Source organism: Echinops telfairi, unplaced genomic scaffold (assembly GCF_000313985.2).
Source record: "Echinops telfairi isolate 266 unplaced genomic scaffold, ASM31398v2 ScPeMD7_3509;HRSCAF=4178, whole genome shotgun sequence".
In the NCBI taxonomy this organism is placed as follows: Eukaryota; Metazoa; Chordata; class Mammalia; order Afrosoricida; family Tenrecidae; genus Echinops; species Echinops telfairi.
Genome location: NW_022107407.1, coordinates 16,627,450 through 16,688,874, shown reverse-complemented (window position 1 = coordinate 16,688,874; position 61,425 = coordinate 16,627,450). Strand labels below are relative to the sequence as shown.

At 47.6% G+C, this 61,425-nt stretch overlaps 1 protein-coding gene across 1 annotated transcript; it reads left to right on the top strand.

The window, feature by feature from the left end:
• Nucleotides 1-19,519: 19,519 nt before the first annotated feature.
• On the top strand, nt 19,520-44,691 carry FSTL1 (follistatin like 1). The gene is made up of 10 exons (XM_045294228.1): nt 19,520-19,564; nt 21,570-21,674; nt 24,094-24,223; nt 25,248-25,280; nt 26,699-26,829; nt 31,750-31,868; nt 34,012-34,124; nt 34,396-34,506; nt 39,064-39,140; nt 42,065-44,691. Exons 1-10 carry the CDS (start codon nt 19,520-19,522, stop codon nt 42,107-42,109), a joined length of 909 nt encoding a protein of 302 aa, XP_045150163.1. The 3' UTR covers nt 42,110-44,691.
• The last annotated feature ends 16,734 nt before the right edge of the window (nt 44,692-61,425 follow it).

Sequence of the window (61,425 nt, the reverse complement as noted above, 5' to 3'; positions counted from 1 at the left end):
CTTGTTGTTCCCTTGTCGTTGGGTTTGTTAACACCACTTCCAGAAAGCCCCGTTTTATCCCCCAGTGGAGCTGCTGGTGGTTTTGAACTGCTGACCTTGCAGTTAGCAGTCGAGTGTAATATCCCTAGTGTGAGTGAAAGAAATACAAAGAAACAGTGGTCAGTGCTGCTGGGCTCGTACATTAAAATCCTCGAGGAGCCTTGCATTTCTGGGGAGTCGAATTAGGAACACAGTGGTCATCATGGGGTGAGTGTCCTGAAAGCAGACTGACAGCCGTGCCTTGCTTCATCCTTGTGTCTGAATGTTAGCTCTTACAGCTGACCCATCGACCAAGTTCCCCCACTTAACCATAGTACATCACCTCACCCGTAAATGGAGTTGGGGTCCTTGAAGGTAATCAGAAGCTGTTGGAAGTGTAATATTTCTCTAATGGTTAGCCAGCCAAGAGCTAAGGACAAAATGGCTTAGAGAACTATTCTGTTACATAATACTCGGGAGTGGAGTACTTTTACTGCAAATGATAATGTGTCCATTTTCTGTGGGGTTTCTAACACAGTCCTCAGGGAGATACGGAATGAACAGAAAAGGCCGTCTTTGTGCATTGTTGGTTCTGCCAGAGGGTCCCATGGGATTTACTGGCTGTGAGAGGGGGGAGTTTTGCTACAGTGGAAAGGAATACCTGGCGGCCTCCCATTGGTGGGCCTCAGCTCAGCTCAAGTCTGATTGGCCAGCACAAAGGAGGTTTTTACAGCTCCTTTGCTCCCAGCTGTGACTTCCCCTCTGCTCCCTGGAAAGAATGCGAGGCAGGAATGTCTCAAGAAGGATAGACTGTGTGTATTTTCATTGACTTTGCTCTCAAGGCAGTGTATGTGTGTGTGTATGAAAGAGAGAGAGAGAAAGAACAAGAGAGATTGAATGCTGGAGGTAAGTTGTTTCAACTTTAGCAGTTAAAACCAAGTGGGGGGAAAAGTTTGCAAAAGATATACCCATAGATTTTTATGCAAAGGATTTATTTAAATAGTTAAAAGGAAGCTCAAACGTTTACTTGAGTGTTTAAATTACAGTTCAAGTTTAGTTGTTTGCCCTTGTATCTAAATCCCAAAGCAGGACGTGGCAAGCATTTGGTCGTTCTTTCAAAGGAGACCGAAAGGATGACGTGCCTTCTTCCTGGGCATTGAAAGCAGAGCCCCAGCTAGGCTGAGCTGTGCCTTCAGTGCCCACATACCTGCCTATTTCTAAAGGACCAAGTAAACAGTGCTTCAGTGCTGGGCTCCCAGAATCCTCCTGGCCTGCACCCTGGCTCCTGGTTCAGATCACAATCTGTTAGGTGCATTTTGAAAACATCCTGTGAAATAGACAATAAACTCTGTCTTCAATTCAGGTCTGAATAATAGATCTGTAGGAGGCCGGGTTATCTAGAGAAGTAAATCCAGAAACACTCATATATGTCTAAGAAAGAGCTTTAGGTTAAGAAAACAACCCAGTCCAGTCCAGCTCAGCTTCATAAGTCTGATACTAGTCCATAAGTCCTCTTCAGACTCACAGAGCCGCATGCAATGATACAGAGGGCAGGGAGATCATAGGCCGGTGGCAGCAAAGTCTTGTGGATCCAAGGGCGGTGGAAACATGGCAGAGCTCTGGAACTCAGGGTCAGCAAGCAGGAAGAGGAAGGCAGAGAGAGAGGGCAGTTCTAAGGGTCCTCCTTAGGAGAAAGCCACACCTACAAGGAAGCGTTATCAGGCTGTATGCAACCTTATTGACTGGTTAGATACCACCTCTACACTTTCATACATCTTCAACGTGACCTAAACGTATCTATCACATTTCTACACTCAGAACTCATTATTGAGAGCTGTGCTGTCCAGCACAAATGGCACTAGCCACAGGAGTGGCTAGTGAAATAGGACTAGAACTCACCAAATTAAATTCACTGCCATCGGGTCGATTCTGACTCATAGCAACCTTATAAGACAGGTTAGAACTGCCTTTGTGGGTTTCTAAGACCATTACTCTTCACAGGAGTAGAGAGCCTCATCTTTCTCCTGTACGGAGACACTGGTGTTTTCACACCACTGACTTTGTAGTTATCAACCCAATGTGTAACCAACCCCCTCCCCCACCCCTCCACACCAAACCCAACCCACTGCCAATTGGCAGCGCTAGAACCATTAACATCCAAGGTCCTGCAGACGTGCCAGAACCTCCACCATACACAAGTTCCACAAAGAGCCCTGGTGCTTCCTGATGGCTACAGATTGTGTAGGGTCCCAGGTTGCCACCAAAATATTCTCAGTGATGTTCCACTTTAACTTGGAGGTTTGAACCCACCTGGGTGTATTTATTGTTATGTGTCATCGAATCAGTTCTAACTCAGAGTGACCCCATGTGACGGAGTAGAACTACCCCATTGAGCTACTGAGGCTGTATTCTCTACTGGAGCAGACCTTCAGGGCTTTTCTCCCCACAGCAACCCTGGGAAGGTTTGAACCCTCAACCTTTCCATGAGTAGCTAAGTATGGAACTATTGCTATAGGGGGGTCCCCTTTATCTGGGTACAGATACAGGCAAATAAGGCACATTGGTTTAACCTTAAACTCCTTACAACCTGGAGAGAGGGCCACAGAAAGCCATGGTGCCATGTCGCTACCCAAACTCCTTCCAGGTATTTTGGATTCCCAAAGTGTCTAAAAAAGTGCCAAAGGATGCACCCTGGGGGCATCCCCTTCAGATTCCTACAATTTTGTACAGCTGTGGCAGAACCACATGCTCATAATTTCTAGGCTTGGGTTTAGTATGCCTAACATGCAGTCCTTTCTGCTGGCTCCCTCAGAGACTCTGACCTTTGAGCTGTCTGTCTCTGGATTTCATGACCACAGAATCGCTGAGCCACGGTTTTTGCTTCCTTGTTAAGGAGTGTCAGAAGACACCCGTGAAAAACCTCGCATGGTTGGGGGAGATTTATGAGCATCTTTGTGGTCGCATGATCCTGCTCAGCTGACCACATCATTGCTGTAACCATTTCAGAGGACGCTGTCCTTTGGCAGTGGAGCTTGAATGATTCTCTTTAGAGAAGTTCTTGGAAGGATTTGCAATGACCCAGAGTCAGAAGCAAAGGTGGTCCCATCTATTCAGACATGCAACAGCATGAGCCCCTGGACCAAAATGTTCATGCTACTGCTTAATCAAGGAAGATGAAGGCAACAAGAGACAGTCCATGCCCAGGGCAATCATTTCTTTGGGTTTCTTACCTTCCTTAGGTTGGGCTTGCGTTTGTGAGTATCTAAACATACAATCCCCCCTTGAAAAAACAGTCCTCAAATCTAGTTAGCTGCTTCTAGGGTCCAGTGACAACAGGTTAGAATCCTCACTGTGAGACTAATAATTAGGCAGCTGAACAATTGTGGGGGCTATGAATCCTACTTTACACCTGCTAGCCAGATGTATCTATTTAGAAGGTCCTTTTTACTCTCAAAGCTATCACAGTTGGATGATTAAATAAATGCTTGCCCTGGTAGTGTCATAGTTAAGTATTGAGCTGCTAACTGAGAGATTGGTGGTTCAAATCCACAAGCCACTGTCCAGGAGAAAGATGGGCAGTGTGCTTCTGGAAAGACTTACAGCGTCAGAAACTATGGAACAATTCTGCTCTGTCTTCGAGGTTGTTAGGAGTCGGAATCAACTCAAAGGCAGTAGGTTGGGTTTGGGTTTACTACGAGCAATTATCTCCCTTGAGCTCACATATCCCTGTTTATCCTTTGACATCCATCTCATCAGAGAGGACATGAGCTCCATCCAAGTCCAAACCCCTTATTTTGAAATTGCACATAATCGTGAGCTCTAATTTCACAATAATTAGTTCTTATGACGTGACCATAGCCTCCATACCTGTCCTCATGAAGAGATCACTGAAGATATCCGTGCTATAGAGCAAAGTGTCGGAAAGAAAGCAGAGGGTGCTTGACTCTCAGAAAGAACAGCGTCTGGGTTGTGGTAATGATTGTACTATTCTTCTTGTTATGATTGAACAATTGAATTGTTGAGTTGTATGATATGTAAATTATGTGGCAATAAAATGGGGAAAAAAGAAAAAATTGTATAGAGCAGGAAATATAGATCATATTTTGATTGAGTAGGTTGCCAATACTATTGTCAAAGTGAGGTGGTAGAAAAGATGTGAGATTGCAATTTTCCTGTCTGAATATTACTGAAATCTGTTATTGTAGAGATAAGTGAAATCAACTTTAGACCAGTGAGAGAACTAGCACTGGTATTGGATGTTTTTAATCTGTACATATATTGACTGAAAAAATATAGCTCTGTTAGAAAACAGTGTAAAGTGGGGATGTGCCTGGGGAAAGCTACTTAATGTCCTTACAGAAACAATGGTATAAAATAATTAAATTGCTAGAGGAATGAAATGAAAAATAATAGCATCTGGGGTCTTAAAAGCTTGTCTTAAAATAATCAGCCATCTAAGTAAGGTGACAGCTAAATCCATACAGAAGACTCACTTCTGTGAGTGTGATCAAAGAATGATTAACAATAAAATCCAGGGTTAGAGGGGGAGACTGTATCAGAGCTTAAATTGTAGCCACTGCTTTTGCAAAAGGCTATGGGTGCCAGTGAAAGCCCCAAATCCATTTGTATAGGCCCGCAGACTTGTTTCCATTGAATTCCATAGGTCCATTGACCAAGGATATGAATAGTCTTGGCCCCAGATAGAGTACATCAGAATGTGGATTACTGCAGATATAGTCTGGGTAAATTTTAACATGCTACCATTTGTTTTTTCCTTTTAGCCTGTTTTTAGCTTGTGCTAGTTTTTATTACATTCTGCCATCTTTTTGAATTTAGGTTCCTCTATGTTTTATTCTGATGCCCTGGTGTCATCCTGGTTATATGTTGGGCTTCGATCCACAAGGACAGCAGTTCAAAACCACCAGCCACTCGGAGGGAGAAAGATGGGCTTTCTTTCCTGCAAGTACTTACAGTCTCAGAAACAAACAAGGGCAGTCATGTTCTGTTCTTTGAGGTCTTTATGAATCAGCATCAACTCTATGGCAGTGAGTTTTTTTGAGAGTGTTTTATTCTGTTATAGTTGCTGGGTTTTTGTTTTGTTTTGTTGGTTTTTACTTGAATGATTTTTCTTTATATGAAATTCAGGAGAGGTAAATCTATAGAGATAACAACTAGATTAATAGTTTCTTAGGATTATGATGGGGCAATATTGGGGAGCAATGGAGAGCTAATGGTAATGACTACAAGAATGAAGAAAATGTTCTAAAATAGATTGGGTGATGAATGCACAACTCTGTTTAATACACTTAAATCTTGAATTGTATGATATGTAAATTACATGTCAATAAAAATTCAAGTCCACTGCCCTGGAGTTGATTCTGACTTATAGAGACCGTGTAGGGTTTCTAAGAGTGTAAATCTTCATGAGAACAGAAAATCCAGTCTTTCTCCTGCTGAAGTCAAACAAGCACCATAGTGACAGGTAAATTAACCTCACTCAGTGGTCCTTAGACTTTGATTCACACCGTCTCTGAGAGGAGACAATTCAGAAAACAGTATCACCTGCACAAGCTATCCCCACACCCCCTCTGACAGTGAAATAATCTCTTGTCAGCTTGGGCAAAGGGGTGGAATTTAGCCTGTCAATCAGGTCATAGCCAGTGATGCCTCTGTGTGGACATGGCCTTCTGTTGAGGATTCTGGGAACTCCTGTCTTCCTGGAGGTGGGACACACATTCTCTCTACTTCACATTCTTTTGACAAGCCACATGAAGCTATATTGATGGCAGCCAGAGCCCTGGAGTTGGAGGAGCCACATGCACAGCCACGTCAGCGCTGAGATGCTTCTACAAGACTTTTCACCCACTGGCCTGGGGTCTTCCTGCTTTGGGCATCATTGCATGTGCTGCGTGAGTCTGTAGAAGAATTTATGGACTAGTATCAGACATATGGGCTACTTTAGGATTTATGGGCTAATATTGAACTTATGTATTTGATCTTGTCTGGGTGGGGATGTTTTCTTAAAATACAATTACTCTTGGATATAAAACTCTCTTACACACATATAAGTGTCTCTGGATTTGTTTCTCTAGTCAACCAAGACTAACCCCACCCCCACCACCACCATCCCCCCAAAATCTGCCAAATTGCTTTTGTTGTCAAATTGACAACATGGTGAGTCCATGTGTGTCATAGTAGAGCTGTGCTCCGTAGGATTTCAGAAATAGATCACCAGGCCGTTTTTTCTAGTCTTTGTCTGGGCAAGCTCTGCTCAAACAGTCCGTGTTGTAGCAACATGGAAGCCTCCACTGACAGACAGACTGTGCATGCAGTGAACCATCTGGGAATCAAGCCCAGGTGGTGGAAGGGGGAAATTCTATCCTTGAATCACCACTGCCCCTCCTACCCCCTGCCAAGACTCTCCTTCTCTCTAATACCTTCTTTGGGATCCCTTGCGGAGCGGAGGCTGTCATTTGCGTTGAGAGTTGCTCTGGGCCTCTGCGCTGGAGTAGGCGAGCAGGGATGAGGAGGGATTGGTCGGGGAAGGTCCTCCAGTGTCTGGGAGCGGGGATGCTGGAGGAACAACAGCGAAGCCAGCGAGTGATGAGCAGCACCTGCTTCTGGCATTTCTTGGGAAAACCTTATTCCTGGGACTCCAGGTTTACCCCCACTTTTCTCTGGGCCAGCAGTTGCCTTGGTAACACAGTGTCAGAACTTCTAATTACAGCTGTCTGCTTCTCCTAGAACCCCACAGTGCTACACATATGGAGATTTCATCAGGCCCGGAGTTCCTCGCTGGGTTTTAACCCCTTCCGGGTTCCCTGGCCTGGAGATTAATGGCCACAGTGCTGGAAAGTTGGTAGCTGCTTGGCAGCTGCACTGCACCCAAAAAGATTCTCTTGGGGCTTTGTCGCCCTTTTCAATGTGAAGACGCCTGTGCTGCTCTGCTCTGTTTAGTCCCAGTCGACCTTGAACCCCTTCCTTCTCACCATGCAGCCCCTGTCGGGCCATTCAGTTGGAATGATCTCAGCTCTTGGTTGGGTATCCCCTGCTCCTTTTCAAAGGTGCCAAGCCCCCCCCCCAAACCACAGGACACAGCGAAGGCCTTGTCCTTCCCTGTGTCGGTGTGTGGCGGCAATCTGTGGCAGGTTAGCCTAATGGATAAGGCAGAAGAAAGTATCCGGAGACACTACTGGAACATTCTAGAGGTGACAGGGCAGAGCCAGACATGCTTCTTTTTCTGGTCCAGGTAGATTGACTAATCCCCTTCCGCCAAGGTGTCCCCCGGGCTCTGAGGAATATGACCTTCCCACAGTTCCCCCTGGTCTCTTCTCACTTGCCACTCTTCCCAGCTCTTTCTCTTTTGTCCGGGCCACCCAGGTGTCAAGCTGCTCTTTAACTCCCATCCAAGCTTGCCTTTCGTGAGGCCCCTCACATTTCAGATGACCTCGTCATTTGTCCTCTTTCCCCATCCAAACTCCCGTTCTGTTGGCAGCATGTCTCAGCTGGGTTAGACAAGCAGACTTCTAAGAGTCATGGGAAAATTCCATGATGTTCTAATTCCATGGTTCCAAGAACTTTCTAATACTCCTCATACATTAATGTAGGACACAAGAGAAGGCCGGAGACCATCCAGCCGCTCCGCCTGTCGCTCAAGCTTGCCACACGGCCGATTGAGTGACAGGATGTGCTCAAGCTCGCTGCCCTGGGGTCGATTCCCACACACCGTGACCCTACCGGACAGGGTGCAATGGCCCCTCTGGTTACCCAGACTGTCACTCTGTCTCCTAGAAGGATATGCCAGGAACTATGGAAGAGGCCACCTATGTCCTTGGAAGAAAACATTGACAGAGCCAAGACCAGGGCTGCCACCAAAGTTAAAGTCTAGAATTGCCGTATGATGCAGCCATTCCGCTCCTCGGAAGATACCTGAAAGAATTAAGGGCAGGCGGTGTACATCAGATTCCTATCCATCAATATTCACAACAAGCACAAAAGCTAGAACAGCCTAACGGCCCACCAGCAGATAGATGAATTAACAATGTATGGCACTTACAATAAGAAGAATATTACTCGGTGATAAGAAGAAATGAGGTCTTGATACATGCTACAGTGTGGATGAACTTGAAGATGTGCTGAGTGAAATAAATCAGCCACGAAAGGACAATGGTGTGTGCCCCTACCTAGATGAAGTCTGTAGAATCGGCAAATGTCTGGACACGAGCGTGTACCGGTGGGTCCTTGGACTGGGCGGGAGAGAATGGCGAAGGAAGGCACAGTGTTGATCAAACAGTTGGGAGTATTAATAGTGATGGTTGAACAGCACAACGAACACGTCATGTCACTGGCCCACACCTAGGAAGATTGTCGAAATGGCAAATGGTTTTTTAAAATCTATATTGACCACAATAAAGTAAATGATCCAAATGAACTCACAAAAGGAGGATTCAGAAGGATTGTGAAGAAAAGAGGGCTCGTCCCCATCCGAAGGAAAAGACCCCTGAGGAATCAGGGCGCACGCGCACACCTTGAAGGACAGAAAGCATTTGGGCGAGCCAGGCAGGACATCAGGCTTTCCACACGGTGACATTGTTTTAACCCCCTGCTGATCTGATGGGACATTTCTCTGCACATCTGAAGGGTCAACAGACATCTAACAATACCTTGTGATGCTGACATTTTCAAAGGGTAATGATTTCTCTCTTGAAAACCTAGAACCCCAGAAGCCTCGAACCTTCCCGTGCATTTCAGCCTGTTCGTGATCTAAATCTGCGGAGGCTGCTTGTGTACTGGGACACGTTCCGAAGCTCCCCCGAGGCAGGGCCCGAGAAGTGGAGCGGCATGGAGAGCACTGGAGGAGAGGACACCACGGGCTCCGGAGGCCACGGGAAGAGTGAAGCCACCTGGGAGAGAGTTGGAAGGCTGAGGCAGGAGCAGAAGACTTGGCCCTTCAGTAGATGACCCGTCCAGCAGTCGGCCCCTGCGCACCATAGGACCACCCACCTTGCAGAGCAGTGACTTGGCATTCTCTCTGGAGGAGAGCCAGGTGCAAACTGGGGGAATGGGGAAATGCCACCGTTGTGCTAGAGGCCCTGTGCTTCAGCACAGAGCATCTACCCACGTTCTCTACACTGCAGACTCCTTCCCCGTGTCTGCTGTCAAGAACTGCATGGGATCGAGTCCCTTCTGACGCAGAGCGGCCCTCTAGGACAGGGGGAAATAGCCCCTTTTGGTTTTCAGACACGAACTGGTTCGCAGAGTGGACAGCCTCCTCCTCCTCGGGCCTTATGGCAAGCAGCGCTGTGTGTGACCCACAGGGCACCAGCGAGCAACCCCCTGCCTCAGGGTCGCCTAAATTGAATGGTGCCCTGGAGAAAAGGGGTGGGGAGGAGAAGCTCATCACTGCTTAGCTCTTGCCAGTCTCCTCTGCCTTCCGCCAAAGTCCCACATTCCACTCAAATTTCCAAGGAATGTGGTAAGTGCTAATTGGCCCAGGGCTTGGGAAACGTGGGGGTGGAGGGTTGCTGGCCCAGGAATGTGTGGGGACAGGGGTCCAGATGTGGCCGCACAGCAGGGGGCACGTCCAGAACTGACTCCACTGCTCTCCCCTCTTGGAGCTGGGGTATTGGGAGTTTTGTTGAGGTGTTTTGTTGAGCATGTGTGTGGGTTTTCTCAGCTTTTAATCAACTCTTTTCCTTGGGCCACATGTGGAAGCCATTAGAGCGGGGATGCTGAGGAAATGTGAACCCTGGCAGCCCCAGACATACTTCAGTGACAGGTTCTTGGCAGCAGTGCAGAATTGGGAATCTCATGTGAATTTCCTTTAGCCAGTCTCGCTCGTCTTTTCTTTCCCATTTTTTTTTTTTTTTCATGCAAGGCAAACATAAGTATAGTTAAAAACTATTCATCTCCATCCAGGGAAGGTTCAACCCGTTAACTTGGAGTGAAGTTAATCACAGTGCTGGGGCCCCCTTACTGCTCCCCTGATTGCCCCTGCCAGGATCCAGGAGGGAATAAAAAGGCATTGCTCATGAAAATCCTTGACGCCAAGAGCCAGCTTTAATTTCCCCCGCCAAAATGCAGCAAACCCTCTTAAAGTCCTTGAGACTTTAGACACAACCAGTTGCTTTTGGGTGGGTGGTAGGGAGGTTAGCCTACTTGAGCAATTTTCAGGTACATCTGAGCGTGTAAATTCCAAGATTGGGTAGTAAAATAGTAAAATTCCTAGGCTTTGCCTGAGGAGCGCTGGTAGCATCGTGGGTACACCTTGGGCTGCTAACTGCAAGGGCAGCAGTTCAAAACCATCAGCTGCTCCATGGGAGAAAGACGAGCTTTTCTACCCGCCCAAAGAGTTAGTCTCACGAACTCCCAGTTAAACAATTCTACCCTGTCCTGTGGGGTCACTGAGAGGGCACCGACTCGATGGCAATGACTTTTTTTAGATGACCTCTTTGTTTTATAGCCGGGCTAACTGGCCCAGAGAGGTCAGACACCTTGCCCTGAGTCACACAGTGAGTTAGAAGTAGTTTTGTGGCCAACTTTCAGTCTCCAGGCTCCTGCATCTAAATCCCTCTTACCTCAGACTGCCTGCCTCTCCGTGGACTGGTTGCAGCAGAAGTGTAGAAAGAAGGATTTTAGGGCGGGTTTTAGCGAGCTGCTTTACTCCAGTGGTTGGCGAATCATGTCTCCGGCAATAGCCTTTGCCCTTGATTGCGTGGCACTCTCTAGACGTCCTGGTCTGCCCCCGAAGGTCTGCTTTCTCGGTTGCTTTGTCTTCAAGCCTGCGTGTGGTTGTGCAGGCTGGTCACTGCTCAGGGCGCTGATACCCAGTCTGCACCCTGCTTGCCAAGCCCTGTACCCTGGTCCGCGGCTGTGTCAGCTCAGCGGGGAGGGTGGGAGAACAGCTTTTCAGACTTGCACAGACAGACCCCCCCACCATGCGGCCTTATGGCAACCTGCCCATCTTATTGCTCCTCCCTGAGCTCACCCTCGCCCTGCCTGTCCCCAGCCTCCCATCCCTTCCTTCTGAGTTCAAATGCCATTTCTCCCTCCTGCCTGGAGGACGTCCCAGGACGAATCTCCAGCCCTTTGTCTCCTGCTGTCCGTGGAGTATTTCACTGCCCCCTTGCTCTCCTGTCAATATCTGACTCGCTGTGGTCTGTCCCACCTCCACGGCCCCCTTCCCAGGGGCCCATCGCAGACGGAGGCAGCTCCAACCTGCCAGGCTCTCCAAACCAAGATCTTGGCAGCTTCCCATCTTTTCTCCTTCCCCTTCTCTCTGAAGCATGTCGTTGCCCGATCTCACTATTCTTTAGAAATTTCTCTTGGGTTCCACCCTCCGACATAAGAGTCTCATTGCCCGCACCCACCTAACACGCCCACCCCCCCAGCCCCTTCTAACTAGTTTTCCTGCGTTCCCAGTTCCCCCTCACTCCTTTCTTCCCGTGAACCTCTGTAGACGGTTGTTCTGAAAACCCTCCTGTTCTGTCGCCTGCAGGTTTTTCAGCTAGATCAGTGTTTCTCAAAGTGGGTGAGACTGCTGGCCTGACCCCGGGGCACTGCAAAAGCAGTATGTACACTTTATCCTGGATTATGGGCTCTGACATAAGTGTTTTGAATTGCTGGGGTTGCACTGAAATTTTTTTCCCCCTGGAAAGAGGTGGTAAGCCTGGGAGCCTAGGCTCTAGGCTGTTCATTCTCCATGGCTCTGAAGGCCCGCCTTCTCCACAAACCCCGCCCTAAAGAAAGCCCCATTTGCTTCAGAATGGCATTGTCCAGTATAGTGGGTGGGGGTGGGGGTGGGACTCACAAAGTTTGTGGGAAATGGAACTTAAAAATCATGGGCTTTCTTCCACGGATTTTCTGAAGCTCCCTTATATATCTGTGTGTGTGTGTTTTCTGTCCTCAGATAGGCTCACCATTCCTGTGAAGCCATAGAGCTTGCTGATCAACTGTTGTTGTTGCTGAGTTGCTATGGGCAGGCATCAAATAGGTTTCACTTGATGGGCTTAAATTATTTCCCTTGGTTTTTCCTGAAAAATCTAGAAGGCACTCACACACACACACAGACCATTAAAGTCGGCAGGTCTTGGGTAGATGATTGGAGTGTGGGAAGTGGATAGGAGGCTGGAACGTAACAGGATGTAGGGTGGTGAGGGCTTGGCTTAGAGGATTTTCACATAAGCACTATGAAGAAACTGAAGGGTGACATTGCGAGTTCTCTTTGTCTGCACAAAGCTCTCTTCAGGAGGGAGAGGAGAGCTTGGGAATTCCCAGGGTCACATGGGGACTTCATGCTGACAAATCCTGCTCCGGGAATGGGTAGCCTGGTTGGGAGATTGTGTCAGGAAGAGGTGAGGCACTGGAGGCCTGGCCTTGTGTTGGGGAGCATTTGGGACAAAGAACTTGGCCTGGCCTTTGTCTCTGGTTTCTGGAAAGTGTGGTGTGTACAACGCTGGGTAGAGCCAACCCCTAGGGACCCAGGAAGACAGAGACCTGCCCCATGGGTTCTCCTCAGCTCTAGTGTTTACTGGAGCAAATGGCAGGTTCTGTGCCCCCCCCCCACACACACCCCCTTCGGAGCAGCTAGTGAATGTCAACTGCCCTTCCCAGCTACCCCTAGCCTTTGAGTTTGCCACCAAACGCTTAACCATTGCACCGCCAGGGTTGCTTTTTCTAGAAAATAGCCCTTAGAATTTCTCCATCCATCAAAATGGCTCTGTTTTTCAAAAAAGCTAGGCGACAATTACATGTGTACAAACAAGTTGCAGCTATACACCGAGTTCACCTGGGCACTCAGCTCCGGAAGGGAAGCAGACCCGATGGCGGTCCAACATGCATAGTCACTGGTTAATGGGTTTGCATGAAGGCCCCCTCCGGGTGCACGGAAGCTTCTAGAACTAGTACAGTAGAGTCCTCTCAGCGGGGGACTTCCTGGGGGAGCAAGAACATCCATGGATAGGAGAGGGTGGTAGGTCCCTGGGGATAGCTGAAGCGTCTGGTCAGGGATGCCCCTGTGTTACTCTGGGTTTACTAGAGAAACAAATTCAGAGACATTCATGTGTGAAAGAGAGAACTTTATATCAAAGAGCAATTGTACATTAAGAAAACATCCCAGTCCAGATCAAGTCCCCGAGTTCGATATTGATCCTTAGGTTTGATATTAGCCCATGAATTCCTCTTGAGACTCACGCTGCACATGCAGTGATAACTGAATGCAGGAAGATCACTGGCCAGTGGTGGATCCAATGGCGGTGGAAGCATCTCAGGCCTGGTGCGGGCCTCCTCCAGCTCCACGGTTCTGGCTGTCATCAGCGTGGCTCCAAGTGGCTTGTCAACAAGGATGCCTAGCAGAGAAAGTCTCTGCCTCTAGGGAGGAAGACAGGAGTTCCCAGAATCCTCAGCAAAACGCCATGCCCACATGGAGGCCTCATTGGCTACGGCCTGATTGGTGGGCTAGACTCCACCTTTTCACAAGTTGACAGGAGATTATATAACTGCCACAGGCTCCAAACCTGGCTTGGTGTGTCTCTTGGCTGTGTCCTTCTCTGGTTTTAATAAATGGGTGACATTACATTATAGGCACTAGTCTCTGTGAGTTCTATGAAGGGTTCCAGGTAATTACTGAGCCCAGACGGGGTAATGAGACTCTGACACGACTTGGGGTCGTTCACTAAGAAAAAGGCTCACTTGATCTAGCGTGGCCGGAGCTGGGTTCTGACTTCACTCCAGTTGACTCGGGTCAGAGAGGGAGTGCCGAGCAAAGTGGCTGGCAGTGGAGATGACGGCAGTGAGGGAAGGCGAGTGGGATTCACTCTGGTCCACTTCAGGTGGGAACCGGAGTCGTCGTGATCCACGGTGTGAAAGGCGGGATTCTCCCATCTCGTCCCATGAACAGTGCAGTTGACAGTGTAGCGAGGCAGCGTGGGACTCCATGGGGAGATACCCAACCCATCACTGGTTGCATCGAGGGCAGCCCACAGCCCTGCTCTGGTACTGGAGTTAGATCCACCTGGGTTTGAAGCTTAGCCTTGGCACAATTCTTGAAGACACAGTCTCTTCGCTGCAAATCGGCATGATACCTCAGCCTCCTAGATCCGTGGGAAATGAGTTGTGGTCCTTCTTCTCATGTGGCTAGAAAAGACTATTTTAGACGTCCAGAACCTACCATGATCTAGAAAGCAAGCATCTAATTTCCTGTGTCTGGGCCAGCTGAGGGAGGCCTGAGTCTGGGTGGGAGGCACTCCAGAGAGGGCAGATAGGTAGCTGGGAAAGTGAAAGGACTTTCATGTGACAATGATCTACACCAGTTGAGCTGCTTCAGTATGAAAAGTCAATACGCACTTAGAGACTGTGACCGACTCTGTAAAATAATAAAGAATTTGGTTAAGTTAGACAATATTGCCTTGTTTGAAAGGAGTCATTTCCCAGTAGTGCTGTCTGGGGCTTGCAAACAGCGAACATGCTCAGTTACTAAGCAGAAGGCTGCCAGTTCAAGTCCACCCAAAGACACCTCACAAGAAGGGCCTGACGATTTGCTTCTGGGAATCATCAGTCATTGAAACTGTGGAATGCAGTTCTCTTTGGACACGCTTGAGGCCCCCCCCCCCAGTCAGCACCAGCGCAGTGACACTGATAGACTGCTTGGGTTTCCAGATACCAACGTGCACCTCACATCGTGCATGGGGTCGTTATGCCATGGACTGTGGTAGGAGCTGAACATGGAAATTAACACAAAGGAGAATTTAGTAGTTCCTCAAGGACACGGCCTTGATAGTTTAGTTTACTTCTTTGTAATCGAAAAGTGAATTCTCTTGGGAGCGGCAACCCTTATTTTGATGTCGTGGACACAACCACGCCATCCCCGAAGCATCCTGGTGCCAGGGTCACTGACCCACAGCCCCGGCGACTAGCCTGAAAGGATCCCAAGTGACAGTTCGCGTCAAAAACATTTAGTTCGCGTTTCCTCAGGCAGGAAGCGACAGTGAATCTGTGGGAAGCCAGCATGAGTAAGAAGCTCAGGGCCTGCTTGAGATAAATCATATGCAGATACAATATTAAGTAGGGGTCCAACTTAATAGATGAAAGGCCTATAAGCCATGATTGAAAGGAGCTTGTTTATGAAGAAAATAAAATGGGGTGGCTTAATTTGCAGACCCTTCACTGGCAAGACCCCTTCCAAAGCCATACTTGGATATTCTTTAAGCAGCCCCTCCCCACCCCAACCTCCCACCCTCCCGCAATTGTTTAAGCTTCAGGCCCCACAAATCCTGCCTTTGGCCAGGCTGCATTCACCCGGCAGTAGTGAGCCCGGATAGGGGAGGAACAACCCTCCTGCTAATGCAGTGCTGGGCGGTGCCTGTTGCCCAGCAAGCCTCCGAGAAACTGCTAGAAATTACTCCCCCTTCCTTATTCCTGAAGGAGCCCTGGTGGTGTAGTAGTTACATTAGACTGCTAACCACAAGGTCAGCAGTTCAAAACCACCAGCCACTCCACAGGAGAAAGACAGGGCTTTCCACTCTTGTAAAGAGTGAGTCTCAGAAACTCACAGGGCCAGCCCTGCCCTGCACTATAAGGTGGCTACGAGTTGGAATCGACTCGTGTTAGTGGGTTTCGGGTTGAGTTTTTCCTCCTCAGATGTGGGCCTCACCAACACACTTCTTCCCCAGAAAAAGAAGCAGTGCATTTTAAACGAGGTTGAATGAAATGTAGAGAGCAAGGTCCTACCGAAAGTTTTGTTCTTTCTCCTCTCCTCTCCAAGGCCTGTGCTGCTTGGTTCCCTTCCAGACTGGCTGCCGGCCGTGGGGGCAGCCCGCATCCCGCTTTGTGCGCCCCCCTTCACGGCGGATTCCATTGTGCCCAGCTCCGGGGTGTTGTGTTCAGGAGGGGCTTTCGTGTTCCTGTGAAGTTTCCATGACGAATCCTGGCAAAGCGAGGAGAGCGTCAACCACGCTGCTGTGTCACAGAATAGTGGCAAATGAAGCCCAAATCCCACCTTGGCATAAGCTGGGCGTTTTTTGTTTTGTTTTGTTTTTAAAGAAAGTTGGGAAGGAAGAAAAGGCTAATAGGGGTGGGGGAGGACGCTCCCTACCCAGTTCAAATGAGAGACGATGAAGCTGGCAGGTTTATGGCCTTGCACATAAGCGTCTCCTGCCAAAGCATAACGTTGGTTCTTCCAGAAATTGTTTTACTTCAGAAGATTTAAAGAAGTGATTTTATTTGTAGACTGAGTGCTGGCAGGCCCAGGGACGCAAGAAGCAATAGCACCCCTCCTGGGGATTTTGCACATCACTGACTTTCCCCTGTGTTCACAAAGGATCTGTTTTCAATGGCAAAAATAATTTCTGTCTGCTCAGCACCGTGGATCCAAGACCACACTTTTCCGGGCTTTGATGCATAAAGACGCAGACTGGCTTGGTGGAAAGAGGCTTGGCACTGAAGTCTGGAGAGCCAGGGCCAGGAATCAGCTCGACGGCTGTGGGCCTCAGCGGTTCGTACAATCTGGAAGGGCCTCAGTGGTAACACCTGCCAATCATCTTAAATGGGTTTGAGAACCGAAAAATGATAGTAATAAAACAGCTTTATGAGTTTCCAGCACCAGGACCATCGTGCAATGACGGACAGTTACTTAGAAAGTGTGTGCCTGACTTAAAAAAAAAAAAAAAAGCCCAGAATGTTTTCAGTCAAGGTTTTGAGCAAGGGGAATTCACATTATGAGAACTAGCTATCACACCAACTCCCCCACTACCGCCACCCATCCCCCAACATGGTTTGCTATGCTTAATGAAAACCAGGTGGTGGCAAGCCAGGGAGATGATGCAGAGGACAAAGCTAGGATTTGGATCTTGCTCCATTTGAAGACATGTATTTTGTTAATTTTGTCAATATACCAAGATGCCCATACCTCTCCAACATACTTCCCATTTCTCCACGCTGCCAGTCATCCCCAACGGGACATTCCGACTTTGAGCATGGGTTTATACTTTGATAGTCATGGATCAGCCTATGTGATATGTTATCTATGTAGAGAAGAAATTCCCAGATAGCCTTGCAGCCTAATTCCACCAATTCTATAGTGGCAAAATGAACCATTCAAGTTGATTTGCAAGGACTGATTTGTACCCGGTGGCCCCTCCCCGTGACACCGTTGTGCTCTGTCACGCTCTCTCCTGGCTATGCCCTGTGGGAGAATATCTAGGTCTCCGCAGTCAGGCCTATTGGGGTGTCCTTGCTAATCCGGACTCAGCTCTGACGAGTCCTGTAGCTTTAGGGCCTCACAGAGCTTTCCTGACCCCAGGTTCTCCATAATCTGTTAAACCAGTCACCCTCGAGTCAGCCCCACTCATGGTGCCCCCGTGTGTGTCAGGGTGGAACTGTGCTTCACTGGGTGGCTAGATTCACCAGATCTTTCTTGCTAGGCTCCTCCAAGCTTTCCGTTTGCAGCCGACAATGTTCACCATTTGCACCAGCCTATCTGTACCCATAAGGAGCCTCACCGGTTCTTCATTAAGTAGGTGCTATACTTAACATCAGAGGAGCCCTGGTGGTGTAGCGATTACACTTTGGGCTGCTAGCCTCTAGGTCAGCAGTTCGAAACTACCAGCCGCTCTGAAGAAGAAAGATGAGGCTTTCTACTCTCATAAAGAGTTACAGTCTTGGCAACTCACGGAGGCAGTTTTGCTCCGCCCTGTAGGGGTTCTGTGTGTCAGAATTGACTTGATGGCAGTGAGGTTTTTATATGACATCATTAATACTGGGCCCTAGGCCCTTGTCACCCCCAATCACACTGCTGCTTTAGCGCTAGCAGGAAGTTCTCAGTCGGGAGGACCAGAGACACAGTCACATTCATCTTGTTATCTGGCTAAATCAAAATCTTCGATGGCCCCCACTGCCCATGAGACAAATGGCGAGCCCTCTCAGATCAGGTGGTGAAACTCTCCCCACCTACTACCTGGGCCTCCCTCTACCCCATCTCTGTCTTCTGGCCACGAACCTCCAGGGACTTTACTAACGGCTGGGGGTGGAGTGGGGTGCCGACTTACACACTCGTTCCCAGATGGGATGGGGTTCGAGTAGGGTTTTCGCTGACACAAAGAAGCCTCCCCTGTGGAGAAATGTTTCGTCTGTTGATATCTGAAATTTTCAAGCCGAGGGCTGTCAGTGCTACACTGCAGCGAGCACATCCTTGTCCTGCGCCCCTGCCTCTGCTGTGGGCCTCCATTCGCACACACACCCCTTCCCTGTCTCTGGAGGCGGAGCTGCAGGGGCAGAAACTGCACTTCTGCATTGCGGCGGCACTGGGCTCCGTTGAGACAGAGAGAGATTGCCACCTATTGACAGACATGTCACCTGCAAAGAAGAAGGCTTGTGTAACCAGTGGAGATCTTCAAAGGGGGTCATTAGGACGGGCAGGCCCCCTCGTGCTCTCTCTCTCTCTCTCTCTCTCTCTCTCTCTCTCTCTCTCTCTCTCTCTCAGAGCAGGAGAGGCTCTCAGAATGACCTTTTCCGTGTTAGAGGGGACAGGAATAAATGGGGGCACAATACCCCAGTGGGAAAATGGCCTGCCAAGAAACTGCCTGCTGTATGAATTAAGCTGCTTCCGGAGTTGTTGGTTAATTATTGGACCGATAACCACAAAGTCAGGGGTTCAAAGCCACCAGCCACTATGAGGGAGGAACATGGGGCAGTTGGCTTCCGTAAAGATCACAGTCTTGCTTTGAGAACTCTGTGAGGGTGTCTCGCTTTCTGCTTTGGAGGGCTCGGAGTTGAAATCAAAGTCTTGCCTAGTGGACCAAGTTATGTAAGATAATGTGTAATAAAAAGCACTTAGCACGGTGCCGGGCCTTTACAACCGAAGGTGCCATCAATCTGGATTGGAATCGCCTTGGGCAAATCACTTAACTTGACATTTCTTCATCTCATAATAATATACATGGTTTTCCACGCAGTAGGACAAAAGCATATGCGGTATGTGGAAATACTTTGTGTATTTTCATCGTACTGTTCAAGTAGCCACACTGCCATCAAGTTGATTTGTGGCAACCTATAGGACAGACCAGAATTTCCCTATTTGCCTTTCTGAGACTCTAAATCTTTATGGGAGCAGAGAGACTTCAGATCTTTAGTGCTGTATTTTAAGTTGTATGGCTGCTTCTTCAACTGGATTTTTGAGAACCCTTGAGAACTTGGGTTGTATTCACCCTGTAAGAAGCTTTTATTTTTAATGCTCCCTGAAAACAACATAAGAAAACACGGAGAGAGCCCCAGGCTAGTCTGCAAAGGGACACTTCTCACAGACAACTTGCCGTATGACATAGTTCAAAATACATGAGCTCCTTCTGTCTGCACAGGGCAGGGCTGATGTTTATGCCTACTTTACAGATGAAATGGACCAGTTTGGCCACCAGGAGGCCTGGTCCCACAGTGGGTGCACGAGGGGCTGCTGACTGCAAGGGCAGTTGTTTCCTGTCCTATGGAGTCACTGTGAGTCAGCATCAACTCCATGGTAGCGAATGAGTGTGGGCCACCTTCCCAGGACTTGGTGCAGGTCTGTGGAACTGGGCGCTGCTGTGTCTCAGAATGGAGGCATCTGCCCGAGCTTGCTTTGTTACACGCGTGTGTGTCATGGGACACGCCCACATGGCACAAAGAGGCCTCCTCTTAAGAAAATATGATCTTTGCTGTTGAGTCTTAGGTTTTTCTCTATCCCTTGATTAGAGGGCTTTTTCGTGGGGTGGAGGGCGATGGGCCCCTTATCTGAGATTCTTTACTGGTCAGCCACCAGCTTTTCTCTCCCTCTTTAGGGTGGTTTTACGTTCTGGGCCCAGCTTCCACCAAGGCTGGAGAGCAGACTTGATTTCTACCTCTACTCCCTGTTTAGGAAACAACAGCCTGCTGGGAATTACTTCCTCTTTTCTTCCCTGCCTGCCAGCTTTATTGAATTCACCTTAGCAACATCCAAAAAACAAAAACAACAAAAAAAGAATTGGTTTAGCAACAGCATGTGAACCAATGAAATGTGGACATGAGGGAAGGTTTCTAAACCAATAGGAGCCCTGCAGAACAGGCAAGTTGGCTTATTAGAGAAAATAATATCCCAGAGCTGGCCAGACAGCCTCCAGGTGGCAGCAGACAAACTGTATTGGGCACAGTCCCTGCCTTACTTTTTTCTCTTTTCCTTTTTTTTTTTTAAAGCTATTCCTGCGTATAAAAACGTTTGGTGATTCTGAGAATCTGACTGTTACAAGCTTTGTGAGTCATACAAGGGTCTCTGTATGACATGGCCTGAAGCATGAAAGCTTAGACTACTGATCATAAGGTCATCAGTTCAAGTCCATATAGATGGAGCTATCTGCTCCTCTAACGACTTACAGCCTCGGAAACCCAACGTAGGGGTGCCTTGAGTCCAGTCAACAGAATGTCAGTGTGTCCGGTGTGCTGATTGCTGCCATCAAGTCACTGCTGACTCCTATGACCCCCTGTGGGTTTCCGAGACTGTAACTGTTTGCAGGAGTAGACAGCCCAGTCTGCTGATAGTTTGAACTGCCGACCATGCGGATCGCAGCCCAGTGTGCAACCACGATCCCACCTGGGCTCCTTTAGGTTAGGCATCACAGCCAGCCCATCATCTTGGCTCCTGCCATTTTTGTTTAGTTCTGGCCAGTACGGGCCCTGTAACTGTGTGACCAGCCAGTGTGTGAAGTGGGAAAGGCGTGTTTGGGGAAAACAGGTTCGTTCTCCTTTTAACCACTACGATTGCTGGCTTGTGGGCAAATGAAGTGGGCTGCCTTTCTGGCCCCTGTTAATCTGAGGGTCGGAAGGTGTCACCTACAGATGAGTGTCCGTTGATACCCCCATTTTCAGGGGGTATATATGAAAGCTCTTCTCTGCTCCGTCAGTTCTGCTACGGACATCTGAGCAGGAGGCCTATCCAGCGAGTAGTTTGAAGAGTGTTTATTCTTTATCCTTGGATTTGTTTCTCTTTGTCTTAAAGCCAGAGGCTTTAATGTGCAGAGAAGCTGGATAGGATCTCCGTAAACGGTAGGAGGTCCATGTGTTCAAGACCACCCAGTGAGGCTTGGGTCTTTCAGATAGCAAACATTTCTGTTTCTGCCTGCCATCCTTTCGCTCCCCGCTGCAATCAGTTCAGGCAGCGTGTCTTCAGAAAGCCTAATTCTCGCCCTCCTGCCGGCTCTGGGTGCTCCCCTTGTTGCATTTCCATATTGCTTTCTAAATATTCTCTGTGGTTTCCTCCGAGGAGAGTCCTCTTGCGCCTTGAGGGTAGGAACTAGGCAGGCCTTTGTATCCCCAGGCCTTAGCGCCGTGTTGGCACATGCTGGGTCCTCAAAAATCACTCTTGAAAGACATGAGATGGGAAGTCCTACTCTACGAGAAGCCGTCTTGGTGATTCCGAGTTACCTGGGCCCCATCCTGGGCCAGGGCAGTGCTGGGGAGTACGCTTCTGCCGGTTTCAGACCATGCAACACCTTGACCCATCCTCCTGTGAGGGGTTCGTCTCAGTCACATGGTTTCTTTGTGATTTTATGTTTCAGGAGGAGTTAAAGAGCAAATCCAAGGTCTGTGCCAATGTGTTCTGTGGAGCTGGCCGGGAGTGTGCGGTCACCGAGAAGGGAGAGCCCACCTGCCTCTGTATTGAGGTGAGTGAGCCCTGAGGACCCCCGGCAAAGGACAATGTGAAAGGCTACCTGGCTGGAACCATCAGTCAGCAGGGCAGTGCCAACAGTTTCATCCTTTTTATTATACATGCACACCTTTGTTTAGCGGAAAGATGTAGAATTTCTATCGCTGGCGTTGAAAGAGCAGATGCGAATGCAGAAATGCTTTTTTCCTTAAAAAAAAAAAAAAAATAGCGTGCTTCATTCCAAAAGCAACACATGCATTTTGTTAGTCAAAGGAGCCTTGGCAGTGATGTTGAGTAAGCATTGGGCTGCTAGCCACAGGATCGGTGGTTCAAATCTACCAGCTTCTCCAAGCGAGAAAGATGAGGCTGTCTACTGTAGAGATTTACATCCTCCAAAACCCTACCTAGGGTCTCTATGAGTCAACAGTGGTTTGGGGCTTCAGGGTATAGGAATCAAGTCGTGTAGACGTTTGTGAGGATAAAGTAATGCTCTTCCCCAATAATACTCCAATCCCAGTAGTCTGTGGTGACCAGTATTGACAGCTTGGTGTTCCACATATTTATTTGTTTTGTTTCTATGCCCATAGCAACATGGGAGATTTCCTCCTACTTTAAACAAAAATATGGCCATAAGAGATATCGAGAACTTGAATCTGTCACTCATTAATATATCATGATCAAGCACCCCGGTCAGCATATATAGTTCTAGCTTATTTTTTTAACTGTTGCATAGCTAGCAATGTGAAAGAACTGTTTCCTCAACCGGTTTCCTACGGATGAACAGTCTGTTTGTTTTATTGATTTTTTTTTTTAAAGCATGATAAGCAATAATGACCATGGGCAAAATCTCCTTTTGTGTGTGCTGCTTTTATTTCTGTAGGATGGATGACCTCAAGTGGGTTTGGGAAATCAAAGGAATCACATATTTTCATGGAATGCGGGTTTTATAGACTGTCTGGTTTTGTGCATATTCTTTTTTTTTCCTCCTTAAGGGCATTTAAAAGAAAAAGTGACCCTTTGAGAAATAATCTTATTTTCCTATTTTGTAGAGAGGATTCTTGTCAGTTCCCATGAGTCCACAGCACCCTGGACATACTTGTTTATGTATTTTTGTTGTGTTTCTCTGCAAATAAATGCATTCACCGTAGTCCCCAACTTCAGGATCCGGAAGTTTTGACCCAGAAAGCAAGCTGACCCCCTCAGCTCCGAGAACCCCGGGGTCTTGCTAGGGATGCCACTTGCTTGGGGGACACCTGGCAGGTGTGGTAGCGTGAGCCTGGGCTTCAAGCGAGCGAGGCTCTGCGTGATGACCTGGAGGCTCGTCCGTGATCGGTCAGTGAGCGAGCGCCAAGGCGGGTCCTCTAATTGGAGGCCTGAGGGCTAGTTTCAACTTGGTCACACACGAGTCAGAGGATTTGGATTTAATTCATTCCTACCAGATGCCTCGAAGACAGAGACCAGGCTTTGTTTTGCTTAGCACCTGGCACGTCGTAGACCCGCATTCATGAATGCCAAGCACATAAATAATGAAGCTTGCCTTTCTGGGCTGGGGTCTTCTTGTCTGTAGATTGGAAACCACGCCAGTTTGGTGCTCCGCATTTCTGGTCGCTCCCTCCATCTGCCCCTCTGAGCGACTGACTGCCCCTCCCCTTCTTTAAAAACAACGAAAGTCCAAGCAAACCGAGCTTGCCAATGACCTTGGCACTTTACATATTGCCGAGGCTGAGTCTAGATGCCAAATGAACTTTATTCCAGTTCCCTGATGATAATGACTCTTTGTGCTGTTTCACAAGGACCCATGCTCCGAGCGCCCCCCTCTTCCCACCCCACCCCTCACCACAGGCTCACAACAAGAGTTGTGAAATGAGGCCGGAAGCAAAGTGGTTCCCTGAATGCTCGACAGAACAAGAGAGCAAAGAGCCTTATAGTTGGAGCCCAGAAGAGTTGCAGTGTGTGTAGCTGCCTTTCAGTCTCTCCTCGTTCCCAGCACTCAGTCTGGCTGTTTGCTGTCAGAGAAGGTGGGGATGTTGAGGAATCTCTCTAGGTCATCCAGAGACATGGAGTGACTCTTTCCGAAGTGACAGAGGGAGAGAGGATACAAATCCCCGACACCCAGTGTTTGTACTGTACAAAAGGTGTATTTCTTCACAGAGTAGAGGAGATGACCGTGTACTCGATCTGCCCAGAGCTGTGGTTCTGGGAGGTGATAAGGAGCCTGTGGCCACAAGAGGGTGGGATCACTGATGGCCCGAGTTGAGGCTTGCTGGGGCCAGAGGGTCCATCTCTGCCGGTGGGCAGTCCCCTTACAAGTGACTCTGTGTGTGTGTGTGTGTGTGTGTGTGTGTGTGTGTGTGTGTGTGTACACGTGTGTCGGCTTCTGTGACATCATGGCACATGCACGCACACACATACACACCTTTGTGGGTCTGTTTCAGCAATGCAAACCACACAAGAGACCTGTGTGTGGCAGCAACGGCAAGACCTACCTCAACCACTGTGAGCTGCACCGAGACGCCTGCCTCACTGGATCCAAGATCCAGGTTGATTATGATGGCCACTGCAAAGGTAAAGCGGGCTCCCACCACCGCATCCACAGCCCAGCCCGAGAGAGCCAGGGCACAGTGTGACCTGACTTCCCGGAGTCCTTTCCTCCCTGATCACAGCTGCCCAAAGCCATGGGCACAGTCCCATTGCTTGGAGATGCTTTCTCCTGGAGCTCGTGAACCTGCTGGGCTAGTTCTGGGTGATCCGGGCTTCTGCTCAGTGCTCCCAGAACCCTCTGCAGCCGGATAGCAGACAGGGCAACCGCATCTACAATAATGAGGTCCTTCAAGAAGTCGGCATCCTTTAAACTTCTCTTGGCACTGGTAGGCAAGAGCCCTGGTAGCATGCAGGGGATTACGTGTGGGATTGCTAACTGCATGATCAGCAGTTCGAACCCACCAGTCACTCTGCAGGAAAAACAGGAAGCTGCCTACTCTTGTCAAGATGTACAAGCTGGAAGCCCACTGTACATGGGGTAGTTCTACTCGGCCCTTTACGGTTGCTAAGAATTGAATCCACTAGATGGCAGTGAGTTCGGTTTGGGTTTGGCCCCAGTAGTAATAGTTTGCCCTCTTTTTTTACACTCAAACCACTGCCATTCTAGAGGGAAAGGCTCTCACATGGACTCTGCCCCCTGAGCCAATGCTGCTAAGTAGACCGCCCCTTGCCAAGCCCCGCTTACCCAGCCCTCTCAACCTTGAACTTGCCTGAAGAAAACAGGTTCCCAGGTGTTGGTCTCCCTGGGTTCCCCTGTCCCTCATGATCCACCTATGCCTTGACAACGTCCCAGTGGCCACCCCCCAACACAACGCAAAGAGGTTGGGGTTCGGAAGGAAACTCAGTGCTCGCCAAGGGTCAACCTCAGTTGGAAAGAAAAGACCCCATCCTTCAGCCCGGGGAGAGGGGGAAGAGACCGCCACCCCAAGACAAAATGGTGGCAAGATTACAACTCCCCTACCTTTGTGTGGGGCTGTTTCATCCTAACAACGTACAGAAATTCCCTTTTCTTCAGGCGCATGACCTGTTGTCTCCATTTGTCTTGCAGAGAAGAAGCACACACGTCCATCTGCCAGCCCAGGTGAGTGGTGTCCTTTTCTGTCCCCCTAACAGCGCCGTGCTCAGAAATTCCTTCTCCTGTAGCAAGCAGCTGGTTGGGTCAGACTGTTTGGGATGGCTTCCCCTTTTGCAGAGTGGAAATTGAACTCTGGGGACAGGGAAGCCGCAGAGCCCTTCAAAACCTGTGAGACACACTGGTGTCCTGGACTAGCAATTGGATAAGGAGGCACAACTGTTTGGAGAAGGGAATTCTTGGGAATGCCAGTAAGACTGCTTCCATGCCTGTTAGTAAAAGGGGTCTTTCAAACATTGTGAAAAACTTCCATCTTTTTAAAAAAATCATTTTATTGGGGGCTCTTACAGCTCTTGTAACTGTCTGTACATCAATTATATCAAGCATATTTGTACATATGTTGCCATCATAATTTCAAAACATTTTCTTCTTAAAAGAAGTATCAGCTCCTCTTTTTCCCCCCTCTCTCCCCCCAAATTTCCATCTTAATGGTCATCCCCAACCCATGAACTCTTTGAAGCCCCCACGTACAAGTTTAACATTTAATCATGGTTGATCATCACAGATCCCTTGAACATAATAACTTTCTCCTGGATCTTCACACCAACCTTATGAGGTACATCTTACAGGGCAGAGGTTCTCAGCCTGTGGGTCACAACCCCTTTGGGGGTCAAACGACCCTTTCACAGGGGTTGCCCGATTCATAACAGTAGCAAAATGACACTTTTGAAGTAGCAACGAAAATAATGTTATGCTTGGGTGGGGGCTCCACAACACAAGGAGCTGTATTGAAGGGTCGCAGCATGAGGAAGGTGGAGAACCACTCCTCTAGATGAAGACGTTGAGGTGCCCAGGGGACCGGTGGGTGTCCTCAGGTCACACAGCCAGGGGGTGGTCGAGTAGGGAAGAAGAACCAGGTTTCCTTCTCCCGACCCTGGGCCTTTTCCCCCATCCCAGCATTCCCTTCCCCATGGCTCTGGGGGCCTTGACTCGCACCCATTGTTTCCACGGCGCATCCAACGCTGTCTGGAGCAGGCCTGCGATGCAGCCCGTCGCTAGCCTCGCTCCTTGTTGCTTCGTCATGGAGACTGGGTGTGTGCGGTGTAAAACTTCATGGGGGAGAGAGTTTTGATAAAACGCATCTGGTGAGAGGGCAAGAAGTGCTCGTACAAGTGCTGGTGCATCGTGTCAGCTCTCTCTGAGCGCTGAAAGAAAACTGCGGTTTTACGGATCTACTCCCCTGCACCCCCCGCTTCCCAAAGTGAGTGACATGTCCTCCACGTAGAGACAGGCGCTGGGGGACAGCTCTTTGTGGATGTGTGACCCGGGCTTACTCCTCCGTCATGTATGACAGCCTTGTCCCCCTGGAGTGCAGCAGTCCCTGCCCCCCTCCCTCCCCACTTAGTGCTCCCTCCTCTCTCCTGCAGTGGTTTGCTACCAGTCCAACCGCGATGAGCTCCGGCAGCGCATCATCCAGTGGCTGGAAGCGGAGATCATTCCAGACGGCTGGTTCTCCAAAGGCAGCAACTACAGTGAGATTCTAGACAAGTACTTCAAGGTATTCCAGAGCCCGGGACAAGATTCTTCAGCCCCAGGAAAAGGGAGGGGAGGCTCCCATCTGTCCTTGCCTGGCCACATCTTCCCGAGCAGGCGGGCACACCAACGTGCGCATGCACAGGGGTCAAGTCCCTGAGCTGAGAGAGCCACCTTCCACCAGCTCGCCGAGTGGGAGCTCAGGGGTGCCGCGTTGCCTAGCCCAGCCCCCTGGGCCGCTCCCTTTGAGCAGTGAACACCACGAGGGCTGTGGACAACTGGTCAGTGGGAAGTGTGGCTGGGGCGCCATCTCTCTGCCCCCCGTGATGCTGGCTATCCATGCAGACTACCTTCTGCTCTCACCCAGCCCCAGCTCCCATCACCTGTTGGGGGTATTTCTCGGCCTGTGAGTTGACAGTCCCTGACCCTGCAGAGTGCCCCTGTGTCTTAGAAGAGTCTGTGGCCTGGCAGAGGTTCGCCAAGGACCTTGTCTTTACTGTTCCCCTTCTTCACGTTTTATTGAAGAGAAAGACTGTCCCCAATGGGGACTTAGCCATGGTTGGGGCCGCCCTGACAGACCATGTAAGAGAGTTGTTGGAAGGAGCCGGGAAGGGGGCTCCCTCCAGCCTATTGAAGAGACCTCACACACCCTCACCCTCCCACCACACCCATGCCCACGACCTCCCCAGGAATGGGCATGCCACACACAGAAGCATAGGCACCTCAACGTGCATTTCATACAGCGGAGACAAGCGCACACGCCATGTACTTATGCACACATGCTATGCGTGGGGACACACCCACCCCCCTCAGGGACGCATGGACCACTAGAGACTCAGCCACCGGCAGAGATATGGACACACGGACCACACACCATGTACCTGCCCACGAGGAGTTAGACAGAGACACGCACATGTCATATACAGAGATTACACAACACACTCAGATGCATTTAGCATTGAGGCACCTCAGGCATCCTCAGGTAAATACAAAAGCCCCACCCTATCCTTTTACACACAAGGCACAAATCTCCAGGTAGATGCCCTTGGATCCTCACCCAGCACATACACACCCTCACAATCTTCTGGTGCCTGCCCAGCCAGGACCCAGAGCAGCTCCCAACACATGGGGGCAGCGGGGCCACCGGGAGGCCACCAAATATGGTCACCCCCTGCCTCATTGACATTGGTTTGGGACCTCACCGGCGGAGAAAGAACCGTTTGGAGTTGCAGTCGGGTATTCGGTCAGGGGAGGCTTGGTGTGTGCTGTGTGGAGATTGAGATGTCTCTTAAGGCCACAAGTCACATCTCAGGAGCCACATGTAGGGATGCCCCTGTGTGGAGGGGAGAGCTCAGCCCTTCTTTGCCTTCCTCCTCCCCTATTGCCTCGTTACAGGAAGCCCCTCGCAGGGGCAGTTCCCCTATACAAAAACAAACAAACTGACAAAAACCATAGCATAGGTCTGAGCCAGGAAGGCACGAGCAGCACCAAAAGACTGTCCAAAGCCGAGTGAGCCACACCTGCGGGGCCTGCGGGCATGGCCAGTGCAGCCTAGGAGCAGCCGGCCCGGCCTCTCACTCGTGCGCTCTCTCTCTCCCTGCACCGGGGACTGTGTAACTGTTTGTAGTGGCAGTCTGCCCCAGGGAGAAGTGACACCTGCCGTCAGACCAGTTCCCCACACTTCCCCCCACACCACCACCTCCTCTGGTAGTGCCCCGCGCTCTCGGGCTCCCACCAGGAAACGGCGAGCCCCTGAGAACACAGCTTTCCTCCAGGGCCTCTCCCTCCTGGCTGGGGAAGCTTGTTCGAGACTGGCACGCACCCGCAGCCCCTTCCAGGACTATCTGGCAGCATCTTCTGGGAGAAGAAGAGGGAGTTTTACTCTCTACTCAGATGGTTCTCGGGGCCTCTGCGATGCTGCCTTCAGAGGACTCCGGCTCCCGCCTTGTGTAGCAGCTGCCCACGGTGCTTGATCCGATGTCTCAGAGGCTGCTTCAGAGCCAGGGCGCGCTCTCGAGGCTGGCTGACAGTTTCCTACACCCGATCTATGGAAACACCCGTGCGACCAGAACCTAGAGATAGTCGGCCAGTCTGACTTCTCCTGAGCCAGTGATTCAGTCATTGCTTCTTGGATGACTGCAGGACAGGATGAAGATGCAAAGACCCTGGTCTTTCAGGACCCTGTGCTCCCCCCGCCCCCTCCCCTTTCCCTCTCACACACATACACACACACTCTGACTCCTGCTGGTACCATCCTGATGTCCCGGGCTGAAACGGGAGCCAGCAGCCTACTTTTCTCCCCTACCTGATTTCACATCCCGCCCTCCCAGCTGCAGTGGGTACCGGAGCCCAACCTGGCACCGCCTCTCCCATCGCAACAGTCTTTAAAGACACAACAAGGAATCCCCAGCATTGGCCTCTTGACATATCTTTCTGCCTTTCCACACTCTTTCCACAGTGATGGCGAGGAAGTTTTGGCTCAAATGTGGAGGTGGGGAATACAGACATATACTATGCCTCTCTCGCTGACTGGGTATTCAGAAGCCAAATGAATTAGGCTGGCTTAGGGCCCAACATCATGACCCCATAGGCAGCTGGGCCCACCGGACATTTCAAATAGCCTGAAATGTGACCTCCGTGCCCACATGAAGATCTGCCTGGGATGCGCGTCCAGGCCCCTGGGACAGCTCATGAGCCCCTGGCTGTCCCGGATTCTGGCTGCATGGAGTTGGGAGCGGGAGCTAACGGGCACCCACAAAAAGCCACACTGCCTTTTGAGAATAGCGTGGGCCGTAGAGATCAGAGAGGTTGGGGCCTGCCGGTCCCCTCTGGCCAGTTCAGACTGTCCTTCCCTGCGTGCACTTTGTCAGGTCTATAAAGATTACTCCGGTCTGGCCAGCACATGCAACACATGGATTTAGGAAAATCCTGCACTCCTAGCACTGACATCTGACCAAACTTCTTGTCCCCTCTCCGTTAATTATTCGAGACCTCGAAAGGCAAACACTTGGGGAAGCTTCAGTAGGGTGGGTGGATGCGTAGGGAATAGAACACATCTGAGACTTGCTTCTAGGAATAAGGACAAGCGTGATAAATAGGCCCTAAGCAAAGGCCTAGATGATTAGTCTATAAACACCTGTCACTTTACCTGCATAGGGGATTTGGTGGCATAGGGGTTACATGTTGAACTGCTAATGACAAGGTTAGTAGTTCAAAGTCACTAACTGCTCATCAGGAGAAGGACGGGGCTTTCTGCTCCTGTAAGAAGTGACAGGCTCAGAAACTCAGAGGGGGCGGTTCTACCCTGTCCTAGAGGGCTGCTGCGAACTGGCCATCCACTCAGTAGCAGTGAGTTTGCTTTTGTTTTTCTTTCCTTTTTTTTTTTTTTTTTAAACCCACATAGAAAGAGGAGAGAGTTACACTCGAGACTTGACAGCCGTGAAAGGAAGGCGCACCAATAGTTCACATCTCTAGAAACCTGGATCACTTTGCTTCCAGAAGCCTCGGCACTTTTCTGGGGCATCTCCCAAGACGTCAGTGTGAGAAAGAAAGTGTTTGTAAATGCCACTGGCACTATTGAGTAAGCATCCAACCTGGAATTAGATCAGAGCATGGAAATGAACACCCTCCTCCCGCAGAGAGGGCCTGGGCATCTAGAACTGACGCAGGTGGCTGACGTCCCCATTGCTCATCTTGCCTAAGAGGGAACAATACCTGAGCTCCCTGTTCTTTCACCTCACACCCGTGGGATGTCATCCTGCCCATCGAGGACAGCCTGTACTGGACAGTCAAGGACCTGTGCGCACATGGGCCCTCTGCAACCTCCTCCTGCTAGTTAATGATTTGGGGGCATTCGTTTATGATTTCTCAATGTCACGGTCAGTGGGAGGTCACGGTGTGAAAGGGAAGCTTTGAGGGCAAGACAGGGAGGCGCCACGCAGCACGACCTGGTCCAGTGATCTCCAAAGTGAGCGACGGGGGTCACCTGCATCCTTGCTTCTGAGGAGCTCGTCAGAAGCATGCGCCTGGGTTCCACCACAGAGAGTCTGCATCCCAGCTTTAGCCTCTGCTCTTGCTCGCTCATCAGGATTTGAAAACAAGGCTGGCCTGAATCCAGAAGCAAAGGGGAGGATGTCTGCAGCAGAGTTTCCAGGCCGCAGGCTGCTTGGGTAACTGAGGCCTCTGCAGGTCGCCCTCCTCGGCAGGGTCTGGGTTTGAAAGGAACTTGGTCGTCTCTGCCCAGGCACTTCCACTCTTGCCTTGGGGTACAAGCACTTTCTCCAGCCCCCCGGTGTGTTAGTGTGGGTAGACTAGAGAAACAAATTCATAGACACTCATGTGTATAGGAAAGAGCTTTATATGCAAGAGCAATTGAATATGGAGTAAACATCCCAGCCCAGTCCAGATCAAGTTCATAAGTCTGATATTAGCCCACATGTCCGATTCCAATATATAAAGTCCTCTTCAGACTCATGAAACACATGCAATGTTGCCAAATGCAGAGAGATCACAGACCAGTGGGTGGGAAGTCTTGTGGATCCAGTGGCAGGGGTCTCCAGCTCCCAGGGCTCTGGCTGCATCAGGGTAGCTTCATGTGGCTTCTCGTCAGAAATGTCTCACAGGAAATGAGCATGTGTCCTGCCTCAGTCGAGTTATTTTCATCTTAGCGCCTCCAAATGATGATGTCCTCAAGCTGCCAGCTGGTTGACAGGCTAAACTCCACCCCTTCACTCTTAATCCTCTCAAATTGACAAACAGATTATGGAACTACCACACCCAGGGATTCATGCCTTCTTGCTGTAGTTCTCTCTGGCTAGTCTAGGGCAGGCTTGGACTCTAAAGAGAGAGAGTGGGGGGTACCCGAGATGGCTGAGGGGAAGAAGGGTGATGGAACTGGGGTCCTATAAAACCTTGTTCCTGAAAGGTCTCTTCATCCCCTTTCTAGAACTTTGATAATGGTGATGCTCGCTTGGATTCCAACGAGTTCCTGAAATTTGTGGAACAGAATGAAACCGCCGTCAACATTACCACCTATGCAGACCAAGAGAACAACAAGCTGCTGAGGTGAGCGGGCCCCAGGTCACGGAGTGGCTGAAGAGGGAAAGCCTGTGTAGGAGCGGGGATCTGAACCCCTTCTGTCCACGGAAGAACCACCAGTGCCTCTATGAAAAACAGCAGAACGGTGATGCTGCCCTGTGTTCTAGTGTTCCTATTTGAGATAATATCTTCAACACCATTATCTGATGACATAATTATTGTTTGGGGCCAAGTCTTACAATGAATAGAAAGAATGCCATTTTCAGACAAATTAGCCGGGTCACAGCTAAGTTAAATAAGCTCTTAAGTATTAATAATAGGATAATTTTAAAGAATTTTTTCCAAAGAATTAGATTCACATATTATTTAACTGTAGGTCTAACTTAGCTTTAGTTCTGATGGTGAAGGTAATCAGTGTTATTTTGTAGAGACATTCCCTAATTGTTATGAATGTGAGTATAGCTCTCACTTGTCCTGGTGTGTTAGTCTGGGTAGACTAGAGAAACAAAATTCATAGACACTCATGTGTACAAGAAATGGCTTTATATAAAGAGTAATTGTATATTGAAAAAACATCCCAGCCCAGTCCAGATCAAGTCCAGAAGTCCTATATTAGCCCATATGTCTGATACCAATCTATAAATTCCTCTTCAGACTCACAAAACACATGCAATGATGCCGAATCCAGGAAGATCACAGACCAGGGGTGGAAAGTCTTGTGGATCCAGTGGCAGTGGAAGCCTCTCAGCACTGGCAGGGGTCTCCACATGGCTTCTCCAGCTCCAGGGCTCTCGTGTAGCTCCGTGTGTCTTGTGAACAGGAATGTTTCACAGCATGTGTGTCCAGCCTCCAGCAAGCTATTTATCGTCTTAGTGCCTCAAAATGAGGTCATCAAGCTGCGACCCGAGTGACAAGCGAACCTCCACCCCTTCACTCTTAATAGTCTCAAATTGACAACAGATGATGTAACCACCACAGCTGGTATTATTCCAGAATGATTATTCGTGCTGTTAAGAAACTTCTGGTGTGGTTCTAGCACATGAGAAAGAATTGAAAGTAGGAAAAGCACCACTTTTGTTTAAAAGAACAAAGCCCGCCTACCTTTTATGAGGATTTTTAAAATGATAATTATAATGAAATACAGATAAAAACATAAAGCATTTAATCAATTTCCATATGTTCATCTAGTGACTTTACTTTGCTTTTCAAGTGAGAATGTGACCATTTAACCTTTTTTTCCAAATCATTGTATCAAAAGATTCTTTCTAATAACAGTCCATGGCCTTAAAGTTCTTAGTCTGTAAATCCTTCCTGTTTTTAGAACCTCTCATCACTGAGATGTGCTTGTTTTCTTTGACAATTGCCTTGTTTGGCTGCTGTACCATCCCTGTGAGAGGGACTCTTGGCCTCCTGTCACAGGTGAGCAACCTGGCTTCCAGAGGTTGACTCACTAACTCAAGGCCATTGGGGGAGTAAGCAATGGACCAGGGCTCAAACCCAGTGTGGCGTGACGGAGCTGGGGGAGCTGGGGGTGTACAGAACTCGTCTGAAGACCCCACGTCTGGAAGAGCAATCGTGTGGGTCTTCCTTCAAATTCCTTGCTGATCATTCCTGTCTTCTCTTTTGGTTTTCTTACTTGACACCTAGAACCCAGAGAAAGACAACTGCTCGGGAAAGGTGTGCAGGTGTGAAAATACTTGTCCAACAGAATGTGGAAAGGCATTCAGGACACATTTGTCTTGGGAGGAACCTTTGGACAATTAGAGTGATCTGGCATGAGTCTTAACAAACTGCACATTGGATGTGTACGGTGGACAAGATGACCATGGTGGTGGGTGGCCTGTGTAGAAGTGTCAGCTGCCTTTTGGCTCCCTATGGGCTCCCTGGGGGCATAGAAGTTGGCATTGGCTGCTAACCCCAGGAGAGAGCTGGGGTTTCTCTCCTCTCGTAAAGAATGACACAGTCTCAGAAACTCACAGGGGCACTTCTACCCTGTCCCATAGTGTCTTTGTGAGTTTGGTGTGGCTCAGTGGCTGTGGGTTTGTTTTGATTTTTTGACTTCCTCCAGAGGCCCCAGGTGTCACTTAGAGAGTAAGCACATCCTGATGTTGAATTCCTTTGGTTTGTGGATGGAGCGGAGGACTCACCCGTTTCTCCTGGTTCGTTTCAGAGGACTCTGCGTTGATGCGCTCATTGAACTGTCGGATGAAGACGCTGACGGGAAACTCGGCTTCCAAGAGTTCCTTCGGTGCCTCAACCCCTATTTCAACCCTCCAGCTAAGAGTACGCTCCCCTCGCCTTAACTTAGAAACAGGGAATTATAGACCCTCATGCCCACGGTGAAGTTAGACTCCATCAATCTTTGGGTTGGTGGTGAACTTTGTTCACCTGTAACACCTTGGAAAGATAGGCAGGTCTGGTCGAGAAAAAGGGTGAGGGGCACAAACTATAGCACAGATGCTTTGCCCCACTGTCACAACTGAAACGTTCCTCCCCTCCCTCCCCACCACGGTCCCACCCACCCTCCCACACACTTTTTTTCTGGTCCTCATAGAGTGCGCCCTGGAAGATGAGAGCTACGCAGATGGAGCTGAGACTGAGGTGGACTGTAACCGCTGTGTCTGCGCCTGTGGAAACTGGGTCTGCACGGCCATGACCTGTGACGGTGAGCTGTGCCTTGGGGAGAAAGCAAGCAAACACTGAGTAGGTGCTAAGGATCGTGGGCACTCTTCTAAGCCTTTAGATATAAACCCACATGATCATTAGGACACCGTGGGAAATACCGTATGTCAAAGACTTGGGTGGTTGGCAGACAAAATTGACAACTCCATGCACCTCCGTACACTGCAGGAAAAGGAAAGATGCTCTTAAGTTCTTTTTGAACAAAGAGAACTGGGTGGTCCTAAAAAGAGAGAAAGTCAAGATTTGGGCAGGAGTGGATTAGGAAGACAGGTGTCACCAGCACAGAAGCTAAAGGGCATGTTGAGGCCTCTGGGCTTCCATCAGGCTATTGAAGCCACAATGATGCCAAAGATGATGAAGGATTCTTAAATCAAAGCCAAGACTCCATCTAAGAACCAAGAGCCATTCAGACTGGAAACAAGAAAGAGAAAGGTGTTGAAGCCAAGTGCAGGATGGAGGATCACATTGAGTTTGGCAGGGGATCCATTGAAAGGAGCCAGGCCTCACATTGACCCCCAGAGGGTGAACATCCATTTATATTTTACAAAGTCAGGAAAGAAAAAAAACTATAAGTAGGATAATGTTCAAAGGTCAAGTAAGGTGATCACTAGGAAACAAAGATCCAAAACTCAGGAAGAGATTCCTCTAAGCAAAAAGCCCAGGAACAGGAAACACCAGGAGTATATATGAAACCCAGGCTTAGCCAGGGGCTTGCTAGTCCCCAGCTGCATGACTGTTGTCAATGTGGGGATGAAGAAGGATAACCTAATTCCAGAGACTTGCGAAAAAGCAGAAAGAGATAATTTGTTCGGTGCACAATAGAACTACCGTACATACTAGAGTATAAGCCGACCCGAATATCAGCCGAGGCACCTAATCTTACCACAAAAATAGCATTGAAAACTCAGCTCGCACACGAGTATATATGGTAAAGATTGCCCTTGCTACACCATCTTTACGGTTGTTCTTAGGTCTGAGCCCATGGTGGCAGTCACTGCGTCAATCCATCTTCTTGAGGGCCTTCCTCTTTTTTTGCTGCTTCTCCGCTTTACCAAGGATCATGTCTTTCTTACAGGACTAATCTCTCCTGATAATATGTCCGAAGTACATGAGATCAAGTCTCAACATCCTTGTCTCTAAGGCGCTTCCGGCTCTACTTCTTCAAAGACAGATGTGTTTGTTTATTTTTTGCAGTTCATGATACTCTCCGTGTTCTTTGACAATACCATAGTTCAAATGCATTTGTTGTTCTTCAGTCTTCCTTATTCAGTGTCCAACTTTGAAATGTGTATGAGCCGATTGAGAATATAATGGCTTGAGTTAGGCACATCTTCAACTTGCTTTTCACCACTTGGAAGAGGGCTTGTGCAACAGATTCACCATTGCATTGTGTTACTGGATCTCTTGACTGCTGCTTCCATGAGCAGTGATTGTGGATCCAGGCAATCCTCGACAACATCCATCTTTTCTCCATCTATCATGATGGTTCCTCTTGGTCCAGCTGTGAAGATGTTGGTCTTCTTTACATTGAGTCGTAATCCACCCTGAAGGCTGTAATCCTTGAACTTCATCAGCAAGTGCTTCAAGTCCTCATTTTCAGCAAGCAGGGTTGTGTCATCGGCATATCAAAAGTTGTTAATAAGCCTTGTTCCAATCCTGATGCCCCATTCTGCTTCATATGATCTACCTTCTCTGATTGTTTTTCAGCATACAGATTGAATAAATATGGTGACCATGTGCAACCTTGAGGCACTCCTTTCTGGATTTGAAAGCATGCGGTATTTCCTTATTCTGTTCACACAGCTTCCTCTTGGTCCGTGTACAGGGTTTGCATGAGCACAATGAAGTGTTCTGGAGTTCCCATTCTTAAGTTGTTGGCTTTGCAAAATTCTATCATGTTATCTCCAGCTTCTCTCACCACAGGCACATTTTCAAACTACTATTCCTTCTATTTTGTTTCCAGTCCTTGCATTACAGTCACCAGTGATCATCCGTCCATCTTGATTGCATGTTTGATCAATTTCAAATTAAATACATTGGTAGAATTCTTCAGTTTCTTCATCACTAGCTTTTATGGTGGGTGCATAAATTTGAATAACAGTTATATTGGTTGAATTTTCTTATATTGGCTTAGATATGAGCACATCACAGACAACATTGCCCTTCAAGCTAGATCTTGAAATGCCCTTTTTGACAATGCTGCTCCTCTGGATGGTGTCATTCCCAGCGAAGGAAACCATCTGACTACCTGATTCCAGACGGCCACAATCCCGTCCATTGCAGCTTACTAACACCTGACATTTTGCTCTGTATGCATTTTATTTCATTTTTAATCACTTCCAATTTCCTAACTTCATACATTCCAGGTTCCAATTATTAATTGATGTTTCTAGCTGTTCTCGTTTTTGAGTCTTACCTCATCAGCAAAGGAAAGTCCTGAAGGCTTTACTCGCACGAGCTTTACTTCATCTGCGTCACGATGAGCGACTGAGGCAGCTTTTCTCTGTTGCATATTGAGACACTCATCTTGCACGCCCTGACAGTGCTCGGCTTCTCTCCAGTAGGCTTCCAGGAACTGGCACTGTTTCGATGCCATCCGTACTGGTTCTTCCCCTGAAGTCACCAGCCTGCTCCTTCTTTGTAGTCTGTTCTTTGTCTGGAAGCTCCACTTGTTCACTTTGGGTGACCCTGCTGGCACCCAAATACCAGTGAAATACCAGGGACAAAGCCTTGAGCTTCACAGCAATAGACAAGCCACCCCGGTACAACAAACTGACAGGAAAGTGGTGGTAGAGACCATTTAGACACTAGAAGTTCCTAGAAGATGCTAGAAGACAAGACCAAGTCAAAGTACCTAGGCCAAGCACACAGCAGCTACTAAGCTTTCAGAGAACATCTCAAAACAGTGTGCCAGCCTGCCTCCCGTATATTCTTCCTGCTGTGTAATCGTCGGGTGCCTGACTTCCAAACACCCCCACCCATAGACCTCCACACTGAACTGCCCCTATTCTGACTGCTCTAGTTCCTTTCCATTTCTAAGACTTAAGGGTGGCTTCTGTGCATCTGCCTAGATGGAAGACTGTGAGTGAACCTCTTGAGGGCAGGCCTTAATGACGTGCTCTTTATTGCACCCCTGCATCTAACACAGGGTTTAGGATGCAGACAGTGCTCTTTGAGCTTAAAATCCATAAAACTAGCCCCATCACATGCTTCCAATAAAAGCCAGAATTTTACCCTCATGGGACAATGGCCTTCTCCAGAGTCACACAGACCTGAGCTGCTTGTCCTTCTTAGATGGCCTAGGTCCAGAGCTATAAATAGGGGTGAAGAGAAATCCAGATGGTGGTGCCCGAGGAATCTGAGCTAGTCTTGATAGTATACAAGCCGTGGGTTGGAAAGGAAATTAAGAGTGATGGTTTCCAGGGATTTCCAAGTCAGGACCGGGAAGTTAGGAGTCTGGTCTTAGGTCACAAATCCATGAGCTAAACAGGAAGAGGTATCAAGATGCGAAGCCAGATGGTGCCAGAGCCACCAGAAGTAGGTTGTGAGGGGCAGGTTGATGCTGATGTCAGGAAGGCTTGGCCTATCCATGTTTGCCAACAGTGGACAGGAATGCTCCATCAACATACCGGTTCCTGGGCTCCATTCCAAACCTCGTGAAGCAGAACCTGTCAAAAAGAATCATCAGAATAGCTTAGGGGCTTGCATTTTGAGATGTCTAGCTTGTAGCGAAGGAGCCCTGGTGATGTCGCGGGTTACAAGTTGGGCTGATAACAAAAAGGTCAGCATTTGGAAACCACCCGCCACTCCATGGGGGAAAGATAAGGCTTTCTTACTCCTGGACAGATTTGCAGCCTGGAAAACCCACAGGGGCAGATCGACTCTGTCCTGTACAGCAGTGAGTTTGAGGGTTTTTGTTTTTTGGGTTTTGGAGTGTTTTGGGTTTTTTTTAGCATGTAAGCATTTTTTAAATGTATTTGTTTGGTTTTTTTAATTGCTATACAAGTTAGAGAAAGGTAGTGGCTATTGACCATGATTGCACCCTGGAAGACCCTAGAGATCGGGTACCAAAATCCAGATGCTCAGGCTGCCCTGAGCTCACATCAGTGAAGTCAGGATTTCCTAGACCAGAGCCTCGGCAGTTGTATTTTCAAACATTCTCCGTGGAGTGTTGAGACTTTGTTGAGATTCACTGCCCTAGAGGCATCTCCTGAGTCAGGGTCCCAGTTTCACCATAGCTTTTCTGCATGACTAGCCCCCGGCATGGATACACCAGGGGCATTTGACAGAGACACTCAGGACAGAGGCCTGAAAGGGGTGCAGGAGGGCGTTAGAGAGTGATGGTGGGTAAGATTGTTTGTTTACATTTCGCTACTTCGGATGGATCAGCACCTTTTCATATTTGGAGAAGTGAGGGTACTTCAACTCTCTTATACCTTAACTGAGTGATCAAATTAAGAACTTAAAAGGTGGGTCTTGATAGAATTGCTCACTGGATCTCCCCAGCCACTGCTGTTTCTGAACCGTGTTGTTTTTGCAGGAAAGAATCAGAAGGGATCCCAGACCCACACAGAGGAGGGGAAGACCAGATATGTCCAGGAGCTCCCAAAGCACCAGGTGAGTGGCAGCCCCCATGCTGATTTAGGGATCCACCACCTCCCTCCCCAAACACACAGACACATACACACACACACACACACACACACACACACACACACACACGCTCGTCTACCACCCAGAAACCACTTGTGCATCGTCCCACACAATAAGTTGTGACGAGTACTATCACTTTATGTATGTCTAACTGCTAATACAGAAAATGCTGTCATGGAGGGGTCCAAGGACCCATGAATCAGCAGGCACAGGCTACAACTTGATCAGTTGATGCATATCTCAAAATCACCCAGCTAGTGGTTGGCATTTGCTGTAAAGTGATTGGCAAGTGAGCCCGGCTCAAAGGAGTGCTCCTGTTCCCTGTCCTGACAAACACCCAGGCCTGGGACACTGAGAGATCCCTGTGGGAAGACCTTGTCACTTGCTCTCTATTGTATGCCTGCGTCTAGCACAGGACCTCAGTGGTGGTCAGCACTTGTAGCAAAAAGGATGGAGGTTCAATATTACCCTAGCTAGAACACTGACGAGCCGGCCATTGACGAGCTCCGAGAGCTTGGAAGCTCTCCTTCCTAGAGATTTTTCAGAGAAAAGAAATAAGGATTCTGATCAAGTCTTATGTAATTAAGTTGAGAGGCTTCGTTGGGAACAGAGCCCTTAATGACCCACTGAGATATTATCCTAAGCACTTATAAAAAACATGAAAATGCTAGGCTCTTGGGTCCCCTTTGCCCAGACTTCTATGTAATTTTAAGACTGGATAGGTCCTCAAGCACTCATCCATAGACCAGGTCTGGTACTGCATCCTTCAGGTTTATAAGGAATATATGGTCACAAGAACCAGTAAACTATCGAGATCAAGGACACATGAAGAATTACTAATGATAACTACTCATATTTGTTATTCTTTGTATGTACTTTGTCACTATTGTGTAGAAACCTCATGTCAGTGTTTGAAGTAGATGAGGAAGCTGATTATCTTTCCCTTTCTTATATTTCAACAGTCTTGAGCCCTGTAAACTGTCAAAATCAAAACTCGGTGCCATTGAGTTGAATTTATGTTGACCATCTATAGCATGTCTGGGGTGGAGACAGTTAAAAACAATAGAGAGTGGAGAATAGATTTAATAGGTAACGTCAGCAGTACCTCTACTGTGTGTCGTCACCTCTGAGGAAGACCTCCTGAGATGAGGTCTCAAACAGAGACAATGTATCGGGAGGAAAGACCGGAAGGGGAGTTGGGAAACGAGCCCAGGCTGGAGAGAAAGCAATAAAGAGTGAGGACTCCAGGAGGTTACCACAGCGGGCAAGTAGCACTGGATCCCCTGGGAAACTCTGAGCTCAAGGTTCTTGTGCCTGAGGGAAAGGAGCCCAGAGTATGTGTACAAGAACTCATATCACCCACAAGGACGGCTACCAGGAACCTTTAATTCTCTGGCCTTATTGGCAGGTCGCATGTGTGAAAGCTCTCAAGCAAAGAGAGCCTGTCTGGCAGTAAGAAGCCCTCCCAGTGTACACTGGAGCATTAGGGCGAGGGGCTTACAAGCAGGACCTATGTAATGCCTGCTGCACGCTGAGCTCTGTTGGTTTGGTTTTTCTTTTATCGCTATGTGGTTCATGGGTGGTGATAAAATTCGCCAAGATGAAGAGTACAGTCAGTGGTTTTCGGTAGGTTCTCCCGGTTGTGCATCCACCACCACAACCCATTCCAGAACAGCCTCATCGCACTGACGGGAGAGACGCCACGTCCAGTAGCCGTCACTCTGCATTCGCTTCTCCATCAGCCCCTGGCAACCACGCAGCTTTCTGACTCCATGGGTTTGTGTGTCCCCGACATTTTATGTAAATGATAGATTTAGATAACCATGTAATGCCTGGTCGTTGGTCTGGCTTCTTTTGCAAAATGAAATGTTTTCATAGGTCCTCCGTGTTTTAGTATGAATCTGTGCCTTGTGCCTTTTTCATGACTGACTAATATTCCATCGTGGGGACAGGAAAAACCCATGCTATCTCTCCATTCATCTTTTTGTGGATGTCCGGGTTTTTCCGACTCTCTGTCTATTATGAATAAGGTTGCTGGGAACATCCTTCGGGGTGTCTTTGGGTCAACATAACTTTTCCGTTCTCTTGGGTATGCACTTAGGAGTACATTTCTGGTCATATGATAACAGACCTATTATTTCTTCTTAAGGAACTGCCGGGCTAGCTTCCAAATTGGCTGCGCTATTTTACATTCCCAGCAGCCTTGTATTAAGGTTACAGCTTCTCTACGTCTTGGCCAACACTTGTTATTTTGGCCTTTTTTATTTCAGCCATCCTGCTGAGCCTGGAAAGATGCTGTGGTTTTGATTCCCATTCCCAAGTGACTAGTGATGTTGAGCAGCCTTTCCCTGCAGCTACTGGCCATTTAGATATCCTCTCCAGGGAACAATTCCTGACACGATTACAAGATGTGGTATCATTATTGCCCTCCTTTTATAGCTGAGGACAGTGAGGCACAAGAAGGTTTCTGAGTGTGTCCATGCTCACTGGGAAAATAGCACCGTCATGATTCAAGTTCAGAATACATTCATGTTTCTCTAACCTTGTGTTAGAGCCTCGTGAAGCATGTCCCCTGGGTGTCCTTGTCATCATCCTTGAAATGGGCATCGTCATGTCTGCAATCCGTGTTTTAGAGGCAGTCACATGGAGGCCTCGCTTGATGCAGAAAGCTGCCGCACACTCTGTGCTGGGCTCCGGGGAGTCATGATAGGACATGGCCTTTGCCCTCAAGTTGTTCATTGTCCATGGAGAGACAGACAAGTAAACAACTGAAATTCCGCATGATAAGCATATTATCTGTCGATGCTATCTGTAATCTTGAGGACTGGATCCATGTAAGAGATTTTTCTTTTTTTGACATAATGGTTATTTTTTATTGCTTCTTAAAGGAAACAGCTGAGAAGACCAAGAGAATGAGCACCAAAGAGATCTAAAGTGGAGGATCCTGGGGGAGGTGTCTCGGCCCGGCACCTTCCCTTGTACATCAGTGCTGAGTCCCGTATATGCAAGTGTCTGCTGCAGTCGCCAAATCACCAGTATTTGCTTGTATAGCAATGCGTTTTCTTTCGTATATTTGTTTTGCAATAAAGGAAAATGGGGTGGGGACTGGCTAAGAGGGGGAGGCTCAGAGCCACCATCCCTTGGAGTGCTTTGAGAAAAACTGTAAATGGTGCTGGGGGTAGAGGGAGAGGGGGGACTGGAGGCATGTATGGAAAAACTGCATCATGGTTGGGAGAGGAGCAGACTCAGACCAGACACCCCCTGAATCCAAGGAAGCTTGAAATATGCTACAGGGAAGGCCAGTAGGGCCAAAGAGATGCTATCAGGCAGTTTCTGGAAGAGAAGTTTGGGAAGGTCAAGGGTGAACAAGCGTTCAGGGTGACAGGACACCCGCATCTGCTTCTCCCCAATCCCAAGCACTGCCTCCAGCTATAAATCCACTGAGCTGGCTTCCCAGTGTCCCTCCGACTTTGTCAGCGTGTCCGAGAGGGCACACCTGAATGATGCAGATACTTGTCTACTTTGAGCCCCTTAGAGACCTAACCAAAACTCTAGGAATATTTTTTACCAAAGGTGCTATTTTTTCTGTAAAACACTCGCTTTGGGCAAGATGACTTCATTTTTCAAGTATCATTATATTATTATTGTTGTGTTGGTATATGTATTTTTTTTCACTAGCAATTAAGCTTCTTTTGTTGTTCTCAGTAGTACTTCCACGTCAGAAGTGGGAGGCGCTTGGCATCTATGGTATGTTGTGCCCTTGGACAGGGATTCCCCCACCCAGATGCCTCCCACCTTGTCACAAAGTACCTGCAGCCCAGAGTTGGCTCCCCTGGCCCCAGCAGGTCTGCAGTCTGACCAAGGAGCCAGGAAGCCTCAGACAGAAGCCAGGGGAGGAAGAACTATCGTCAGGCAAAGCTTTCAAGGTCCAAAAGGTTTATTAAGGCTTTTTTCATATGCTGCGAAGTTCAGTGCCATTCAATCTTCCTGAGGTTGGACTTGAGAAATATGTGCCCCTAGGCAGGGTGTAGGATATCCTGGCCAATCAATGTGCTATTGATCCGCCACTATGAGAGAATGTTGCTGGCCTCAATCTTTCTCTTTCTGGGCCTTTTTCCTCGATAGAACAGGATGACCTTTTCCATCTGGTAAGTAAATAAATTCTCTGCTTCTGGCCATTGTCCAGTGGGGGACAGACTCCCTCTGCTCTTTGGGATAAACAAAGCCTTGTTGTCACAAGGATCCTCAGATCACCGAAAACGGGGTCACCGAATTTGACCGGGTCCATCAGCCCCACAGGTTGCACTGGGATGCTGGGGCCTCCCGAGTGACACCTCGCTGGAGAGACCGTGGGAAAAGTACCACCCTTCGTGTGTCAGCTCCATGCCTGACCTCCCTCTTGGCCACAGCAATAGCTTCTCCTTTAGAGAGGAGGACAAAAAGTCGTTGGATCTTGAAAGAGGGGAGAAAGGAAATTTTGGCCTTACAAACGGATGTGGCAGGAAGTCAGTCGATCCTGCCTCTTCTGGCCTCTGTGGACCACACCACCCCCTCCATAGTACCAGCTTTCAGATCCTTTGGGGTGACCAGGATTGAAAAGTTGACATGAGGGTACAGACACGATTTGGATTGTAATGCGCAGACCACAGTGAGACCCCCCTTGTGCCGCCATGGCAATTTCTTCCCAGTAGGTTTTCTTCCTCTCCTTCCAAAGGAGGCCATTCCCCTCTCTCCGGCCGCCCTGTGCTCCTTGTGGATCAGCCCGTTTAAAAGTTCTCTTCACATACCACCGCGCAACCCGAAACGCCCCTCCTGCTCCACTTGCCTGGCACGCTCACAGCAGCATGCCATCTCACAAAAGGCATGAGTTTGGGGGTCCTGGGGCCCGATGGGAGTGACCATGAGAGTGCCAGTTTATTTCAAGCAGGAGCCAGGCTGCCTCGTCACCAATCCCACGGGTGGGGCTGTGGTTCCCGCCCCTCCCGGCAACCCTGCATTGTTCCCGACTGGTGTGTCTTTGTCAACAGGGCAGCTCTTGTCTGCCTTGGAGAAGCACGTAATCTGTGGGCCTTTTGTGGCAAGCTGTGGCATAGCCTCGTGTGGGGCGCCTTGTTACAGTCTCGGCGAGGAGCGAACAAGCAGCATTAAATTGGATTCCGTTCCGCCAGCCCTCTGCACTCACAGGGCTTGGAGGGCAAGCTTCCTTGGGCTTTCTCTGCGTGCAGGTGGTTTTATAAACATGACGACATTGGTGATGAAAACCCTCCAACAGGCCACGACTCGCCACTGGTTTGGAAAATCAGGGCGCCTCCACTTGCCAATAAGCTCGTGTGGACCAAGGTCTGACCATCTTTCCTTTCCCCTATTTTCCAAAAGAAACCGTTGGCATAGGGCTCTGTTGCCTGTGTGTTCCTGAAATGTATTAGGTTTTAGTAGGCTTCCATATTGCATTTAACTTGTTTTTGTAACTCCCAATTTTTTCAATACTATTGATAAATAAAGAAATAAAATAAGAGTGTTATTGATTTCCTCTCCTACCTCACCCCTCCAATTAAAACCAAATGAAGTTGTGTGGTGAGAGCATCAACCCTTCACCGCATAGATTTGGGTTTCAAGAGTCTATAGAAGAGCTTGAGACTAATAGCACAAGCAATCACTGGGCAACGAACTGAAAGGCTAGTGGCTAAAAGCCCCGTTGAGAGGCATAAGAAAGGCCTCACCATCTGGGGCATCCCTGGGGCTGCCCAGTGAGCACCATTCTCTCGGGGACACGTGGGCTTGTCGTCAATCAGCGCCAATTAGACAGTACTGGCTTTTTTGTTGTTTTATTTTAAAGCAGTCCTGAAGAATTTTCCCAAATGTTTTGGGACTGTAGCTTAGAAGGAATGTTTCCTTACAGGATGGTAGAGCAATTTTTTAAATAAAGGGTCATGGATGGTGGATTTGGGGTAGGAGGTGATGATAAACCATCCTATTGGGAGCCCGCATAGGTCTTAAGAGACTGGCATGACAACCCATGACACTGACTGCTGGCAAACCTGAGTGAGAAGGTAAATATGCCTGAGAAGGTTGCCCAGGGGGCATGGGTCATGGCTGGCAGTAGGTTGGGTAATTTTAATGACTTACTGAGTTGCTATGAGTCAGCATCGACTCGATGGCTCGGAAAGCTGGCTTCCTTAGGCTGTGGGAGCACTGTTCCAGCGGTGACACTTGGTTCAAGGATCAGAGGCTGAAGACAAGAGCCACCCCAAAGTGTAATTCAAAAGGCAAGTTTTCGAAAGCAATGAATTCTGAAAATCATAAATTGCCCTGGTTGGTTTTAGAGCATGTGTGTCAACTTCCCATCAATTAACTTGAGTTTATTATGAAATGAAAGCGAGAGAAAAAAAGCAACCACAAGAATATGAGTAAGCACACTGAACCCCTCAGAGCCCTGGAGTGAATCTAGTGTGGATGTGGGCAACAGGAAAATCGGGGCTGCTGGGGACCCCAATTGGGGTGACAGGAAGCATGTGCCTGAACGGGAGAGTTGCCCTCTCAATAGAAGTTCTTTTTTTTTTAATTATCAAAAATGTACTTTTTGACTGAGAGTAATAAATACTCATTGTTTAAAAACTGGTAATAAATTGGGATTTTTTAAAAGTAAAATTAGGAAGGATTGGTAAAGCTTTTCAGTAACAGCTTAGGGGGAGTGCATGTATAAGGAGCCCCAGTGGTGCCGTCAGGAAGTGCTGGGCTATTGACTGAAAGGTGGGAGGTGGAGGTTCCCAGGAGCTCTGGGAAAAGGATGAGGTCCGTGTGCTTCCATAAAGCCCTATGGAGCTGTTTGGTATTGTCAACTGTCTGAAAGATCGCATCAGTTTACATTCTCATCAAAAGTACACACACCGAGTTTACTTCCCAACTTTCTTGCAAACACCATGCAATGTCAATCTGTAGCTCATTTTATTTTCAATTAATGATTCCTTTTGTGGGATTGACCTTTCTGTGAATACTTGGTTTTTATCTGTTTCTTTCATTTCCTTTATGCTTATGATGACCTCTTCCATGTATATGATGAAAGTTGAGGCTGTCTGCTCTTTAAATGTGTGTGCTCTTAGAAACCCTACATAGGGTGGCTATGAGGGGGAGTCGACTCACTAGCAGTGAGTGGCTGTTTGATGCTCTCGAGGGGGCTCTGACCCATAGCGACCTTCTGAACAACGGATGGAACCACCCAGTCCTGCACCACCATCCTCACAATTGTTTACACGCTTGAGCCCTTTGATGCAGCCATCCTGTTCCGTCTCTTGGGGGGCCTTCCCCTCTCTCGCTGCTCCTCTATTTGACCAAGCATGATGTCCTTCTCCAGGGACTGTTCTCTTCTGACAACATGTCTAAAACGTGTAAGATGAAGTCTGGCCGCCCTTGCCTGTAAGGAGCACTCAGGCCGTACTTCTTCCGTTTGTCCGTTGGGGCACTCCATGGTACTTTAGGTATTCTGCTCCAGCCCACAATTCAAATGCATTGATTCCTCTTCAATCTTGTTGAATGTCCAACTTTAGCATACCCAGGAGGCCATTGAAAATTCTCTGGCTGGGGTCAGGCACGCCTTAGTCCTCAATAGCCTTGCTTTTCGGTACTCCAAAGAGGTCTTATGTGGCAGATTTACCTAATGCAAGACGTCTTTTGATCTCTTGACTGCTGCTGCTGTGAACATTGATTGTGGCCCCAAGAAGATGAAATCCTTGAGAATCAATCTTTTCTTCATTTACCATGATGTTATCGATTGGTCTAGTTGTGGAAATGTTGGTCTTTTTAACTTGAATTGTAAACCATACTGAAGGCTGCAATCTTTGATGTTCATCAGCAAGGGCTATAAGCCACCCTCACTTTCAGCAAGCAGGTTTGTGTCATCTGCATTTTGCAGGTTGTTAATAAGCCCTCCTCCAACCCGAATGCTGCATTCTCCTTCATGTAATCCAGCTCTGATTATTTGCTCAGCATACAGGTTGATTAAATATGGTGAGAAGATACAACCCTGTCCCACACCTTTCTTGGCTTTAAGTCATGCAGTGTCCCCTTGTTCTCTTCACACAGCTACCTCTTAATCCATGGACAAGTTCCTCATGAGCACAATGAAGTGTCCTGCAATTCCCATTCTGCTCGAGGCTGTCCACAGTTTACGTGGTACACTCAACTGAATTGACTTTGCATAGTCAATGAAGTTCCAGTAAACATCTTTCTGGTAGTCCTTGCTTTGAGCCAGGAGCCATCTGACATCAGTGATGAGACCCCTTGGTTCCACATGATCTGAATCCAGCCTGAACTTCTGGCAGTTCCCTGTCAATGTACTGCTGAAACCATTGTTGGGTGATGTTAAGCAAAATTGGACTTGCGTGTGATATCAATAATACCGTTCTATAGTTTGAGCATCCTGTTGGGTCACCTTTCTTTGGAATGGCCACAAATATGGATGTCTTGCAGGCAGTTGGCCAAGGAGCTGTCTTCCAAATGTCCTGGCACAGGCGAGTGAGGGCTTCCACTCGTCAGGCCTTCAGGACCTGACAGTGTTTCCAGCCTCTGCGTAAGGGCTTCAGTGGCTGCTTCCTCGGAAGTGGACAGTGGTTCCTTCTTCACCATCCCTGCTTAGCTGGGACTTCTACTGAACCCTGGTCACTTCGGCTGACCCTTCTGGCATTGGAAATAGCAGTGACATCGCTTCCATCATCACAGCAAGTACAAACCTTCACAGTATGACATGCTGACAAGTGGTGGTCAATAGCAGTAGGTTTTGTTCCTTATGTACTTATATGCATATATATATATATATATATACCATGGGGAGAAAGACCGGGCTTTCTACTCTTGTCAAGAGTGACAGTCTCAGAAACCAGGCAGTTCTGCCTTGTCCTATAGGTTCACCGTGAGCCAGCCTCGACCTACTGGCAGTGAGTCTGGTCTGGATTATATACCATTAGTCCTTTTTCCCCCGTGCCTTAACATAAATGGAGCCCGGTAAGTCTGTTAAATTCTAGATACTTCATTTCCTTGGGACTGCCCAAGTGTCATTCGTCAACAGCATATGCATCCAGATTTCTCTTCTGCAGATTCAAACAGCATGACTCTCTGAAGCACTTCCACGGGATGGAGTGGAATGAAACAGACAAGAAACCCTAGCTCTGCTCACAGGGCATGAGGATCTTGTAGGACGTTCCAGTGGGAAGAGATGTAGACAGAGATGCGATGTCAGGTTGTTACAAAGGCTCCACAGGAGTTTGTGAGAAGGGAAGAGTCGTCTGTGGGTTTCCTTGCGTATTTTCCCCCAACAGCCTTTACCCAGGGGCTTTGTCTCATTCGGAGGAAAGCCAGTGCCCTCACATAGCTTATAAGAACCTCGAGAGAGGCCTTCCTCACCCATCCGCCCCCTGCCCTGTGCCATCAGCTCTTTGTCCTCATGTGCCCTTTAACCTTTCGTGCAGCCTTGCTGGCATTCGTCAGCTGGCATGTGCCCTGATGAGTGTCACTGGAAGACAGAGGACAGTGAACTTGCTCGACAATGCTAAAATCAAATAACCAAGCCCCTTGTTCTCCCGTCAACTCCCGTCAACTCCCGTCAACTCACAGTGAGCTTGTCAGTCTTTACAGAGGAAGACCTCCACATCTTTTCCCCCCTGGAACATCTAGAAGATTTGAACTGTCAACCTTTTGGTTAGCTACAAAAAGAGAAAAGAATGAATAAGCAAAAATAAAGATGAGATTAATAAGGTAAGAATAAAGTGTTTAATCAGGAAATTTGTATAACATTAAGATGAACTATTTGAAAGGAGATTTTTATCGAGGGGAAGCGGATAAAGAACATGGACCTTATTCTAGTTCCTACATTAGTTAAATCACACAAGTAAGTAAAAGCTGTCATTTTCCAGGAAGCTGCGACAACTTGAAGAAAATTCTGTATGCTACCAAATTCTTCTTCCACCGAACTTTTTATTTAAGACTATTAGAGACCCATGTACAGCAGCAGGTCCTGCTCCCTCCTCACCATGGTTGTGTCTGAACCTACGCCAATCCCTGTCAGCCAGGGCCTTCCTCTTCTCTGGCCCTCTACTTCCCCAAGCATGACATCCTTCTCCAGGGACTGGGCTCTCCTGATAACATGACAAGTCTTACCATCTTCACTTCCAAGGAGCAGTCTGGCCATATTTCCTCCATGATAATTTGTTTATTCTTCCCACCCAATAACCCAGACACATCACTTCTCCTCTGGTCTTACTCATTGCCTATACAATGAGTATAGGGCATGAGGATCTTGTAGGACGTTCCAGTGGGAAGAGATGTAGACCCAGAGATGCGATGGCCACTGAAAGGACTCTGGGCTGGGTTAGAAACACCTTAGTCCTCAGTGATGTCTCTGATCTTCAAAACTTTCAAGAGGTCTGGGCAGCAGGGTTTCCGATTGCAGTATGTTGCTTGCTTTCTTGACTTTGCTTCCATAAGCATTGATGGTGGATTCAAGCAACTTTAATCTTTTCTCCAATTACCGTGGTACTGTTTATTGGTCCAGTTGTGAGGATTTTGTTTTCTTTATATTCAGTTGTAACCCAGATTGATGGTTCAGTTCCTTGATCTTCGTCAGCAAGCAGGGTTGTGCCATCTGCATCTTGCCGGTTGTTATCGAGCTTTCCCCTAAACCTGATGCCCCGTTCTTCATCATAGAGTTCAGCTTCTCAGATATGTGCTCAGCAAACATTAGATAAGTATGGTGAAAAGATGCAACCATGCAGTATTCCCTTGTTCTATTTGAACAAATGCCTCTTGATCTTGGTACAGGTTCCATGTGAACACAATTAAAATGTTTCAGAATTCTCATTCGTCTCAAAGTTAGCCATAATTTGTTGTGATCCGCATAGGCGTTGCCTTTGCAAAGTCAATAAAACACAAGTAATGATCTTTCTGGTACTTATTCTCTGCTTTCAGCCAAGCTCCATCAGACAGCAACGACAGCCATTGTTCCACCTCCTCTCATGAATCTTGCTTGAATTTCTGGCAGCTCCCTCTTGGTGTACCGCTGCAATCATTTTTAAGTTACCTTCAGCAAAGGTTGACTTGCCCATGATATTAGTGAGACTGTCGAATAATTTCTGCTTCCTGTTGGGCCACCTTTCCTTGGAATGGACACACCTATGTCTCTCACAGTCTGTTGGCCAGGTAGCTGTTTTCCAAATTTCTTGGCATACATTAGTAAGTGCTTCCAGTGATGCACCCATGTTTTGAGACATTTCAACTGGCATTCTATCAATTGCTGGAGCTTTGGTCTTTGCTAATGCCTTCAGTGCAGCTTGCACTTCTTTCAGTACCATTAGTTGAATGTTAACCAATTCTTTGTAGTACAGTGACTGTGCATTCCTTCCATCTTCTTGGGATGCTTCCTACATTGTTCAACATTTGGCCCATAACTCTAAGCCAGCAACTCGCTGCCATCTCGTCAATTCTGACTCAGTGATCCGTGAGAGGACAGGGAAGAACTGTTCCTATGGGGTTCTGAGACGCTTCACTCTTTATAGGAGTAGAAAGCGTGGTCTTTCTCCTGAGAAGCACCTAGTGACTTCAAGCTGCTGACCCTGTGGTTTGTAGCCCAATGCATACCCACTGTGCCACCAGGGCTCCTTCAGCATTACAACCCTGAACTTGACATTTTCTTCAGTTCTTTTAGCTTCAGATATTAGAGCCTGTTAGCCCTATCTGATTTTCTCATTCCAGGTCATTTCATCTTTCCAAATAATGCTCTAACTTATCTTCTTGGTCTGCCTTTTGAAATGTTCTGTTCAGCTCTTTTACTTCATTACTATATATACTCGAGTATAAGCCAACCCAAATATCAGCCGAGGTATAAACTGCATAAAAAACGTGCTGAAAAACTCAGCTTATACACAAGTATGAGGCATAAACTGCATAAGGCATAAACACAAGTATAAGGCATAAATATAACGTGTAAGTTATGGCATAGTATAAGGCATAAACAAGTATAAGGCATAAACATAAGCAGATACAAAAGTATAAGGAATAAACTGCGTAAACTGCATATACACAAGTATAAGGCATAAACTGCATAAAAACGTGCTAAAAACCGCTTATACACAAGTATATACGGCATTTCTTCAGTTTGCATTAGCAACTCTGCATTTGAGATCGTGTCTCAGAATTTGCTCTGATATCCATTTTGGTTTTTTCTTTCCTGTCTTTTTTAAAATCTTTTTTAAAAATCATTTTATTGAGGTTCATCCAACACTTGATCACAATCCACATATACATCAATTGTGTAAAGCACACTTACACATTTGTTGCCCTCGTCATTCTCAAAACTCACTCTCTGCTTGGGTTCCTGGAATCAGCTCATTTTCCTTTTTCCCCTCTCCCTCCCTCCCCGCTCCCCACTTCCTCATGTACCCTTGATAATTTATAAATTATTATTTTATCTTATCTTACACTGCCAGGCGTCTCCCTTCACCCACTTTTCTGTTGCCCATCCCCCAGGGAGGAGGTTATATGAAGATCTTTGTGATTGGTTCCCCCTTTCTACGCCCCCTTCCCTCCCGGTATCACCACTCTCACCACTGGTCCTGAGGGGTTCATCTGTCCTAGATTCCCTGTGTTTCCAGTTCCCATCTGTACCACTGTGCATCCTCTGGTCTAACAAGGTTTGCAAGGTAGAATTGGGATCATGATAGTGGGGGGAGGGGGGGGAGTGTTTAAGAACTAGAGGAAGGTTGTGAGTTTCATTATTGCTACACTGAACCCTGAGTGACTCATCTCCTCCCCACTAACCCTCTGCAAGGGATGTCCATGTGTCTACAGATGGGCATTGGGTCCCCATCACACGCTCCCCTCATTCACAATGATATGATTCCCCCTACCCCCACCTTTGGTGCTTGAAGCCTGGTCCCTTCGGCCCTTCATGATCACACATGTTGGTGTGCTTCATCCATGTGGGCTTTGTTGCTTCTGGGCTAGATGGCCACTTGTTTACTTTCAAGCCTTTAAGACCCCAGACGCTATATCTCTCCAATAGCCGGGCACCATCAGCCTTCTTCACCACACTTACTTATGCACACATTCATCTTCAGCGTTTATGCGGGGAAGGTGGTCACACAATGGTTTTTGTTCTTTGGTGTCTGCTACCTGATCCCTTCAACACCTCAGGATCACACAGGCTTGTATGCTTCTTCTCTGTGGGCTTTGTTGCTTCTGGGCTAGATGGCCACTTGTTTGCCTTCAAGCCTTTAAGACCCCAGATGCTATATCTTTTGATAGCCGGGCACCATCAGCTTTCTTCACCACATCTGCTTATGCACATGTTTGTCTTCAGCGATCATGTCAGGAAGGTGGGTATCACGGAATGACCGTTTAGCTGAGCGAGGTGCTCTTGTATTAAGGGAATGCACGCTAGGAGGCCCAATGTCCACCTGCCACTCTACTACTAAACCTATAAATATATGCATATAGGTCTATTTCCCCCATAATCATAAATATATTTACATATGTACATGTCTGTAATTAGGCCTCTGTGTATGCCCTTTGCCTCCTATTCCTTTCCTCTATTTCCGTACGCTTTCCTCCTGCCCCACTACTATGTTCAGCCTTCATTCTGGTTTCAGTAATTCCTCTCAGTTACCTTGGTCACTCTCTACCAGTCCTCCCATCCCCTCCCTGCCACTGGTTTTGAACCACTCATTGTTCCCTTGTCCCTGGGTTGGTCAACACCTCCTCCCTTCCTCTACCTCCCACACTCTCATGTCCCTCTGGGATTGTTGGTCCCGTTATTTTCTTCTCACATTGTTTATTCAGCCTATCATATCTACGTGGACCTCCAGAGATAATAATATGTGCATAAAATTGCAGATGGCTTCGACAGCATCAAGCAAAGTGGTACATAAGAACATGTCAACGACGCCAGCAACACCGACATGCTAATAAACAAAAAAGCCGCTGACATACAAAATTTAAAAGGAGAGAAAAAACAGAAAGAAAAAAAAAGAAGAAAAGGAAAAGCCTGTTAATAGTTCAAGGTCTCTTTGTTGACCTTTAGGAGTGTTTTCTGGATGAGTCTGATGGGGTGCCACGTCCTGGCCCCAAAGTCCATCCTTTATACTCCCTCGGGACCTCCTTGCTCTGCTTCCCCCACCGCTCCATTGCACGCCCCCAGTGTTTTGCCTCAGTGTGGGGAGTCCGCTCAGTCACACATCCCACACTGTGTCTCCAGTGCTGTCCCATGTCTTTTTAATGCCCTTTTTCTCAGATGGTGCTGTTGTATAAGTGCTAGACTGGTAATTACAAGGTAGGTGGTTCAAACCCACCAACCCCCTGAAGGAAAAATTTGAGGCTATCTGCTCCCATAAAGATTTACAACCTCAGAAACCCTACAGAGGGTTGCAATGAGTCAGAATCGGTTCAATGGCAGTGGGTTATGTTCGGTTTTTCACTTTGATTTCTTCATGTATGATGTGCTTGATGTCACCTGACAACTTATTTCTGTCTTTTGTGTTCAGTGGATCAAATCTGCTCTTGAGATCTTGTCAAAATTCAGTTGGGATATGACTCAAGTCATATTATGGCGTTTGTGGACTTATTTTAATTTTCTTCCACTTCAGCCTAAGCTGGTATATAAGCCATTTAATTTTGATTCCACAGTCAGCTCCTGGCCTGGTTCTAGCAATGGAGAAGTCATTGGTTTTGCAAGATTGATCATGGGGTCTCCAGCTTCATGTTTACCAACAAGGCCATATCTTCCCACTCCCGATCCTCCCTCTTTGTTTCCAACTTGCCATTCCAAAGGCTCAGCCTGGTGAAAGATTAGCTGAGGGATGTGGCTGCCAAATATGATGGATTGCACACATCTTTCTGATGTGTCTCTTCCTGAGGCAGCTTCTGGAAGACGGAGTTTTCAAAATAGACAGATGTCTGATCCCCACTGAAATCAATTCTTTCCCTGAATCCAGAGGTTTCCTTAAAAACAAACAAAAAGTTTTTCTAATTGATGGAAATCTCTGGTGGCTGGGCAGTTTTCTGTGTTTTTCCTTTCCCTTTCACATTCCTTATCTTTTTCTCTTCTCTCCCATCATGTAAACTTGATTCCGATAAGGCCCAGCTACTAGGAAACCTATCTACCCCTTGACATTCCCCCAAGCACCACCAAAAGAAGAGGAATGGGAGGATGGGGGGACGTACAAAGCACAGAGACGGGTTTGGAATGTAGGGTGTACCAATGGTAGCGATTCGGAAATCAATTGAGCAAATTAGAAAAGTTCAAGGGCTCGTCTCATCCTCTTTGAGTTTACAAGATTTCCATCGACTTTGCCCAGATAGTATTCTCATCCCCAATCAATTTTTTGGAACTGGTGTCTCGGGTTATCCTTTGAGGCAGCAAAGTGTCCATGTGGCAGCACCATCCTTGTTTCGCTTCTCCATCCTGGCTTAGGGAACATCCGTTGTGCACTGAACTTTCCAGCAAGCCTCCGTCGCGGAGACGGCACGACGATGAAATGCACACGGGGAGATCACTCAGCAGGCTTTTCCATCACCTTTCTCGTTTGCGGTGAAGATTTTTAATTTTATTCAGAGAAGGTAGTGCGTGAGCGGCATTAGGCCAGATAAAGGTAGACCTTATACATAAAATAAAAGTATTAGCGATAAACAAGCTTTCAGGATATAGACCTAAGGAGGCACCATATAAAGGCCCCTATCCAACACACTCGACGTTACCTCCTTTTTTTCTATTTCTAAGACAAAAAGCATATCTCTTCCCAGTGGCTCCAATGGCAACGGCTTGGTCCAAAGAGGGATGTCATTCTGCTCTCTTAATAGCTGTCATACGCATGATTTCTCCCTGTGGAAAAAGACCCAAGAAAGACAATATGATAGGCAGGTGTTTTGTGTTCCAGAGAAAGCCTGTGTTCAATGGCAATGCCTTTTAAAAACGAATTCTCCTCGTTCTCCTCAGGGGAGTCGGCCTCAGATAACTTCCACCACGAGACAGCTCTTTTTCATGTGTCAAGGGGAATTCTGATCCACTCACCATTAGCTCAGCAAATATTTGTTGGGAACAGTCAGAGCTAAGAAAAGACCAGTGAGGGGGAAGTTACTTGCTGCCACCCTTCAAAGAGAGAAAGGAAATCAAAAGGTTTGGCCATCATCAGCCAACCGCCTCTAGTCCATCTCTGCCTCACCTCGCTCTCACTGACACCTGAGAACTCTCCTTCAACCTCTGTCTTTTCAGGTGTTCCCAGCATCCTTCACACAAAGAACATAGGTGAGTGTTTTTGTGTCTCATGACAGCTTTCAGACAGTCTCTCTCTCTCTCTCTCTCTCTCTCTCTCTCTCTCCTCCCTACAAGCCTCCAGCTTAAAATCCCCTGTCATCAGACTTTAACACTGTGGCGCCAAGGGAACCATTCACTGCTAAGCAAGAGGTTGATGATTCAAATCCACCTGGCTGTTCTGTGGGCTGGAGACCTCACCATCAGCTTCCATGAAGGTGACAGCCAAGACAACCCTATGAGGCAGCTCTACCCTGTCACATGAGTCACCATGAGTCAGAATCGTCTCAACCCCACCTGAGGAAAGAGACACCACTTCTCATGTGACAGTTTGTGTTGCAAAACATGTCTTGTGTTCCTTGATTTTAGTTGCTGGCTTTCCCAAGGTACAGCCTGAGACTTGAGCTTCAGATCCCACCCCTCTGCCTACCAAGAGACAGTACTCGGCAATTCTTCCGTTCCCTTCTGCAGCAGTCAGTTGTACATTTGTTTATTCTTGTCAACATCGGAACCTACTATTTCTCTCACTTAAAAAGAAAGATGGGGATCGAGGACCAAGAGCTGTGGAGTCCCTGGGGGTGGAGGTAGTGGAAGTAGTTAGCAGGCTGGACAAGCTCCCTCTCTTAAGTGGCCTGTTCTCAGTCCTCATTTTACTTGACTGGTTGTAAGCATCCAACATAGCCGACCAGCCCTTCCCGGTCCTTCTTTGCTAGTTCCTCTCCACTTCCATGATATGTAAATGAGGTAGGGTCCTGGGGATTCATTCTTTTTTTTTTCTTAAGATCATTTTATTGGGGGCTCTTGCAACTCTTATTACAATCCCTGCATCAATTGTTTCAGGCATATTTGTACATGTGTTCTTTTCTAGACATTTACTTTCTCCTGAGCCCTTGGCATCAGCTCCTCTTTTTTTCCCTTCCTCTCCCGGCCCCACCCTCATGACCCCTTGATAGATTATAAATTATTATTATTTTCATATATCACACTGACCACTGTCTCCCTTCCCCATGGTTTCTGTTGTTCTTCCCCCTAGAAGGTGATTGGGGGGGGGGGGGTTATGTGTCGATCATTGCGATCGTTTTTTGGTTTTGTTTTTCTGGGAATTAATTCTTAAACCTCTTCTCTTATCCCACTCCTGGGGTCCTGATCTAGTTTCATATTTGAATTATCATCTATAGGGTGATAACTCCCTGGTTAACATTTCAAGGCCAGCCCTCTTCTGACCTCAATTTTATATCCAACCAACTACTAAACACTGCCCCTCAAATGTCTCAAATGTATATGGACTTTTCTAACGTAACAAGTCCCATCACAAATTCCGTGTCTTCCTGATCAGAGTAAATGGTGACTCTACCCTTCCAGTTTCTCAGAACAAAAAGCTTAGTTATCGACTCCTCGATCTCTTATCTAATCTGTTACCACATCCTATTTGCTCTTTTTAAAAAAAATCTAGCTCCATTCTAATCCTTGTTCACCCCTTTCATTGCTACCACTTGGGCCAGTTATCAACAGTCACTTTCCAACTGGCCACTTGGCTCCCACCCTGGGTCTAGTCTCAAGAGTAACCTTTAAAAAGATGTCAGATCATGTCATTCTTTTGTTCACAAGCCTCCAATTGCTTCCTCTCTCTTAGCATTGTTAGAGCAAAAGTCAATGCCCTTACAACAGCCTGTAAGGTACCCCAACATCCAGCTTCTCCCTTTGATTCTCAGCTCAGCTCCTACCACTCTCCCCAGCACTCCCTGCATTCCAGCCACACGCCTCCTTCCCACTGCACGGAGTGGATTATAACTCATAGCACGCTGACCACGGTTGCTGAGACTGTACACTGGAGCAGACAGGCCGTCTTTCTCCCACAGAGTGGCCGGGAGTCTGAACTGCCAGTGCTGCAGCTAGCAGCTCAGCGCCGAACCCACAGTCCCATGGGGCCCCTTACAGGCTGCCGTAGTGTTTCCCAAGTTCATTAGCCCTGGTCTGCTTCAAGATCCCCTTTCCTGACCACCTTCAAATCTGGCTCAAAGGGCAAGCTCAGTGAAGCGTTCCGTAGTTGGCCTATGGTAAAACGACAGCTTTTCGTCCTCTGTCCTCCTCTTCTCAAGCTGCCTTTCGTGCTTTGATTTCATTCATACCACTTGCTGCCATCAGAAACACTGGATAGCTATCTTTTCTCTTTGTTAAAATGTGATACTCACTATCCCCTGTCATCAAGTTGATTCTGACTCAGAGTGACCCTTAGAGGGAAGCAGACAGCCTCATCTTTCTCCTGAAGAGGAGTTGGTGGGTTTGAACTGCTGAACTAACAGTAAGCATCCCAACACCTAGCCCACAGTACCACAAAGGCTCCTTACTATAATATATAGAGAACTGCAGATAAATGTCAAGGTCCATGAATTTCCACACACAATATAATCATGAAACCAAACCAGTAACTGAACTAAGAAATAGTACTAGCCACACCCAAGAATTCTCATTATCGCTTCCAATGGTTACTTCCTCCCTGCTCTCCAAGTGTCATCGCTATTCTGACTTCTAACGGCATAGATTAGTTTTATAATTCATATAATTCATACCATATCATTTAATTACCTATTTGTTCCTTGTCCATTTCCCACACTACAGTACATGAGGGGAGAGATTTGTTTGCTTTGTTCATTGGTATATCCTCAATGCCTACAGGGTACCTGGCACTCAGCGCTGTTGGGGTCCCTGCGTCGGTCTGACTCGTAGCAAGCCCACGTACGACAGAAGGAAACACTGTTTGGTTCTGTAGCATCTTGCTGTATTTGTGTCGCCTCTTCGAGGATCTTCCTCTATTTGCTGACCCTTTACTTTCCCACGTATGATTCCTTCTCCAAGGACTGGCCCGTCCTGATGAATTGTTCAAAATATGTCACACAAAGTCTCACCACCCTCACTTCTAAGGAGCATTCTGGCTGTACTTCTTCCCACACAGATTTGTTTGCTCTTCTGGCCGTCCATGGTACTGTCAGCATTCTTCACCAGCACCAGAATTCAAGCGCACCCATGCTTCTCCTGCCTGCTCTATCTACTCTTTGTCCGGCTTTTGAAGGGTCATGGAAAGGATTGAGGCTTGGGTCGGGTGCGCTTTAGTCCTCAAAGTAACATCTTTGCTTCTTAACACTTTACAGAGGTCTTTTTGCAGCATTTCCCCCAGTGCAAGCCATCATGTAGCTTCTTGGGAGAATGAATGAAAAGATGAAATATTGAGTAAAAGAAAATGGGAATTGAAAAGTTGTAAGGAGGACTTAAAATCACAGTCAAATCTTGGGGAATGAGCAGGGATCAATGAAGGCAACCAAGAAGTGAAAGCTTTCTCAGCACAGGCCCAGCCTGGAAAGGTTGGCAGTACGGAAAGCAACTACAATCTAGAGGCCCCAAAGCCCTTCATCTCAGGGCAATGAGAAGCCGCTGTATGTTGAGAAACAGGGAGCTTTGAAGCTGGAAAAACAGATGTCAAATCTCAACAGATCTCATGCCATGAAGTCTACAAAAAGGAGATGAAGCAAAGAAAACGTAAGGCCTTTGCGGGGTTTCCTTTCTTTGTATGTTGAAATCTGAGTGGACATAAAATAGAGGTTTTCCTTGAAAGCAGCTCATTATTAACAGCCTACTGATCACAGAAAGGAGAGTGCGGTCCCCTGTAATATTCAAATACCTCTAACTAATTACTGAATATGTCAAACAGGCTTAATTGTCTGGGGGATACATGATCTCTGGTTTTCTTTCCTTTGAAGGAAAGGCCAACTCAAAATGGAAAATTAAGTTCCTGACTCAATCTGGCTGGTCTTGTTTCACCGATAGAGGGCAAAGTGCCGGGAGCGATGCCTTCCTCACCCACTGACCAAGGCTGGGAGGAGACAATACTCCATCCTCACAGAGAGGCACAGGCCCGACATGTGTTGGATGTTTCCATGATCCCTGATGGCACTTGACCTCCATCAGAGGTTCTCAAGCTTGAGCAGGTCAGAAGCACAGAAGCCCTATTCAAACACAAATGACCACACTACTACAAGTTCTACTACAGTGAGTCTGGAGTGCAAAACCTCCGCCTTACCCAAAGCCAGGTGAGGAGGCCTTCTGTGCGTTGCGCCCACTTTCTCTCCATCCTGACTGTCCGCACGATGTGGTGCTCCCAGACAGAGTAATAGGAGAGGAAGGGGCTTCCATAGACCATGTGCGCAGGGGCTTCTCTTCATGAACGTGTTGCTGTTGGGGTGATTGTGGTGTTCAGACTGATAAACACCCGATGCACAACACTATCTAGTCCTGTGCCATCATCACAATTATTGTTATGTTTGAGCCCACTGCTACGACCTCTCTATCAGGTCATCTCCTTGGCAATCTACCTCCTCTCCACTGACCCTCTGATTTACCAGGCACGGTGGCCTCCTTGCCCAGAGACTGATCCCTCCTGAGCACATGCCTAAAGTACTTGAGATGCGGTCTTGCCGTCCACACTGTACTTCCTCCAAGATAGATTTGCTTGTTCTTCTAGAAGTCCATGGGACTTTCAGGAAGAAAAAGGGATAGTTCATTTTCTCTTTTCTGATCTTCCAAAGAGGCTGCATGCTCACCTCTCATCATCACTGAGCCTCATCGTCCTCATCTCTTATGTGCAGGCTTGCCATATAAAATGTGGGACATCCACTTAAATTTGAATTACAGATAGACAATGAATATTTTTAGTATAAATGTGTCCCAATACGGTGTTTATCTGAAATTTAAATTTAATTGGCCATGGTGTACTTTTAGTTGATAAACTGGTGACCCTATTTCTGTGAGAATAATATTACTGCACCATGAGGACTAAATAATTAAACATATATAAAACCTTATGTAAACATATATGAAACCTTAAGGGAACTATCAAAAGGTAAGAATTAATTTAATTACCCTATAATACAACACAATATAGTAATATAATAGTACAATACAGACACACATACAATCCTAATTAGACATTCAACATTCTTTAGTCACCTACTCCAGTCTTGGAAAACTTTGTAGTGATCTCCTAATGTCTTTATGTTTTAATTTAAGGAGATCTTATCTTGTCCTCTACAAGTGATCTCAGGGACAATCAATGAGCATCTACTTAACTTCACGATACATACTTCTAAATAACCAATGGGTGAAAGATGAAATATCAAAAGAAACTAAAAAACACTTTGAGGTGAATGAAAATGAAAGCAGAACATATCCAAACTGAAACTATGCTGATAAATCCATGCTTAGGGGGGAAATTGCCATTGTGAATCCTTTATGGGAAGAAGTAAAAAAGTATTGCTACAGAACCAAATGCCTTTATTACACAGAAACATTAATGTTTGAAGTTATTGTTTCTCAACATAGCTTCTGCTTCTGAAGGCAACATTCTCGTGTTTCTAACCCTCTCTCTGAAGAATTCTCTGTTCTTCAGGTTACAGCACACCAAAACAGCAGGTAGGGCATCCCCAAGGGCTTCAAATCCTGTTCCCTTTGAATGTCTTTGAGTTTGGGGAACAAGAAGAAATCTGCAAGGAGCCGAATCAGGGCCGCAGGGAGGATCTGGTAAGGCTTCCCTATGAAATTCTCGTTGACAGTCCTACCTACCTTTGAAGAAGGCACCAGGGCCTTGTCAAGGCAGGAAAACAATTCCTCAGGGAAATATTCCTGGCTTTTCCCTCCTCACCAATGTCATGTTCAATCTTGGAAAACCTTCTTTGTAGTAAGCCCCCGTTATCGTCCGAGGTCCTTGAGAAAATCTATCCAGATCACCTCCTTGGAGCTCCAAAAGAGCTGTTGCTGTAACCTTCTGAGCCGACCTCCCTCCCTGCTTTGAATTAATTGGCCCAGCAGATCCCTAGGAAGTCAGGATTTTGCTTAGGGCTTTTCCTTCTTTCCTTCCTTCCTTCCTTCCTTCCTTCCTTCCTTCCTTCCTTCCTTCCTTCCTTCCTT

What these genes read in the sequence shown, in the direction of transcription:
- FSTL1 (XM_045294228.1), top strand. Translation starts at nt 19,520, where the DNA reads ATGGTAGCGAATGAGTGTGGGCCACCTTCCCAGGACTTGGTGCAG. An exon ending in CTTCCCAGGACTTGGTGCAG is followed by an intron (nt 19,565 to 21,569) that starts GTCTGTGGAACT and finishes TTTATGTTTCAG; the next exon opens with GAGGAGTTAAAGAGCAAATC. An exon ending in TTATGATGGCCACTGCAAAG is followed by an intron (nt 24,224 to 25,247) that starts GTAAAGCGGGCT and finishes TTTGTCTTGCAG; the next exon opens with AGAAGAAGCACACACGTCCA.